At 35.1% G+C, this 55,002-nt stretch overlaps 1 protein-coding gene across 1 annotated transcript; it reads left to right on the top strand.

The window, feature by feature from the left end:
- The first annotated feature begins 18,617 nt into the window (after positions 1–18,617).
- LOC121418282 lies at positions 18,618–31,263 on the top strand. The gene is made up of 3 exons (XM_041612060.1): positions 18,618–18,841; positions 26,676–26,908; positions 27,558–31,263. Exons 1-3 carry the CDS (start codon positions 18,721–18,723, stop codon positions 28,803–28,805), a joined length of 1,602 nt encoding a protein of 533 aa, XP_041467994.1. The 5' UTR covers positions 18,618–18,720; the 3' UTR covers positions 28,806–31,263.
- The last annotated feature ends 23,739 nt before the right edge of the window (positions 31,264–55,002 follow it).

Here is a 55,002-nt window from a genome sequence, read left to right as displayed (position 1 = left end):
TTAAGGTCTACTTTCATTCGCATAACTATCTCAAAGTTCTGAGCAAATCACTTTTCACTAAATTTTCAAAAGTAAGTGGTGCTCACTCAAGCGGAAATATTTTTCGGCAATCATATCGTCATTTGCTTTAATGGATCTGTACCAATGTTAAAATAAGGAAAAATCTTCAGGATATTAGAAATGTATAATTTTACAGGATTTTTTCAAAGTGTAAACTTTTTTTTAATACGCACTGTATAGTGATGTTATAGTGAGGTGGAAAATAGAAGGGATTTTTTGCAATTTGTGTAATCTGGAAATGTTTGTAGTGTTATAGTACATACGCCTAGTATATGTAAAATTTCATTTGAATTGCTTTGATTGTTTTCTTCTGCATCCATAACATTTGTATAATACATTTTTCATAACATAATAAACATAATATGTTAGCATTTTTGGCATAAATTGTAAATAAAGATTACTAAAAAGATAATTCCAGACAAAAATGATTAACTATATGATGTTCACAATTTGCAGGAGAAGGATTGTCATCATAAGCAGATTGCTTGAAAAAAAATGACAATCCCAAACTTATACTAATTGAATTAATACATTTATAACATTGATAAAGCAGAATGGGCATATTCTTTCAAATAGCTGAGGGTGATGATGATGATGATGATGAAGGCCATGGAGATGATGATGGTCAAGATGAAGATATTGGTAATGACTAAAACGAAGGAGGAATAAATTCACGATAAAAAGGATACGACACAGAAATTTTACTTCAAGTATTCTGATAATAACATAGATTTAACGTTTGCCTTAAATGAGTGAAGAGACGAACATTGTTTAACAGGCTCTGGTAGAGAGTTCCACAAATCTGGACCATGGTGTCTTATGGATCTCTGCGCAATAAGCAATTTGGGGTTAATTAAATGGAAATTTGAAGAGTTACGGGTAGGGTATGAATGAATAGATGTATTCAGAGTATAAAAATTGTGGAATGAAGGTGGGAGCATGTTATTTACGTACTTAAACATAAGTAGTAAGCTTTGAAGAGTATTTATGTCAAATACTGTTAGAGTCTTTAGTTTATGGAATAATGGATTTGTGTGTGATAAATATTGGGAATCAGTACAGATTCAAATTGCTTTTTTCTGTAATAAGTATATTGTATTAATTTTAGGTTTTGCACATGTTGCCCAAACTATGTTGCAATACGATATATAAGGCAATATTAATGAATTGTATAGTATGACAAGAGTTGTATGTGGAATTATATTCTTCATTTTGTAAAGTATACCAACGTTTCTAGAAATACTAGTAGTTATACAACGTACATGTTCATTCCAATTTAAATTTTCATCTATTGTGACACCTAAAAACTTTGTTTCTCTTTTCCTTTTGAGAGGAATATTGTCTATGTTTATATTATAAGGAAATTCGTTACCATGTAAGTGTGTATGCTTGAAATATATAAAGTTTGTTTTGTCTATATTGAGTGAAAGCTTATTACACTTAAACCACAAAGATAGTTTTGGTAACTCACGGTTAATTATATCTACTAAAGTTTCTAAGCTATTATGTGAACAAAAAATGTTGGTGTCATCTGCAAATAATACATATGATAATAAAGGTGTTACAGAAGTCAAATCATTAATATATATTAAAAAGAGCAAGGGGCCTAGGATTGATCCTTGTGGAACTCCGCATTGTATTAACTGAAAATCAGAAGAAATATTATTGTGAATTACATATTGTTTTCTATTGGACAAATAACTCTTAAACCAAGATAGTGTAATTCCGCGAATTCCATAATTTTCAAGTTTTTTAAGTAATATCTGGTGGTCAAGAGTGTCAAAGGCTTTGCTTAAGTCCATGAATACGCCTATTATATGTTCTTTATTTGCCATTGCATTTGTAATTTTATCATATATTTGAATTAACGCCTGATCAGTCGAATGTCCTTTCCTGAATCCATATTGGTTAGAATTTAGAAAATGAAAAGTATCTAGAAACTTATAAAGTCTATTGTAAATAATCTTCTCTAATATTTTCGAAATGCTGGGAAGAATAGAAATAGGCCTGTAATTTGTTATTTCATGCGGATTGTCTTTTTTAAAAACAGGATTTACCTTTGCAATTTTTAGGGAATCAGGACATATTCCAGTGCTAATTGAGAGATTGAAAATATGACACAAAGGAGAGGCAATATAGTGTATGATCTGCTTAAGAAGGGAAGTGCTAATTCTATCAATTCCCTGTGATTTGCTTGATTTTAGATTTTTTGTTATTTCAATTAATTCCTGAACATTTGTTGGGTTAAAGAATAAAGAAGAGTTAATGGGTGTGGGAAGAAATTTTCCAAAATTTTCATCAGTTCTGTCAAGTTTGTTTGCCAAGGAGGGTCCTAAGTTAACAAAAAAAGAATTAAAGGTATCAGCTACATCTTCTGAATTTATTGCAAGATTATGAGCTGTGAAATTATCTTTGGGTAATGTTTTGGGTTTCTTGCCAATCAAATCATTTATAATCTCCCATGTTGCTTTCATGTTTGATTTGACTTTGTAAAGCTTCTCGGAATAATATAATTTGCGAGAAGCTCGAATTGTATTGGTTAGTCTATTTCTATAAGTTTTGTATTTATTTTTGTTTTGAATAGAAGGGTTCTTTAAAAATGCCTTGTAAAGTTTATTTCGGGTACGTATGGATCTTAAAATTGCTTTAGAAATCCATGGCATTTTTGCCTTCTTTCTTTTGACCTGTGATATCAGGGGAAAATTTTTCTCGTAAAATGTCTGCAATTTATTGTTAAAATTTGTGTAAGCAATGTTTGGATTAGACTCATGAAATACATCCAACCATTCTTCAATTGCAAGATCCCTTTTAAACGATTCAATGTTATTTTGAGATTCATTTCTATACATTGTCGATTTGAGTATATTTTCTTTTGGAATATCATTATCGCAAAATGAAAAAACCGGCAAATGATCCGATATATCAGATATTAACAATCCGCTGGTAATATCTCTGTTTAATATATTTGAAAAAATGTTGTCGATAAGTGTTGATGAATGGTTGTCAATTCTGGTCGGTTTATCTATATGGGGATAATAGCCAAATGAATGCATTGTGTGTAGGAATAAATCGTGTTCATTATTTTGGGATAACAGGTTGATGTTAAAATCTCCCATTAAATATATTTGTTTCTCTTCTTTTCTAATAGTATGAAGGCGTGTTTCAAGGTCTTCACAAAATAAATTTACTTTATCATGAGGGGGTCTATAAATCAATCCAATAATTATATTTTTGCTTTTTGGCTTCGTGATTTCTATGAATAAAGTTTCACTCTGTTTTAATGATATTTCTTTCCTTACTTTGAATTGTAAATGTTCACTGATGTAAAATGCTACACCTCCTCCTCTTTGTTCTTCCCGGTCACGCCTAATGAGATTATACTTTTGCAAACTGAATATGTTAGGTGAAGTATTGTGAAGCCATGTTTCCGTGACACCAATAATGGAAAATTTGAAATTGTTTAAAGTGAAAAGTAATGATTCCAATGACTCAAAATTTTTGTTCAAACTTCGAGCATTAATATGAAGCAAACTGAATTTATGTTCCATGTCTCTAAATCTAGAAGTAAAATCTTCAGTTGAGTAATAGTTATTATCAGATGATATATTGTTTGTATTGAAAATAGAAAAAATGTCCATGTCATTACTCAGGAGGAATATTTAATATTACCAAAAACTTAAGATTATTGGTATGACATGTGATTTGTGTGTAAATTTTCTGTGTCGTGACAGCGAGATGGTGATGAGATGAAGAGAGGATGAAGTTTAAAAAAACTAAAAATGGATGAATGTGAAATAGAATTTGCTGTTGGTGATTATGATGATGATGGTGATTATGATGATGATGATGAAAATGATGACAATGATGACAATGATGATGGAGTTGATGATTGGAGAATTCAAATCCTACAACCGGAATCTGATGAATATCCATAATCGAAATGTAATGAACACTCTTATTTCTGAGTGTCTCAGCCATGATTTGTATATGAAGGAACCTTTTAAACACGAAATATCAGTGGCACTGTAATAATAAGGATACAAAATAAAGGTTTCGATCCTATCGAAAAAATATACATTTATATATATTGATATAATTGGTCATCGGCATCACGAAGTGTCTCAGAGGTCTGAGTCAATCCAGAATCAAAGAAAAATTTTAATTTGTTAATTTCTAATGAGATGCAAATTGTTAAATATCTCGTTAAATTTCAGAGTCTTTTATTTTTCATGATCGATCACTTGTGTTGGTATTCAAAATAAAAAAGTAAATTCTAAAAGCTAGAAATTAAACACAAGTTTCTCAAAATTGGTTCATGACCTCTGAAAGAAGGATAGTTCGTGAAAATGATGATAAATTAGCACATAATGTCATGTACAACCAAAGGGTGGTGCCACAATGGATATGCGTGGTATAATCACATAATGCATGGTTGCATAGGGCCTATACACATAATGGCTGCATACAGGTTGATTCAGCAAAAGCTGGTGGATGCAAGGAAGGGAAAATTTCACTTGTCAATAAATGTCTGGACGATCAAATGATTATAAAAACTGCCCTGACCTGGCAACGGGTAATGCATGGACAACATGATGAGTTTATTCACCGATTAATAACAATGGAACACCCCGTCACGTCACATGGCCACCGAGATAGCAAGAAACATGTATAAAGGTACGGTCCAGTAAACCGCCATAGGCACAGTTGATATTTCCCGGAAACAAAGCAATGAGGTGTCCCTAAACTCACTCATATAGTGAATTGCAGCAATCAGGAAGTTCATTACATAAAACATTTGTTTTCCCTTCCCTATGTTTATCGATTTAGTCTATTTTTTCACTGAGGCGCCAAAAACAAGATAAAATAAAATGACAAATCGAGCCTTCCAATTGATATCAGCTCACGGTGAATAAACTACATTCGCGTGTGCACCTTCACATTCTAGCTACACAGCAATAAAAAAAAAAATTAGATCCACAAAATACATCCACATATTAGAGTCTCACAATATGTGATGAAATATGTGAAGTATACTAATGGTAGTCACTTCTTTAACAATATCTGCAGACATTTCGCATCTCCAGTATAAAAAAAAGAAAGATTCACATAGGGCTAGATTTAGTGTACACTTTCACAACTAGCTAAATGAATCTCATGATATATTAAAATTTAATTGTGGTGTTTACAAAGACAATATAATATATTCAATATTTTCCTTCTAGATAATCTAGAAATTAACGCATTTAACTGAAGTTCTATAAAGACTTACAAGCAGTTGTCATCCCTCGAACAAAAACACAACCACATATTTTCACAGTTTGTTAATTGAATCTCTAATAATGTATATTGAAATATACTTTGTATATTGATGATAATCTTATGTTAATAAAAATATCTGCAGAAAATGACAAATTTCAAATATTAAATCCACATAGAATTATATATGTTTGGATAAAATATTACAACATATCTCACGTTTGGCAAATGCATCTCACTGTATATATGGTTTGTATACTAATGATAGTCCAATGTTTAACAACTTTTGCAGTCCGATCTCATATAAGTAAAAGATTTAACTAAAGCTAGATATATTTGATACAAAAAAGACACATTTATTTTTTAGTTATAATTGAAAAAAAGTGTCTACATAGTCGTTACATTCCAAGTAAAAGATTGCTAATGAATCGAATGTATTTTAATAAAATACAACCGCGTGTAAACATTCACATCTATGAGTCTCACGATATATTGTCAAATTATTCAGATTTGGTTGTTTACAAAATAATTTATTTAATAATTTCCTCGAACAAAACACAACCAAATATTTTCAACTTTTGACTGAATGGATCTGATAATATATAGTGAGATATGATTAGTATATGCTTTGATGACAATATCTGCAATAGTTGTCACATTTGAAACAGAAGTTCCACATTGAATTAGATGTATTTTATGATTATATATATTTCACATTTCGTGAAACATTTGTATACTTATAATAGTCTTGTGTTTAACATCTGCATAAATCGTCACTATTCAAGTTAAAGATAGATCCCTACTCGGATGTATTTGAGCAAGCTATATACAACCGCGTGCAAATTCATATGTAGTTAGATGAAATACACACTGTATCTCCAATTCATTCAAATTGATTTGTTTACAAAATGTTTTATTCTTTCATTATACAATCTATATGAATTGTGACATTAATATTTTTCCTTTCCCCAAACAACAAAACCACATAATATCTGCACATTTGGCTGAATGGATATCATAATAAGTGCATAGTAAGGTGTGAAGATATTATGTTTAGCAATCTCTGTAGAAATTGACAGATTACAAATAAAAGATTCACATAGTACAAGTCCTCACATTTTGGCGAATGCATCTCACAATATATATTTTTTATTTACTTATCATTGTAGAGATTTTTTTTTGCTTTAGGTGAAGGACTTATGAAGATTTGGATGTTGTTGTTTCGCTTATAAATTTCAACCTTAACATTATAGCTGTATGAATATTAAAATGTGTTTCGTTTACTAAACGATTTGGAAACAATGTTTATGTCAAAATATGGATTATAATACTTGTCTGATTATCAGGCCTATAAGAATTCGATATTACAGATTTTTGGTAGAGACACTAACACAAGGTTAGTTTCTTGTAAGCAATTCAAACAGCATACACCTGTGTTTAAAGTTTGTAGGCCTATGACCGTGTTGGTGAGCTTTGATCCAACTAAGGCGTTTGATTTTACATAGGATATGAGTTATTAGAATTTGAAGTGTGCTTATCATTATATTATTATTTTTATTTTAAGACAACTTTGCTCTAGTATTAGGGCAACAAGAATAATCTTGGGTTCTTACTCCTTTATTCTTGGTAACGCTTCCATTCTGTTGATTCTTTTGATTTGGTGTACAGGATAACTTTTGTGCCGGCAACAACTATTTTGGTTGAAAGGTTGTTTTCTTTCCTGAATTTGTACGCTTTTGCAGCCAGAATTCCTCTCTCAGCTTTCAACACTGGGGGTAAGTCGGTGCGAACACTGATTCTTGCTTGGGGTTGATCATTTCCTGGACGTTGTGGCCTCCTTTCAAATGCAGATAGCAACCGATTCCTTTGGGCCATGTAAACAAACTTGGCGATGATAGGCTCTGGTGCGTTGGTGTTGGTTGCTCTACGAGTTGATGGGAGACGGTGAGCATTGATCAAGGATACGGACTGTGCTTCCTCGTCACTCAAACCAAGCGAAATAAATGCATCACGAAGAACATTCATAACATTTTCATTTTCTTTTCTTTCCAACCCATAAAACAAGAGATTTGATTTCCTTTGATATATTTCGGAGAGTAGTAGCTTTTCCTTTAGAGAGTCGATCTCATCTTGTAACTTTTTTTCCAACTGAGGCAGTTTTTCTTTCTCCAGATTCAGCATTCGTACCGAATTATCCTCAGCAGCCGCTTCTAAATCCGATACTTTTTTCTTTATTGAAGACAGGTCTGTATGAATGATATCAAGTTTAGCACATACCCGACTAGAGAACTCGGAGAATGATTTTTGAAGATCCGCGATCGATGCCTCCATAGCTGGCACCTTGTCGGCATTCATGTGCTTACGTGGCGCCGTTTGGTCTACCTGAAGTGGGCGTTGGTTCGATGCACTAGCACGCGCACTGGTATTGGTATTGCGTTGATGTTGACCGGGTCTGGATTTACTTCTCAGATCGTATCCTTTCTTCATGAGGAGAAAATCCTCCAAAATACGTCAGATGATACACCGAATGTTATATTGATATAATAAACCGATCTTTACCTCAAATAATGGTTCCTGGCGATAAAAGTCATATTATGAAAATTTCATGACTAGAACTCAAAAATGGCGCTCCTACTCCATTCCGCTGCGCATGCGTATTATCCTGAAGAAAGTGACCACAAGATGACTACGACAATTTGACTAACTGCGGGGGTCACGTGCCCTCCTATCAGCTGGCAAAACAAAAATAAAATTTGCTTAGGCCCTATGTGTTCATCACTCCTTGTGCTGGCATTGTCTGTTAATGAGATAAATAATCCACTTCGAGGGAATAAATGGTACAAAAACATCCTTTTTTTCAAGTCAATATACACGAAACATATATATCTTCGAGCTTTTATTTCATCGAAGATATGATTTGCATTGTTTTCTTCTGCATTCATAACATTCGTGTATAATGCAATTTATTTTATAAATCCTTTGTAGAAAATATAAATCTATTGAATAACGAACACGATTGCTAGCTAAAGAGAATAATATTTTGAATATGCTAGATATTTGTAAGAAAAATAATACCTAGTACTTGATCCAGAAAATATACCATTTAGTCGATTTGACATTTTCTGCACCTAGAAATGTTATTTCCAGTTACGTTTTTTTATCTGTATTTGTGTTTGCATGGGGTCCTAGAACAAATTCAGCTTGGTTGCCCAAACGACAACTTTGCTAGTTGCATAAATCCAAAGTGGCCGCAAAATATACAACTTAACAGAAAACTGAACCTTTGAACCCCTTGCCACAGAATGATGAATAATAATTCTTGTAAGAGGTTTCAGGTGTGTAGAATCCGTACTTGTTATCTATTTTGCAATATGAGGTCATCTTCGGGTTAAATCCTAGATGACCGCCAGGTCGACGCCATCTTGAGAAATAAACTTTTGAACCCTTGGGACCCTTGCCCCAGAATAATGAGAAATAACTTTTTCGGGGGGGAGTTGGGGTGTGTAGAACCCATTTATGTTCTTAATTTAAGAACAAAGGATCATCTTCAGGTGTAGTTCAAGTTGACCACCAGATATCATCTTGAAAACTTTTGAATCACTTATTCCTGACTACTGTATAATAGTGAATTATAAGGGGTTTAGGTGGTTAACTTGATTCCCACTCATCCTCCAAGTAGTCCGGGGCATCCTCTTCCTTGACATTCTCCGTCTCGACACTTTCGTAATTTTCCATGTTGGCACTCCCTTAGATCTTATCACATCCATCCAATGATGTTTGAGTCAAAATACAGATGGCAGAAAGAAGAGCGTTCTTATCGACAAGTACAAAGACACCTCTGTCAATGATCATGAGAGAATGCTGGTGAAGTTACGAGTTCTCCATCACCAGTACTATGCCTAAACATGTAAGAGAGATGTCATCATGAAGAGCAAGAACAACAAACGGAGTATGGCAAGCATGTTCAGTACCTTCTGTCTACGGGAGCACACGACAGTGGAGACATTTGACCATGATGTGATTGCTGATGATAAGGTAGATGTCACCATGATATTCCAAGTCTTGCAGCCAGCTGTGGTCAGAACTGCACAAGGTGATCTGTGTGCTTAGCAATGATACAGACGATTTTGTCCTGCTTGTCTATACACAACAAAAAAGTAAGTCCCCCCTAAATCAAATTGCTGTAACTTTTGAACAGAATTATTTTGAGATATGGTATTTCGTAGGTAGTTTTCTACACTCATTAAGCAACTCCTGTGAAAAAATGAGATTGATCGGTTGAGTCATGCATGAATAATTAAAGATTGAATTGAAAATGACCATTTTTGAAAGTCACAAGTTAGAGTCGTTTTTCAGACTGTGCAAATACAAAGTTGGGCAAAAGTTGTTTTTAGGTGAATTTTATGGCGTTATAATGCTGTTTTACTATCCATCATTTAGCCACTCCACACACAATTTTGATATCGTATGTTCATGGTTGAGTGAGCACAATATTGCAGGGGCTGCAGAAGCAGGGTGGGGGGGGGGGGCTGGCCCCCCTTTTTTCCAAAAGCATGTATACAAAAATGTAAAATTGACGATACGATTGTGATTTTTTGCATGGTCAGCCCCCCCCCCCACACTTTGAAAACCGTTCCGTGGCCCCTGTATTGTGACATATCTTCATGGTTTTTTTTTTGTAATATCCTCAACAACTTGTTAGGTCTTATTAAAATTTGAAAATGTTGGTGGCTACCCCGATTATAGGCCCCTCCCCATTTTTAAATTCTGGATCCACCCCTGATTTGTCCATAAATTAAACTGATCATGAGATTTTGTTAGGAAAAGAATACATTTATGCTGTATAAAAAGTATTCATTCCTAAGTTTTCGAATGTGCTCGCTCAACCATGAAAATGTTAAAAGTTCGGAAAGTGTGTGGTGATAGAAATGATGGATGATAAAAACAACAGCAATTAAAGTCACATTTGAAACCGAATTTGCCCCCAATATTCAACTTATTACCCTTTAAAATGAGTCTGTGACATTGAAAATACCCATTTTCCCACTTTGATGCATGCTCACTCATCCATGAATACACAAATCGATTTCATTTTTGCACGAAATTCTGCCCTTAGGTTGATAAACATTACTGCCAAATGACATTGCTAAAGACAGCCTTAAAAAAAAGGTCCACCATATTTGATAAGGGGTTACTCATTCTTTAACATATGCAACCATAATGTACACAAGTCTATGAGAGAGGAAGTCAAAATTTTAACAAATATGAAATAAGGGTTTGTTTCATGGACGGTTTTTGTTACTTCTGCCAACAGTTATTTCATGAAACTTCGCACATGACTTCAGGGTAACACTATCCAAAAGGCGCGCACACCAAAATAACAATTCGATACGGCACAGAGTGGGGCCAAGCCTTGAACTTTCTTCCCATTTGCATAATTTTCGAATATTGTGTGCTCACTGATGCATTAAACATCGAGATTTTCATAAAAATCAAATCAAATGAACCATGCAAGGAGGTTTGTGACAGATAATTATCCATAGTTACAAATTACATTTTTTCCAATAACGTAAAGATGAGCTAATAACATTCCACATGTTCATTCAAGCGTGAATGTTTAATTAAACGCCTTTGAATCATTGAATCATGTAAATTGCTCATGAACATAACGAAAAAATTAATAAAAGATCAGTTTCAGTTACCAAAATGACACAATGCTTGCCTATGATATTTGAAAATCGTATTTTTTGTTTTCAATAAATGTTCATTGAACCGTGAAACGATGAATATTGTTGAAGATACTCTTCCCCAAAATAACTGTCATCATATTCGACCATTTTTATTGATAAAAATCTGTAAAAAAATCCAATTATAGCAAATTAGGACTTGTGTTTATTCAACTGTGGAATTTAGCCAAAAAAAATTGTATCGTCTTTTAGAAAGTACCTTTTACAAGCCTTCTGACTATTTTTCATGATGCGAATGTGGAATCAGTTCCTATAAAGTGGAATCAAAGTCATGATATTTGGCTTGTGACTTTTGAAAAGTGACATTTTTGCCTTCCGACGGTGCTCACTGAAGCATGACTTGAAATACGTCCATAACATTTACTCAGAGGGTAGGTTATAAATTTACCTACACGCTCATGTAAAAATATATCAAAAAACTCGCATTGGTTCGGAAATTATTGATGTTTGTTCAAGGGGGGACTTACTTTTTTGTTGTGTATACATCAGGCGAGGCTTATTATAGTGCAAGGTACAAATGGGAGCAATGGGATAGTATATAGTGCTGGATATCAATGCAACCTGTGTTGACCTGGGACCAAAATATTTGTAATTGCTTGGTGTTTTTGTCCTCGGTCCACACAAAATCATCCATACGGCAAAGGCAAGATAAGTGCACTAAACACACTACTTGTCAGGGATTTTCTAGGTTTGGCTACTATGCTTGGAGAGGTATGGACCACTCTGATGGAAACAGCAAAACCCTTCTGTCTTGCGATCGTATGGTCATCAACCAAACGTGTCTAGGGCCTATGGAGTCAGCGTTCGTCGCCTTCTTCACCATGAACAAGAAGAATCCTTAAGTAATTGCCATGCAGTAGTTAAAAATTGTCACTATGCTACTCGGTGTCTACCAAATGTGATATTTGGTGCACACCGCGTATAGCATAGTGACAGTTTTTAGATATTCCTTTGAAAGTAGAACTGTATGCGAAGAAAATCTGAGGTATTAGCTACCTGACTATCATATCAAATGTAGGTCAACCTAATTGCCATGATTTGACTATAGGACCATATGTAAATATCCTGATGTTACACGGACACCGTGTCCATGTAACAGCGTTATACGCTGTTTTGCTAAATGACTTAATGAAAAATTAAGCTAAATGGCCCCCAAAGTTCCAGTAAAAAGTATGGTCTTAGTACAAATGGAAAGCCTACAAACAATATATGTATACTATAATTTGTACTGAGATAGGCTGAAATGTCACAATTTCCAACTTCATGGAAAGACCTGTTATATATATGTATATCAAATTAATTTATGATCTATGTTCGAGAAGTAGATAAAACATATATATGTTTCATTATATTGCATTATGTTATACTTTCATTTTGTTAAATTTCAATACTTTATTTCTCTTTATTATATATTTTTCCCTTCAATTGTATGGAAATTGTATTATGCGATTATTGATGTATTACCGATATACCATGTATACGATATACTGTTATCAATAATCATATTATTATGATCCTCAAGAAAGTGACCACTTGATGACTACGATCAGTGGCGTAACTACATGTACGGGGGCATGTGTCCCCAATCGGCTGCCCACAAAAACGGGGGAAAGGACAAAAAGATGGAAGAAAGAAAGAGAAATGTAGTAGAGAAGAAGAAAAAATATTGTATATTATATGTTATATTATATTACATAAGTTAAATATTTTTTCATAACTTTATGAAACAAAACTTGCTTAGGGCCTATGTGTTGATCACTCCTGGCGCTCTCATTTTCTCTTAGTGAGATAGATAATCCAGTTCAAGGGATTGAATGATACTTATTATATAACATTCCGTTTTCAAGGCAATATACACCAAACATAATGTGAAACCTTGTGAATAAAAAACCTATATGTGTTTATATTACATTATGTTATACTTTCATAATGTAAAATTTTAATACTCTATTTCTCTTTGTACATATTATTTAAAGATAAATCAGAGGTGGATCCAGGTTTTTCCCGAGGAAAAATTGCCAAGCAAAAAAAAAGGGTTTTCAACCTAAAATAATGACATTTCAAAAAATAAATGTCTTCTATTTGAACGGCATTTTTACATAAAAAATTTTAATTGTGCCTCTATAGCCTCTAAAAGGGGGAACATGAGCCGGCTTTGCCCCCCCCCCCTGGATCCGCCAGTTATAAAGCAGAACGGTAATATTCATAATAAATAATGATGAAGATGGAGATGATAAGGATGGTGGTGACATTGGTGAAGATGAAGTCCATGGAGATAGTGATGGTGATGATGATCGTGGTGGAGTATTTGGTCATGAATAAATCAACGGAAGAGTGATTTGATGATTAACTGAAATACTGACAGAAAATTTACTGAAAATTCTGATGATAAATGAGTAAAGAGAGGAACATCTTTTCGTAGACTATGGTAGGGAGTTCCAAAATTCAGGACCTTGGTGTCTGATGGATTTTTTATGTGCAATAGGCATTGTGAGGTTGATTGAATGAAAATTTGAAGAGTTGCGTGCATCTATTGTAACACATAATTTTATATCCTTTTTCTAAAGGTGTAATTTTCGATGCTTATATTGTAAGGAAATTCAGCAATATACAGTGCGTCCCACAATTATTTATCATAACTTAATCCAGGGGCAGAAATTTCTCCCAAAAGGTAGGGGGGTCAAGGGTCTGGAAAATTTGACAAGCAAAAAAGGGGGCTATTATCTAAAATTTAAGATCATTGCGATGAAAATATATTTGACAAGCAAAAAAAAAAAGGTCATCTCGTCTAAAAACGCACGTTTTATTCCCATTTTTGGTGATATATTTCTTAGCATCACCAAAGACCAAAAATAGTAGGGGGACATTTGATATTGTGTCCCCCCTACTATTTTGAGTGGGGGGACACGTCCCCCCTGTCCCCCCTGGGATTTCCGCCCATGACTTAATCACAAATACAATAGACAAATGACCTACCATTTTAAAGCTTAGAATCTCCTCTTTCATCTGAAATTACTTAGATTTCACATTCATGCATGAGTGAGCAAAAACAATTTGAAAAGGGGATACCAAAATGTCACTTGGCGGGCCGTATCTGGGTTTTAAAAAACCCACATATTTAAAAAGTTCAATATCTGCTATTTAATTTGATACATCAATTACAGAAAATGGTCAGGAAATAACAAAGTTCTGGTTATTTGAAATAAGGCTTGAATTCCGATAATTTCATAAAATGAAGCGGTTTTACAGGCTGGCGTTCAAACTCATTCGACACTCCGTTTTGTTGACGATCAGCCATGCATTTAAATCTTTTGTTACCGTGCGATAGCTTCTATTGGTAACTGTGAAAACACGTTTATTTAATGAAATTATGGAAATATAAGCGTTGTTTCGAGGGATCATAACTTTTTTACTTCTTGACCATTTTCTGTGATTAAGATATCAAAGAAAAGAGCAGATATTGAACTTTTTAGTCTTGCGATTTTCTTTTTGAAATTCAGATACCCCCGCCCAATGAGTTTTTGGCATCCTTTCTTCGAATTGTTTTTGCTCACTCATGCGTGAATGAGGAATAATCTAAGTAATACCAGATGAAAGAGGAGATGCTAAGCTTTACATTGGTAGGTCATTTGTCTATCTCATTTATGATTAAGTTATGATAAATCATCGCTAAATCTCGGTTTCGTTTTTCTGGGACGCACTGTATATATGAATTTATATGTTGGACATACATAACGTTTGTTTTATATATCAAGTGAAAGCTTTTTACACCTTAAACCATGCACAAAGATAGTTTTGGCAATTCACGATTAATTGTATATACTAAAGTTTCTAAGCTATTATGTGAATAAATTATATTTCTGTCATCTGCAAATAATACAAATGATCCTTGTGGAATTTCGTACTTTATAGATTGAAAGTTAGAAGAAATATTGTGAATTACATATTGTTTTCTATCTGACAAATAACATTCAAACCAAGATAGTGCAATTCCTCTAACTCCATAATTTTCAAGTACTTAAAATAAAATTTGGTAGTCGAGAATGTCGGAAGATTTTTCTTATATAGGCCCATGAATACTAAAATAACGTTCTTTATAAGCCATTGCATAAATTTGTAATTTTATCATAATAATTATGTATTAAAACCCGGTCCGTTGAATGTCCATTCTTAGATCCATATTGGTTTTCATTTAGAAAGTAATAACTATCTAGGAACTTATATGTCTGCTGCAAATAATCTTTTCTAATATATGCTGGGAAGAATTGGCTATTTCTTGTGGATTATCTTTTTTTTGAAAACATGATTTACCTTTTCAATTTTTAGGGAATCAGGACATTTGCCGCTGCTGATCGATTGATTGAAAACATGACTCAAAGAGGCAATACTATGTTTAACAAGAAAGTGCTTATTCCATCATGCCCTTGTAATTTGCTTGATTTGAGATGTTGGAAGGAATATTACAAAATTTTGATTTGGTCCATAAAGATGATTTGCCAACTGTTCTTCACGATTTCGCCTAAAAAGATTGTAGTTTTGCAAATTGAATATGTTAGGTGAAGTATATTGTGAAGCCATGTTTCTGTGACACCAATAATGGAATTATTTGGAGTAAGAAGTAGTGATTCCAGCGATTCATTTTTTGTTCGAACTTCGAGCATTTATGAGAAGCAAACTGAAATTGTGTTCCATGTCTCTAAATTTTAGAGTAAATTCTTCAGTTGAGTAGTACTATATCTATATCCGATGATGTACTGGGTATTGTTTAATTTGAAAATAGACCAAAATATCCATGTCACTATTAAAGAGGAAACTTTGATATTACCTCCCAAAATGTAAGATTATAAGTATAAATGATTTGCATGTAAGTTTTCTCTATCGGATCTGTATGATATTGGTGGTACAAGTGATGAGATGATTTTCCTTAATTTTAATAAAGGATGTAGAGTACATTGATGATGATGCTGATGATGCTGATGATGATGACGATGATGATGATAATACTGCTGATGATGATGATGCTGATGATGCCGATGATGATGATGATGATACTGACGATGATATTGTTTTTGTTGATAGGATGATACCAAATATATCATGATTTGGATGATACCAAATATCGATCAAAATAGAGACTAAATAGATCTATACAGTTAACTTCATCAGTCATCAGTTAACTTGCTTGGTCATCGTTATCACGATCCGTCTCAAGAAGTCAATGCTATTATTACACCGGTTTAGCTCGAGATACTAACACCGGCACTCAGAGCATTCGATGCCAATCAATCCTGCCGGGTATAGTCAATTCATTCATTCATCTCCACTGGGTCGAGTGCAGCACAGTGTGGATAAATTTCTTGCTGAAGGAAAATACGCCATGGTTATGATTTGAACCCACGTCCCTTTGTTTGATGGACGAGAGTCAGAACCACTAGACCACGACGCGCCCACAATGAAAGCCACGCGTTTTTCCAAATAAGTAATTTAAACGAGTAAGCAACTTTTTAAAGGCTCGCTAAGTACGCTCACCATCGCAATTTTCCATTATTACACTCGATCCCTTGAAAGACGATTTGATGATTATTCTTTTTTCTTCCAACGATGGAAAATTTGCTCGCATTTGGATACTAAATGTAAACCAGTAGTTTACGTCACAAGAAATCAATTACAATATAACCATATTTGTAATAGTCTTTCAAGTGAAAGATAGTAGTATATGCACACAGTTAGAATATACCCCATGCAGCCCGTGATAATTACACACCACTTGAAAGAAGTTTTGGGGCAACATTCTTTTTTCCACCTACGCTATGCTCATTCGGCACATTATCCAATAATCAGCTCATGAAAAACGATTTTTATCGTCATGTCTTCCAAATACTGAAAAATGGCTCTCCTTCTCTATTCCACTGCGCACGCGCCCCTTTATCATAGTTTCAACCAATACTTCTTTTTCATGACTAATAAAAAAATGCTCCCTTTTTAATGCTTATAATATTTTTAAAAAAATGCCAGTCCGTACTTATGTTTGCATTAGTGGATTGGAGAGATAAACAGTTCTTATAATGGGACTTTTTCTTGTCTTAATATAAAAAAAATTCGGGGTAATAATAAATTATGCTAAGCAAGGCCCGCTGGGAGAACAGTTTTCAGAACTGAAGTGCATGGGGCTACCCAGGGTAAAACATGGCGTTATTATTATCATTTACACCTCCAATAATTCATCATGGTTGCGATTGCAGAATAATTCGAAACGTTTACATGTTATGTTCATTAATTATCATCAAAAGTGTTAGCGCAGTTTCTCAAAGTTCATGAACTATCCAACTGGCATATTGTAGGCCCGTAATATGATAAGGATGTTTTTTTTTATTGAACAAATCAAAACAAATCACAAACAATCACAAGAAATCAAAACATTTACAAATCATTGTATCATTTAAAAAAAGGAGGAAATAAGAATAAAAAGGCAGCCTTTTTATAAATTATCCACTTTTACATCAGCTCTATAGATGAAATAAATCAAACTGTTGAATTATCTTGGAAAGCTATACAATATATGGGTGATCACAATTGGAATCTCCACTTTTCGAAGTGACAACAAAGTGTGTTATTTTTCTTAGCAATAGAATATTCAAGGTCTTTGCTGGTTTTTACATAACATTTATAACCTTCAAAGTTAGGTAGTTTGCTCTGAAATTTACGAATGTAAACATAGTATTTGAGCAAAAGAAATTTGTAAGAAATTTATCAGAAAGTAAACCACAACATTTTCTCAAATGCAGAGATAATTTACCTGTTTTAGTTCAGAGTTTCCTCCCATATACATTTAATAGTGGGGCATTCAATACAAATGTAAATATAGGTTTCAGGCTCTGTATCACAAAACCAACAAATTTGGGAGATACAGTTGCTGGTGCAGTATATTTTTCGGGATATTTTATTTACACAGTACATAAGGCAAAAAGTCAGTCATGAAATTGAAGCACTTACATCCGGAAATACATGGCACGGTTATAGGAGCCCTATTGCTCACTGTTCGATATATACACCGCCCACGTACAATAGTGCGAAATTGAGGAAAAACCAATGTAATGATCGTTTGCAGAAAAATAACATCAACTACACGTAGCTGCTTTTATCATTTTTGAGGTTGTATGAAGCTGTATTCATTGTGTGTATGTTTGCACATGGACCTAATGGCGGGCGGATCTAGGGGGGGGGGGGGGGCAAAGCAGGCCCGTGCCCTACCCCTCCCCCCCCCCCCTTTGAGAGGCCCACTTAAAATTTGTAATGTAAAAAATGCCGTTATAAAACAGAAGTGTGCCCCCCCTGCCCCTTTGAAAGCGAAGACCTTTTTCTTTCTTTTTTTTTCTTGTCTATTTTTTTCGTAGACGAAATTTCCTTATTTGTTGGTGGAAAACCTTCTCTCTTTTTTTGGGGTCAAAGTTTTCGTCGGGAAAATGTGCCACCCCCCCCCCCTTGGAAAATCCTGGGTACACCCCTGCATGACCTAAAACTGGAGCTTCGTTGGGACCATGATTTGATTTGGGAAATACCCACTTTCTGTTTAATATTCGCAGGGAATTCCCAATATTCGTGAGCGTCTAAACATAATAAAAACTTGACAAAATCACTGTGTTGTGTTATTCTCAATATGGCCGGTAGAAAGGAAACGCATTGGAAACCTAAGGCGATATTTCTACTCCCAAACACCTATATCAGTATTTCATATCCAAATAAGGAAACTCAGAATGACTTGGAACACAAAGGATATGGTGAGTAGTGTGTATAGTCCAATTCAGAATTTATATATTAGGCCTACTTGTAAACATTTATGATATCGATTAACTACTTGTAATAACTACAAAAATAACTAAATTTAGTATGTGATACAGTAGAATTCCTTTACAATCAACGCACGACTTAGCCTTTGTTTTGTATTTCTCATTTTGTTTTGATTTGGATTCGATCACTGACCCGGTGAATATTTCTCGAAAAACTGAATGGTACGAGAAGTACCGAAGTCCCCTCATACCCCTAAAAATAGGCCTACATGTTTGCAATAGTAGTACAGAGGCATTTTAGAATACTACTAATATCTTATTTATTTTAATATCTTATTTTGTAACAAGCACAATCACTTTAGCGACTTATATCTATTTAGATTATACCGAGGTTTTTTTTACCTGACTACTAAGAAAGCACGAATGCTTGTGAGCAAGCAACCAGGGGACCAACGGCTTAAGGTCCTCTCCGAGGGACCTGGTAATGAGGATAAATGCCCTACCAAAGGGCACAGCACATGTACACCACTTTAGACAAGACCAATAAGGGGAGAATTTGAGTTTAAGAAGCATTTTGGGGTAAAAGTTGGGAACCGGTCAATTTCACCTAATTTGAATGTGCTGAATCTAATAAAACCGGTTCCCAAGCCAATTTTTGTCTCACCTGCATCATGTGCATAGCAGAGTGAGACTATAGGCGCCGCTTTTCCGACGGCGGCGGCGGCGTCAACATCAAATCTTAACCTGAGGTTAAGTTTTTGAAATGACATCATAACTTAGAAAGTATATGGACCTAGTTCATGAAACTTGGCCATAGGGTTAATCAAGTATTACTGAACATCCTATGAGAGTTTCATGTCACATGACCAAGGTCAAAGGTCATTTAGGGTCAATGAACTTAGAACATGTTGGAGGAATCAACATCAAAATCTTAACCTGAGGTTAAGTTTTTGAAATGACATCATAACTTAGAAAATATATGGACCTAGTTCATGAAACTTGGACATAAGGTTAATCAAGTATCACTAAACATCTTGCATGAGTTTCACGTCACATGATTAAGGTCAAAGGTCATTTAGGGTCAATGTACTTTGGCCGAATCGGGGGTATCTGTTGAATTACCATCATAACTTTGAAAGTTTATTGGTCTAGTTCGTTAAACTTGGACATTAGAGTAATCAAGTATCACTGAACATCCTGTGCGCATTTCAGGTCACATGACCAAGCTCAAAGGTCAATGAACTTCAGCCGAATTGGGTGTATCTGTTGAATTACCATCATAACTTTGAAAGTTTATGGATCTGATTCATGGAACTTGTACATAAGAGTAATCAAGTATCACTGAACATCCTGTGCGAGTTTCAGGTCACATGATCAAGGTCAGAGTCATGTAAGGTCAATGAACTTTGGCCATTTTGGGTTTTTTTGTTGAATAACCATCATATCTCTGTAAGTTTATTGGTCTAGTTCATAAAAAGTGGACATAAGAGTAACTATTTATCACTGAACATCTTGTGCGAGTTAGAGTAGTTTTCAAAGTCAGCACTGCTGCTATATTGAATCGCGTGATGCAGGTGAGATGGCCAGAGGCATTCCACTTGTTCATGTTTTGACCACCTAATTTGCATAAACAAAATGGCTGCCAAATTGACTATTTATAATCGTATTTCTACAATATTCTTTTATAATATTCGCTTTCACCGATATGGATACTGCAAAATCCTGCATACATAACAATGTATCTCTTATTATGCAAATTTATGCATATTTTGCAAAATTGTGCTATAATTTGATAATTACACCTCAAAAAATTAATATTCTGGGTACAAATATAATTTGTATCATTATGATAACTGTGTGGCCCCTAAATATAATATTTAAGTCAATTTTTATATGTATTTTATTATTCTTTGATTTTTTTTATGTTCTTGTATTTTTTGCCATTTTCTTTGTATATGTTTGATATGAGATCTTGAAAAAACTAGTATCAATGGCAGACAAATATCAAGCTTCAATCATTGAATCATTTGATAAACTTCTTTTGCCACAACTGTTAATTGTACTCAGGAACAAATACACAAACATGCTCCCACACCCACACCTGTATATAGAAAGTAATATACTTGCGAGGTATATTATACATGCCCAATATAAAACACAATGATGCTGATCCTATAATCATGACAATTACCAAATTCAATGAACCCGTCAGAAAAGAAGGGTTTAGAAGTTAGAAAACCTGTAATCATGCTGGAATTAGATTTCTTGAAATATTTATATTAAAATGTTAAATATATCCATTATAATTAGATAACAGACCCAATAATCAATGATTTTTAATGATATTTTTTCAGTGTAGTTTATCAATCGGATTTAAGTATCAGTACATTGTTAACATCCTTGTAGCAAAATTATATATTTGATTCGTCTCCATCAGAACGGCAATCATTATAGTTAACAAAAGGAGAATTTGTAATAAAGGCAAAGGGTCTGTATTACCGGATCACTTACTCGTTTTTTATCATTACCGATATATTTATTTCCTCTGAGTCAATCATCAACATGATCAAAGTAATAACTGAAAACCACAGCTTCTATCCAATCCTTGCCATTGAAGATTCTTTGCCAAACGATAATGAATACAAAAGAGGAAATGATAAAAAATAGGGGGCTAAACACAGATTAGCTCCATGGTAAAAACATGGGCAAAACAAGAAGGTTTCCAGCTGCCGCGTCACTGCCCAGTGCAGAACAAAGTTTCACACTGCGTCCTATGGTTGAAAAGTGTTAGGGATGCCTGATGAAGGTAAACCAGCAAGGAGACAGTTTGCAGAAGTCCAGTCTAGAGGTTATCTGGTCATGGATGATATTTTCCGCACCACCTCATGTAAAACAGTGTCTGATCTCAGCAATTCTGTGAAGCTGGTAATATGCAGATTGGCAGACATGTGATGTGAGTTTCTACATGCTCATTGTTCTATCAAAGACTACGCCAAGATATCTAGCCTTGCATACTGGAGATATATAGCTTCCTCATCTATTAAGACTGGAGTTGTAGTCATAATAATTACGCATATGGAGATGACAGAACAAGTTACTTCACTTTTAATCGTTAAGCTTCAAAAAGTTGACCTATCGAATCCTCAGTGGCAGCACCAACAACAGCAGCTGCACGAACCTCTGTATCTTTAACTTTTGGATCAAAAGTGAGGTATACAGCTGGATGTCATCAGCATAGAAGTGTACACCAAGACCATGTTGCCACATTATAGAGCCAAGAGGAGTGATGTACAGTTTGAAGAACAAGGGACCAAGGACAGACTCCCAAGGAACTCCATAGCAAGGGATAGTAACAGGAGACTGCATGCCAGTGATGAATACAGCTTGTCCTCCTGTTGGCAAGGTAAATGGAAAGCCATTGGAGTGCAGAATCATCAATTCCAAAACAGACTGCAATCTCCCAAGAAGAATGACATGTTCAGTGGTATCAAAACCGGTTGACAAGTCAAACATAACTTAGGCAACTGCTTTCTTCATAGAAAGAGATCTGCTGGCTCTACAATCAAAGAAATTCTCGACCTACTGAGACTTTGATGGTGATATCTCAGACTCGCATGCAGCCTATCAGAGCTGGGTAAGTTATTGGATGCTGTTGGGTTTAATACCGATCAAAAGAAGTGGATTAATAATAACCTACATGAACACCAAACATGTCAGGAACCCACCATCTTCTGAAAGATATCTTTGTTATCAAAAATAATCTTATGAAGATATGATTATGTGTGAATATTAGAAGTTTGATAAATGGCCAAGGGGACATTACACAATTCACTGCGGTATTGAAATGTGCACTCCGCGCATTTTAACACCTGAAACAAGATCTGGTCAGACAGCAGATTCTCTCTCAAGATAAAAGTTTGGGTTTTCTCTATGGATCTGTGACATAAGAATTGGACATATCTCAAGAACACAAACACGATGACTTCGATACCAACTGCCTCCGCAGAATTCTTGTGCTAAATTGATTTGATTTCAACAATTTTATAATATGAGGCTGCCCTATCAATCAAGCCATCCAATGGAACACCAGCTCGATGATAACTGACATTGATCATTCAACACCCCTAAGGTGTATCAAGCTGGGGGAAGCCGGATGCCTCTAAGTTGGATGAAGCGGCAGTCCTTGATAGGACAGGTGCAGTACTGCATTGGAAAAGATATATTATGGAGATGCACATGTAATCAGTTAATGAAGTCCAATTATCAAAATTTGTTATTAAAAGAACATGCAGTGACTTATTCGTTGTGGAACTTTAGAACACCATAGTCTGGCTTTTAAATCATTCAAAACGGTCTAATTGATAGGCAAAATGAGACATTAGATGGTTCTGAGAATTTTTTTTTCAAAATTGGAACAATTTGACAAGCATAATGGAGAACACACAAGACATTTCATTTTCAGCAGACTGTTTTCACTTCATTTTGCTAAAAAAAACACACAAAGGATATTAAATGCGACTGATTGACTATTAGGAGTTGAGATTTACAGTACTGTCATGATTCAAATTTAATAATCCATCAATTAAAACTGTAAATACGAATGAATTGATTGATATCATAATTCAAAAAAACATTTTATATTAAAATTTAAGCAATTAATAGTGATATTCGCTTGAATACAGATAGGTTCATGAAATTCGTTGGATCACCACCAGTGTGCTTTTAAAATGCGAAGGCCCTCCCTGCAGGAATTTTTACCTTTGTATGCAGATGTGAGTGTGGGAGTCGGTGCATCTGTTAATGCCCATGGATATATACGAATAAAAAAATGTAAAAATCATTGAAACTTATTATTTTCTGCCATTGATAATCAATACTTTGACAGATCCCATGACAAAACATGCACGAAACAAAAGGTACAAAATACAAAGAAATACATAAGAAATTCAAAAACAAAAAAATACATTGATATTCACTGTGGTATTATATTCTAAGGGCTGTACAATTATTAATAATGATGCAAATACTATTTGTACCAAAAATATTGACATTTGAGCTGAAATTATCAAATTAAAGCATAATGATAAAAAAAATATGCATAAATCTGCATAATTATAATTAGCCGGGATCAAAAATAACAATTTTCCCGAAAGGTACACGTATGTATGCAGTATTTTGCAGTATTCATGTCTGTGAAAGCGAATATAATTAAAGAACATTGTCAAAATAATCTGAATTTTCAATTTGGCAGCCATTTTGTTTATGCAAATTAGAAGGTCAAAACATGAGAAATTAGCTTGGGAACCGATCCTATCAGATTCGGCATATTTGAATAGTGTGAAATAGTCCGGTTCCCAATTTTTACCCCAAAATGCTTCTTAAAGTTTATACAGGCCTCTTTTTCCAGAGTGGCTCTAGCCTACTTGGGAATCGAACCCGGGTCACCGGAATCCGAAACCCCCGCGCTACTGACTGAGCTATCGCGCCTCCCCAAAATCATTTGATTATGAATATTATTGTTATCATTATTGTTGTTGTTTTTTGTTATATATTGTCCTCATGTTATTATCATGGTGGCTCAGTGGTAGAGCGTCCGCCTCATGAACGGGAGGTCGTGGGTTCGATCCTCCGATTCATATAAACATGTATAAAAATGGAACTTAGCTTCTGCCTTCTTGCTAGGCGCTCAGCATTTAGATTGGCGAAGAGTAATAATAAAATGTAATGATATGCAGTGCCCGCTGGTAGAACAGTTTCCGCACTGAAGTGGCTACCCTGGGGAAATACAACGTCATTATTATTATTATTATCATTATTATTACTATTATTATAATCATCATTACTACATGAACCATGTTTTTATCAAGATAAATAAGTAATATGCAGTTGAGGAAAATTGCGTAAAGATGGCGGTGTGGGCATTGGACCACCCCCTCCCCCCAAAAAAAGGAGGGTGGATAAGAGAAAAGACAGTTGGATAAATATGTTATCATGTTTGACGTTAAAGGTCTAGTCCACCCCAGGAAAATGCTGACTTGAATAAATAGAGCAAAACAATCTAGCATAGTGCTAAACATTCCATCGAACATGTCGAAATGGGATGTAAAATAAGAAAGTTATGACATTTTAAAATTTCGCTTATTTTTCACAAAACAGTGATATGCACAACTAGGTGAGTCAGTCGATGATATGCATCACTCGATATTTCTTTTGTTTTTTATTGTTTGAATTATGCAATATTTATTTTTTTATAGAATTATTATAAGGACCAACTTGACTCAACCATATAGTATTAAACAATGCTAATACCCCATGTTCATTGTGTCACTTGACAATGAAGAGAAATTATAATATTTCATGTAATAAAATACAAACGAAATGTGAGTCATAGTCTCCCCATTTGCATACCAGCCAGGATGTGCATATAAATGTTTTGTGAAATTAAGCGAAACTTTGAAATATCATAACTTTCTTATTCTACATGCGATTTTGATGAAATTTTCAATGTTATGTTTGTTGGATTTTTTTTCTTTTTATTCAAATCAACTTTTTGTTGGGGTGGACTCGTCTTTAGTCAAAATGGATCACAGAATAAGATTTCAAGGTTGAGAGCTTGATGTAGGGTGACTCATTACCACGAGAAAGGGGTGGGGGAAGGGGCCAGCTTCCTTTAGTTCAGATCAGGGGCGGGTCCAGGATTTTCCAAAAGGGGGCAAATTTTCCCGAGGAAAAAAATTGAAAGCAAGAAAAAAAGGGATTTTCAACCAAAAATTAAGGACATTTCGTCCACGAAAATATTTGACAAGCAAGAAAGAAAAGGTATTCGCTTTCAAGGAGTGGGGTTCACACTTCTGTTTATTACATTACAAATTGTAATTGTGCCTCTCAAAGGGTGGGGGCACGGGCCAGCTGTCCCCCCCCCCCTATCCGACAGTGATTCAGATATTGATTTGATGTCGATTTGAATAGCACCAAAAAGTCATAGGATCAATCAATCAGAGGTGACAATGATGGAAACGCTTTACCATTTTGGTAATTCATTCCATATGGGGGTGCTTGAGTGGCGCTTGCCCCTCCCTCCCCCCCAAAAAAAAGTTCACGACGAAACAAAAATAAAGGAACAGAGAAGGGTGAAATATGATATTATTTTTTCAATATTGTGTCATCATATATTACAAAATTAGATTTTTCTATATAAATGTCGAAATTTTCGCTTGCTCGCTCGCCACGTTTCCTAATTTTTGCCCGATACACAATATCTTACGCCCTCAAAATTCTTGGCTCATTACGCCATTGCCAGAAGACATGCCCTTTATTTATTTTGGTTAAAGTTAATCATATCAGGGGCATATCAGGTGGCTCAGAAAAGAATACCATAAGTATTCCTCGAGTTTGGGATACTACATGAATCGTTGATGAGTGCACTATTGACCCTATCAAGTGGAATACTTCTGGTATGAACATAAAGAAGAAACTACATTCGAAATGATTATCATTACCTCTCATGATCATTCAGAGTTATCGGGCGCGGCGTTGCACAGTAAGTTTTGTACATAAGTCAATGGTGGAAAGTCACACTTCTGCGCATCGTGTAATACATATTCTGATATTGCACACGCAAGATAAAATGTACGTTTTGAGGCATTACTAAAAACTAAAAGGCACGGTTATTATCGATAATTATTATTGATTACACTTATACAGCATTTTAAAGAAATCATCGAAATAACCAGCGGCTTTTCAATACATTTTTTGTCATTCGGATTAGTTTGATGTCATAGTACAGTTTTTGCAAATTACACTTTCCATTTCTTGTTCATAATAGGAAGTTGCAATATTAAAGAAGGCTTGGATCGATCTTGGACGATAGATCAACTCGCTGAGGAGCTGATAGCCCATTATCCTCAACATAAGGCTGAGCTAGCAAAGACTGGAATCGAGTTCGCCAAGCTTCAGAGATATTCCAAGGTGATCATTGCCCATGTCCTTGTGAAGGGAAGCACCGTCGCTGACCTTGAGAAACAACATGGCCAAGGAATCTTGGTTATTCTTCAAAAGGTAATAGTTTACAGATAATGGTAAACGTGTTGGTGGTGGTCTGTGGTGGTGGTGGTGGTGATGATGATGGTGATAGTGATGATGATGATGCTGCTGCTTCTGATGATGATATTGATGATAATGCATGGTGATGATGATTAAGATGATGATAGCGATGGTGACGATAATGATATCACATGAAGGAAGCCTCATCGATGGTCTATGTCATTGGGTGATTTTAAGTCCGGTGTTGGCCTTGGTGTTTGTGTTGAAATTTGGATTGCTTCCCCTAGCTCCAAATCTTATTAAGAGTTTGTAAAACTGATCCAGATTGCATTATTGACATCTCAACAACTAGTGACTTTTCGGGACCATCTTAATTTTATGTTTGGTGTTATAATCGTGTCAAAATTGAACACTAACACCAAAAGGTCAACACTGAACTTGAAATCACCCATTGTTGCAGCAAGGGCAATTAAAAATTTCTGAAACTTGTCAAATGCAATGATTCGTTGGCCACTTAATATTTAATGTATTTAAAAGAGACCAAAATTTGTACTTTCCGTTGCTATTGATGTTTCTTGTAATGCCTTTCAACAACATCTTTCTTGAAAAAATGGTATCTTTTATTAATTTTTTTAATTGACTTCTTGGCGTTTGATTTTTGCAGGCTAGTGTTGCGCCATCACAAAAGGTGCCGAAAGAAATGAAGGGTGCCGTAAAGGTCAAGGAGGAGGTGACGTCCCCGAAGAAGTCCTCTAACCAAAGACATAAAAAAATCGAACCAACATCTCGTGAGTTTGTTGACCAGGTCCAGCGCGAGCTGGATATCTTGTCACAGCTAGGAGGTATAAAAATAGCTCACCTAAACTGCCAGTCTCTTTGTAACAAGAAAGATGAGCTGAAACTCCTTCTGCAATGCCGGGCAACAGTTGATGTGATGACCTTGAGCGAAACCTGGCTAGGTGAAAACGACGCAAAAGAAAGTTTCAAGGTTCCTGGATACACAATTATTTCAAGGAGAGATGGGGCTCCTAAGTTTACCGGTAGGCCACGCGGTGGTGTTTTGATATATGTGAAAGACAGTCTTTCAAGTTTGGTCGGAGAGTGTGACACCAAGATGGAGGAGGGATTAGATGCATGCTGCATCGATATCCAGCTTGGCGGGAGTAATGATGTAAAGAAAGGATCAGACCAAATCAACATGTGCTTGAAGAAGACTTTACTGAGAATAATAGATGTCTATGTGCCACCAGGAACGAGGGATCAGGTTTCCCTCTTTAAAAAGCTGCAAAGAAGTTTGAATAAATTGAAGGCAACAGATAGTTGCAAGCTGACATCTTCTAAAGCTAACAAGAAGTATCCTTGTTGCTGTAAAACAAATTATGTGATACTAGGGGATTTCAACTGCGATAGAAAAACTCTTTCGTCATGCAAAGTGATGGAATCTGTGAAGGGGGAGAAACTCCAAGCACTTGATGAACTTGAGAAAAACCATCATTTTTCACAGCTGATCAAAGATTCTACACGGGTCGATTTGAGGAAGACGAAAGGTCAGAACACATATCAGACGACAGAATCTTTGATTGATTTTGTCTTCACGGATAATCCAGTTGCTGTCTCATTTTCGGGAGTGGCTCATATTGCCATGAGTGATCACTATATGGTTTACTGCGCTTATGAACCTGCTAAGAAATATCTCCACAAGTCAACACCGTTGCTGACATTTGAGGAGTTTTCTCAATTTTCCAAGGGTGATATCGACGAAGAAGTATATGGAATGATTTGTGCCCGTGACCTTGCCAAGAAAAGGGGTGATTGGGATGAGTACGATAGGTTAAAAGATGCCATCAAAGTAGCAAAGAATGAAAACAAAAAAGAACGGAAGCAACAAGAAAAGGCTTTAAAGTTGAAATGACTCATGTATTACCTGTTACGATACTGCAACAAATAACAATGAAATATTTTTGAATTCGATTTCCTTTTCTTTGATTACAGGAAATATGACGATTATGAAGTAACAAAACATGAATAAATATTGATCTTACATGTACATCTCTTGAGGTGACAGATGTGAAATATATCCGAGTAATAATCCAAGGTGTTTAGCTAAGATTCTGTAAATTAAAGTTCACAATGATGGCGATGATGAAACTGATGTTGAAGCATGATGAATTGTCACTGTAACGAGTTGAAATGTCCGCGAAGACGATGTTGATGATGATTAACAGTCAATTTCAGCAATCCATGGATTGAAAAGAGTTATTAAACAAGTTGATGATCTCGATGAGAACTGAGAATTCCTCTCTCAAAATAACTGCAAACGGTTCATTGATGGCGGGCAAATAATGCCACAGAAGATAAATATTCGAATATTCCAGGTGGAGATAAACTCTGTTCTGACATAAAGTCTGGCGTGAAACTCTGAGTTCTGATCTGATGTGATCTGATATGATGATGTCCTTGCTTATATACAGATTATTTACTATTCTAAAGGCTTCAAGTATTGTCTACAAAAAGAATATTCTCCTTTCTGGAGCAATCATAATTGTAAAACATTCTTGAATGACCTGAGTGAAATGAACATGTCAACAACATAGCTAATCCTATTGTTCATTTCCACTACCACTGGAATGCTATTGTTCTTTTCCACTGCCTGAGGAATCTTTTGTGTATCTGTCTATTGTTAAGCAGTCTGTCCAAAAATAACAAACATCCTTGGCCTTTGGATAGGCGAGAGGCCTGCATAACAAAAGCTTTTACAAAGACTTTCTAGAATGTTCTTTATCATTCTATGCTATAAATATCCTTCAAAAAATTAATAACTAAATAAATGAATGTAACTGGTCTTACAATTATACTTATATATAACAAACCAAAAACATGAAGTGAAATGACCGGTTGATTATAACCCTTCGAAAATGAAATGAAATGAAAAAAAGACCAGTATTTCATATTGGCAATTGTTAGCTGATCATTTCAAAATATATGCGATGATCTATTATGGTGATGTTATCATGGTTATAGTGACATGGCAAATAGAAGGGATTTTTTTGCAATTTGTGTAATCTGTAAATGTTTGTAGTGTTATCGTGCATACGCCTTGTATATGTAAAATTTCATTTGTATTGCTATAATCCTCAAGAAAGTGACCAAAAGATGACTACAACAATTTGAGTAACTACGGGGGTCACGTGCCCTCCAATCAGCTGGCAAAACAAAAAAAATTTTGCTTAGGCCCTAAGTGTTCATCACTCCTTGTGCTTGCATTGTCTGTTAATGAGATAAATAATCCACTTCGAGGGAATAAATGGTACAAAAACATTCTTCAAGTCAATATACACGAAACATATATATCTTCGAGCTTTTATTATTTCATCGAAGATATGATTTGCATTGTTTTCTTCTGCATTCATAACATTCGTGTATAGGCATTGCAGTTTACTTTATAAATCCTTTGTAGAAAATATAAATATACTAGATATTTGTAAGAAATATAGTACCCCGTACTTGATCCAGAAAATATACCCATTAAGTCGATTTGACATTTTCCGCAACTAGAAATGTTCTTTCCAATTGTTCTTTCCATTGGAAATGTTCTTTCCAATGAAGTTTTTTTTCTGTATTTGTGTTTGCATGGGGTCCTAGAACATATTCAGCTTGGTTGCCCAAACGGCAACTTTGCTAATTTGCATAAATCGAAAATGGCCGCCAAATATACAACTTAACTGAAAACTGAACTTTGAACCCCTTGCCACAGGATGGTGAGGAATACTCATTTTAAGGGTTCGGGGGGATATGAAGTATCCACTTCTATTATCATTTTTGCCATATATATGGTGATCTTCAGGCCAAATTCAAGATGGCCGCCAGACGCCATCTTGAAAAATTAGATTTGAGCCCAGAATGATGAATAATAACAATTTTAAGGAGTTTCGGGTGTGTAGAATCCGTATATGTTACCTATTTGCAATATGAGGTCATCTTCTGGTTAAATCGTAGATGACCGCCATCTTGAGAAATTAATTTTTGAAACCTTGCCCCAGAATAATGAGAAATACCTTGATGACTACGACCAGTGGCATAACTACATGTACGGGGGCATGTGCCCCCAATCGGCTGCCAAAATAAAACGGGGGGAAGGACAAAAAGAGAGAGAAAGAGAAATGTAGTAGAGAAGAAGAAAAAATAATGTATATTATATGTTATATTACATAAGAAATATTTTTTCATAACTTTATGAAACAAAATTTGCTTAGGGCCAATGTGTTCATCACTCCTGGCGCTCGCATTTTCTCTTTAATGAGATAGATTATCCAGTTCAAGGGACTGAATGATACTTATTGTATAACATTCCGTTTTCAAGTCAATATACATAATACCTTGTGAATAAAAAAACCTATATGTGTTTACATTACATTATGTTATACATATGTTATGTTTGATACTCTATTTCTCTTTTTATATATATTATTTATAAATAAATCAGAGGTGGATCCAGGATTTTCCAAAAAAGGGGAGAATCCTTTTTTCCCGAGGAAAAATTGCCAATCAAAACAAAAATAATGACATTTCAAAAAATAAATGTCTTCTGTCTTAAAGGCATTTTTACATTACAAATTTTAATTGTGCCTCTAGCCTCTAAAAGGGTGGACACGAGCCGGCTTTGCTCCCCCCTGGATCCGCCAGTTATAAAGCATTGTTTCGAGGGATCATAACTTTTTTAATTCTTGACCATTTTCTGTGATTAAGATATCAAAGAAAAGAGCAGATATTGAACTTTTCAGTCAGGCGATTTTCTTTTTGAAATTCAGATACCCCCGCCGAATGAGTTTTTGGCATCCTTCGAATTGTTTTTGCTAACTCATGCGTGAATGAGGAATAATCTAAGTAATACCAGATGAAAGAGGAGATGCTAAGCTTTACATTGGTAGGTCATTTGTCTATCGTATTTATGATTAAGCTATGATAAATCATCGCTAAATCTCGGTTTCGTTTTTCTGGGACACACTGTATATGTGAATTTATATGTTGGACATACATAACGTTTGTTTTATAAATCAAGTGAAAGCTTTTTACACCTTAAACCATGCACAAAGATAGTTTTGGCAATTCACGATTAATTGTATATACTAAAGTTTCTAAGCTATTATGTGAATGAATTATATTTCTGTCATCTGCAAATAATACAAATGATCCTTGTTGAATTCCGTATTTTATAGATTGAAAGTTAGTAGAAATATTATGAATTACATATTGTTTTCTATCTGACAAATAACATTCAAACCAAGATAGTGCAATTCTCTAATTTTCAAGTTTTTAAAATAAAATTTGGTGGTCGAGAATGTCGGAAGGTTTTTCTTAGGCCCATGAATACTAAAATAATGTTCTTTATAAGCCATTACATTTGTAATTTTATCATATTATGTATTAAAACCCGGTCCGTTGAATGTCCATTTTTAAATCTATATTGGTTTTCCCTTAGAAAATGATGAGTATCTAGGAACTTATAAGTCTGCTGTAAATAATCTGCTTTTAATATATGCTGGGAACAATAGATATAGGTCTGTAATTGGCTATTTCTCGTGGATTATCTTTTTTGAAAACCTGATTTACCTTTGCAATTTTTAGAGAATAGGACATTTTTTTGTATTGAGTAGTTTTTATTGACAAGTTCAATTCATATACCAAATAAAACATATATAACAAATAGAACTTTGATGTCTTTACAAATACCATGACAACTCATAAATTTAATATCATTTTTTCATGAATGTTACGATAAAACACAAAGTCTGACATCTTTCAATACATAATTATAAATAACATTGATGATAATTATATGCATCAAGACGAAACTTCTACAGTAAATTCAACACATTTAATTTTTTTCAGTGTCAAATAAAAACATAAAAGAGAGATTTTCCAAATACAAGAAAAATAAATCATTAATAAAACCTAAACGAATTGAAACCATCAGCATATATATATATATAATTTTTAAACCCATCACCTCGGCCTCTTCACTCAAAATACATTCAAACTCAACAACAAACTCATCCCAGGTCCCTAACCCCCCCCCCCGACCCTAACTTAGACACCCCCATCCCCTATCCGGTGGAGAACTGGCTCTGGGCTCCAATAAATGGTCTATTATTTAAGTTTTCCCATTTAGAGCAATGGATTGTAAGAGTCCCTCTCTTTGTTGCTAATTTATTTTCTTCTCTTTGATCCCCCTAATACTATTTTTTATTTCAATCAATGAAGGATTTTTTTTTAATTCTCGGTTTTTGTAAATAAGTTATTTAACTAAAATCAAAACATGATTAATTAATTGATATTTACCTTTACTTTTCTCCTGCTTCCCGAAAAGAATTTCCTGCCAACTAAATTTATTTATTTCAGAATTTAAACTTCTTGCACACAGATCCCAAAGTGATTTTGAAAATTCACAAGTATAAAATAAATATTCATTCGTTTCTTCTTCCTTTTCACAAAATGAGCATAAATTGGTCGAAAACAAGACCAAAACGGAAAAGGGGGTGGTTAGTGTATATAATATTATGCAAGATTTTATACTGGAACTCCCTTAATCTACTATTCAGTGTGCAATATCTTAGTCCTAAAAATATACTTTCTATTTCCTTATTGGTAAGATCATAATTCTTTGGTAAGATCATTTGCCGGTGCTGATCGATAGATTGAAAACATGACTCAAAAGAGACGCAATACTATGTTTAACAAGACAGGTGCTTATTCCATCATGCCCTTGTAATTTGCTTGATTTGAGATGTTTTTTTTATTCCTGAACAGTGGGTGTTGGAAGGAATATTGCAAAATTGATTTGGTACATAAAGTTGATTTGCCAACTTTTCTTCACGATTTCGCCTAACAACATAGTAGTTTTGCAAATCCAATATTTAAGGTGAAGTATATTGTGAAGCCATGCTTCTGTGACACCAATATTGGAGTAAAAGGAAGTGATTCCAGTGATTATTTTTTTTTCAAACTTCGAGTATTTATGAGAAGCAAACTGAAATTGTGTTCCATGACTCTAAATTTTAAAGAAAATTCTTGAGTTGAGTAGTTCTATATCTATATCCGATGATGTACTGGGTATTGTTTAATTTGAAAATAGACCAAAATATCCATGTCACTATTGAAGAGGAAACTTTGATATTTACCCCCAAAATATAAGATTATAAGTATAAATGATTTGCATGTAAGTTTTCTCTATCGGATCTGTATGATATTGGTGGTACAAGTGATGAGATGATTTTCCTTAATTTTAATAAAGGATGTAGAGTACATTGATGATGATGCAGATGATGGTGGTGATGATGATGATGACTATGATGATGATAATGCTGATAATGATGATGATGATGATGGTTACACTTCGTAATTCCGAAGGTTCGTAATTTCGAAACACGTAAATTGCCTATACCTCGATATTCGTTAATCCGAAAACGAAAAAGGGTTCGTTAACCCGAACATTTGTGGCGTAATTCCGAAGGTTCGTTAATCCGAAAAGGAAATGAGTGTCGTAATTCCGAAGGTTCGTTAGTCCGAAAACGAAATGAGTGTCGTAATTCCGAAGGTTCGTTAATCCGAAAACGAAATGAGGTTCGTAATACCGAAGGTTCGTTTGTCCGAAAACGAAATGAACAACGAACGTCATTTCGTTTTCGGATAAACGAACCTTCGGAACAACGAACCTTATTTCGTTTTCGGAGTAACGAACCTTCGGAATATCCGAACCTTCGGAATAACGAAGCTTCGGAATTACGAATGTATACGGATGATGATGGTGATGCTGCTGCTGCTGATGATGATACTGACGATGACGATGATATTGTTTTTGTTGATACCAAATATCGATTAAAATAGAGACTAAATAGATCTATACAATTAACTTGCTTGGTCATCGTTATCACGATCCGCGTCTCAAGAAGTCAAAATCAATGCTATTATTACACCGGTTTAGCTCGAGCTACCATTACCGGCACGCAGTGCATGCGACGCCAATCAATCCTGCCGGGTATAGCCCATTCATCTCCACTGGGTCGAGTGAAGCACAGTGTGGATAAATTTCTTGCTGAAGGAAAGCACGCCATGGCTATGATTGAACACAAGTCCCTTTGCTTGACGGACGAGAGTCAGAACCACTAGACCACGACGTGCCCACAATGATAGTCACGCGTTTTTCCAAATAAATAATTTAAACGACTAAAGCAACTTTTTTAAGGCTCGCTAAGTACGCTTACCATCGCAATTTTCCATTATTACACTCGATCCCTTGAAAGACGATTTGATGATTATTCTGTTTCTTCCAACGATGGAAAATTTGCTCGCTCGCTTCGCTCGCATTAGCATATTGAATGTAAACCAGTAGTTTACGTCACAAGAAATCCATTACAATATAACCATCACTGTGATAGTCCTTCAAGTGAAAGATAGTGTATCAATATGCACGCAGTTATAATATACCCCAGCCCGTGATAATTACACACCACTTGAAAGAAGTTTTGGGGCAACATTCTTTTTTCCACCTACACTATGCTCATTCGGCACATTATCCAATAATCAGCTCATGAAAAACGATTTTTATCGACATGTCTTCCAATGACTGAAAATTTGCTCGCTTGCATTTGGATATTAAGTTCAGTATAGTTATAACACAACAAATTCATTATTATAGCCATAAAAAAAATCTTTAGAGACCTTTCACGAAAAGATAAAAGGATTGTGTAGACAGATATGTACCCCCGTATACAGCCATAGTTGTGGGGGTGTCCCCAAATTTTTTTATTTTCAGGTCAATATATTACTTTCATCCCTCACTGCTCGGATTGGATTTACACCAGTGTTTCTGGCGATAGAACTCATATCATAGGAAAATAAAATGCAAGAAGTAAGAAAAATGGCTCTCCTTCTTTATTCCACTGCGCAATTAAGCGCCCCTTTATCATAGTTTTCAACCAATACTTCTTTTTTCATGACTAATAAAAGATTCCTCCCTTTTTAATGCTTATTATATATAAAAAAAATGCCAGTCCGTACTTACGTTTGCATTAGTGGATTGGAAAGATAAATTGGAGAGATAAACAGTCCTTATAATGGGACTTTTTCTTGTCTTAATATAAAAAATTTCGGGGTAATAATAAATTATGCTAAGCGAGGCCCGCTGGAAGAACAGTTTTCAGAACGGTTGCGATAGCAGAATAATTCGAAACGTTTACATGTTTATGTTCATTAATTATCATCCTAGGTGTTAGCGCAGTTTCTCAAAGTTCATGTACTATCCAACTGGCATATTGTAGGCCCGTAATATAATAAGGGTGTTGGTGCAGTATAATTTATTTACACAGTATATAAGGCAAAAAGTCAGTCATGAAATTGAAGCACTTACATCCGGAAATACATGACACGTTTATGCTGCAACGCCACCTTCAGGGCACACACATCTCCATTGTTTAAATCTTTGAAATTACTCAAATTTGCAGATATTCTTTCCCAAGGAACATCTTTATTTATGTATAAATTGAAATACTCCATGTTACCAGATAGTTTTTATGACAGTTTTCATTTGAACTCCGATTATCATTCAATTAATACAAGAAAAAAGGGCGACTTTCGTCTTCCAAAATTTACAAATTCTTTTTTACAAAATAGATCAATTAGATTTCAGGGATCAAAAAAATGGAATTCTTTAAACAGTGATTTAAAGGGTACTTTCAATTACATTTCATTCAAAAATAAATTAAAGAGCACAATACTTGCCACTTATTGATATATTCAAATTATGCTGAATGATTCTTACTATTTCTCTAATGTTAGTTAATCCTTAAGTTTTCGTATGACTTTCTTGTTATATTTACATCGTTATTTATTTTATGTATATATTTTTTTTTATCTTATGTAATTGTATTCTCATTGTATTTGATTATTTTATATGTCGAGGGTTGCTTGTTTACAAGTTTTTAACTTTTTTAGCAATCCTGGTATTTTATTTACTACGTTGTTTTACATTATATTATTGTAATTTCATTTTTATCTTATACCAAATAAATGTTAATCTGAATCTGAATAATCTGAATAGGCACCCTATTGCTCAATGTTCGATAAACACCGCCCACGTACAGTAGTGCGAAATTGAGGAAAAACAAATGGAATGATCGTTTGCAGAAAAAGAACATCAACTATATGTAGCTGTTTTTATCATTTTGGAGATTGTATGAAGCTTTATTCATTGTGTATATGTTTGCACATGGACCTACTGGCGGATCAAGGGGGGGGACAAAGCCGGCCCGTGCCCCCCCCCCCCCTTTGAGAGGCCCAATTAAATTGTAAAAAATGCCACTATTAAACAGAAGTGTGCCCCCCCCTTTTGAAAACGAATACCTTTTTCTTAATTTCTTTTTTTCTTGTCTATTTTTTTTTTCGTGGACGAAATGTCCTTATTTGTTGGTGGAAAACCTTCTCTCTTTTTTTTTGGTCAAAGTTTTCGTCGGGAAAATGTGCCACCCCCCCCCTTGGAAAATCCTGGGTACGCCCCTGCATGACATAAAACTGGAGCTTCGTAGGAACCATGATTTGATTTGGGAAATACCCACTTTCTGGCAAACTGTGAAATACCAGTCGTTCGTGGAAGCATTGTTGTTTTTTGTGAATGTAAATGAAACCCACAATTTCAAAAGAATATATGAATAATCCAGACATCAAAGTTGGTGCTTATCTCATTAGATTTTAAACCACCATGTTGCATTACTACAAATGACCTTCCTCTGATCATGCGCAGAAAGGAACAACGAACTGGCTTATTTTAACCTGTGTCAATCCCGAAATTTAAGGTGACCCCCCCCCCCCCCCTCTTTAAATTGTTTGCCTTCCGTCGCCAATGCCTATAAATATAATATGGTGCCCATTGCCCAGATTAATACTCTTTTGAATCTTTTAATCCATCTCATGACCGATGAATAAACTACATAACAAGGGATCCAAATCAATTGATTAATTCGTTCTAGCATATAGCTATTAACAGATGGTTCTAGCAAGCTAGCCGAGAGCGAACAAAACGTCTTGACTTAAGGAACGCTATGCACCTGTTACAAGGTATTGTGATGGGTCAGAAAGTATTTTACCTATGCCAACAACAATGTATGTTTCACTGATCAGGAGAGCATTTTCACGAAACAAGTTATTTTCACGGACTATTGTGATGAGCTACTAAAATCCACGAACCTAATTGGCTCACAGCCAATCAGTCATTGAAATTCATTGACTAATTTTATTGTGTCATGTCTTGGTAATGACCAGTGAAGATCCAGGTGAATAGAATATTTCGACGTCAAACAAATCTTTTGGTAGTGTTGCCTATTCAACTGACCGTTTCACTCAATTCGAATTTATTTATCCGACTGAACGAAAAAAGTGCATGGACCACGCCCTGGACAATGCTACATTGGTAGGGGGCTGCAGGGGGGGGGGTAGTCCCGAAGATTTTTTATCAATAGTTTAACAAAATACGAAGAGGTTAAGATTATTGTGATCTCCATCAGTCGACTATGCAGTCTAATTTTGATTTTTTTTATTTTACCGAAATTAAATAAAGAGGGAATATATTGATACTGATGAAACACCAACGTCGTTCTGTCCTGGGTCAATTATTTGGCTCTCTCGTCCTATCTGATGAAGTGGGGGCAATCCAAACCCCAAAATGAAGGAAATTTTGTAATTCTTTAACATTTGGGATAGCTGGAAGATATAATTAGCAATTGTTTCGTGTCCCTCCCCAATTTATGGTATGCAGTACCCGCCCCTTGTGACCACCAAGAAGACCGAATGATCTGAATGCGAAAATGTATTAATCCGCGCCTTTCCAGCTCCTCATCAGTTCAATTGTAGTATGTTTGGATGAGGGCTACAATTCCACGTTTATCAGTTTCATCCGACAAGTTTAGACAATTAATGTCATCTGAAAGGCAAGCAAAGAGGTTAGTTTATTATCTAAATCTTTTATTTTTATGAAATATAATGCATGAAGTGAATTTTTGATCATTTTTGTTACTTGACACAAACAAAAATTATGTTATGTAAAGGGCATATAAGCATGTGAAGGCTACGGTCAAATGCATTTTACATTTCCATTGAATCGTGAAGATAGATAATGAATCTAATTTCTCGAAGGTTAATTTCAACTGTTTAATTTACCTTTACATTGGATTAAAACAGACGACGGAGCCTATTTATTGAACAGTTAAATAATTGTGCGATACAATAAGACTTTGAATCCAAGTTTAACCAGAAGACAGTATCAACCAGAAAAAGACAAGATGTCCACTCCGATAAATTAATTTAAAAAAAATAGGACAAAAGTCTTTTAAATCATATCTGATAAGACAAAAGATTTCAGATATCTACCCCTAACCAAAAAAATGTTCAGATCTGAAAAAATTAAAGACTCTAATTTTGACTGGCCATTGGTATTTTTTTTAGGATAGGTCGGCCTCGAAACATCAGGAGAGATATACTGAAGAAATAAAGACAAGGAAGAAACTCGACAGTTATTGTAAGATCAGACGAGAACAGGAGGCGTGACATCTTCCTGCCTTTAGCCTATCCTGTACTAAGAGCCGTGGAAGATCTTGGTAAGTCAATATTTTATATCGAAAGCATCTACAATTAACATAATAGGACTTTTATATCCTTTTTATAATTTGATGCAATCAGGGCAAAATCGTGAATTTTGACCCCCCCCCATGGTACAACAAATAATCTTAAAAGGATAATGATAATATTATTGTAACCATCTTTAAAAAGTAAACTATTCTATATCACTCACACAACATGCGAGGTATATATATATATATGTGCTTGAGGTTTCAGCAAAAATCAGCATATTTTAAAGGGAGGGGTCTTAAATCATCGATTTTGAGAGAACAAAAATTACAGTTAAGCGTAAGGAAGATATTTATTTCTCCACTGTTCATTGTAGTCTTGAGGACTCCATGATGATGTCTTAAAAATGACATATACTTCTTGTCAATATATGTCATTTTTTAAAGACATCACCATGGAGTCCTCAAGACTACATTGGCGGGATTAGGATGTGTGTGTGTTTGTTTAAGCTGGGGCGGGGACAGTGAAGGGTAACTGAAAATGTTTTGGGGCAAGAGAGGATGGATTTACTTTACATCTTTTTTTATTTTTTTTTATTTCGGGGGGGGGGCAATTTCCTTATGCGCCCCTCACCTTGTAAGGGTACTACCCGTCCCGCTCTCTTTTCTTTCTCTCTTTCACATTCTTCGATCTCACTAGCCCAAATTCGCTGTTGTAATTAGCTACAGTAAATATATGAAATAACAAGCGAGGTATTTCACTTTTGCGTTCGACCAGAGAATTTTGTACATTTCACGGATGCAAGCACGCGCTCATTAAAAAAAGACGTAAATTTCCCGACCCATTGGCCATGTTGAAGGATGATGTGCGGCACGTGCGGAGTGTCGTATCACTTTACACAGGCATGTCACTAAACACTGACTTTAAAGATGGTCCGAGCTGAAAATATTTACATCTAAACAAATAGAGTAAAATCCACTAAAGCAAAGTGCTGACAATTTCATCAAAATCAGATAATAAATAAAGTTGAATTTTTATATTTTTAATAACAGCTATAGGCCTGTGCACATTATCATGAATATTTAAGTGGGCTGAGGATGTCATATATCCCCACTTTCCTTTTTCTTATGATTTTACATGAAAGTCATAATTGATACATTTTTTCATACATGTGAAAATGATGTGGCTCCATTATGATGAAATAAGTTGCGACAATAAATAACTATAATTCACTTAATTAGTTGTCAATCCAATTGTTTTAGTTCATGGTATACAATTTGTTAATGAACCTAATTTCATATAATAAAATACAAAATAACAGGTGGGGATATGAAATCATCAGCCCTACTAATGAATATTCATAAAGATATGCCTAGAAAATTTTCACTGGAATAATGCAAATCTTTAAAATTCAATAACTTTATTTGTTATCCGATTTTGATCAAAATTTCAGCATTTTGCTCTAAAGTATTTATTTAGATAGAAATCAAACAACTTCCCTTTATTTTGATTTTCTAGGAAGCACAGTTACAATGTTTACTGTCGAATGAAATGGGTTTTGTCGGATAAAACGTCAGACAAGTCATTTCGTGAAATGTCCCCCCCCCCCGGCTGAAAAAAAGTTCTATTGAATAGAATAAGATCATAAACCCAACAGACACTGAATATTTGATCGACATCAGATGATTAACGACGAATTTGAAGTTGTCTAAAACTGTCGCGTTATTTTCAAACAATTTTAAGCATGTCTTAATAAATATGCAATGAGCTAGCTTAGTTGATGTCATCTCATGCATTTGTATTTTTTTTCATTATGAAAGTATATTTTTTAACCCTTTCCTTCAATAATGTAAAACCAAGATTGACAACTGGTTTCATTTAAAATATATAAGTAGCAAGGACCAAACAAAGTCAGTTTGCGAAGGTTGGATGATTTCAGCCAACTGTCGTACATTCAAATTAAAACATGAAGTTGAAGCTGAATTTGAAAATTTGATGACATTTTGACAACATAAGGTAGCACTAGGCCTAATATGCAATCCGTCATGAATTTGTATTGTAAAAAAATGGGCTGATACTAAATACACATTTCACTTTTTATTGTATTCCATATTATTGGAACTATTTCATGAGTTTGGTTTAATACAAACAAAAGTAAAATTCACAGCAAAATGCTGAAAATTTCATAAAAATCTGAAAATAACGATTATTGAAATTTAAAGATTGCTAATATTTTTCCGACAACAGTTTTATGAATTCGTCACGAATATTCATTAGGGGAATTAATGTAATGTCCCCACTTTCTCCTTATAATCGTTTCACATTTTAGTGTGTGTGTGTATATGTCTCCCTCATAATGAAATCAACATAAATATCTAATGCAATGATTCAGCTGTCGTACGATTTTTTTTTCACTCATGGGGGACAAAATTTGAATAAACATAATAAATTATTGATTTATTTCATACAATAAAATATAGTAGAAGTTGGGATATGACATAAATTTGCCTATCAAATATTGAAATGCATTGAACCTATTCACCAAAATAATGCAGACCTTTATCGTGCATGAATTCGATATTCTTTGTCCAATTTTGTTTTGTCCGTCTCAATTTTTTTATCTGTTAAAATAATTTTTCAGCCTGTGGCACTCCTTTGATTCAGGATACTAGTAATGCAATTTAATGCCGATAACTAATTCTAATCAATATTGTTCTGGTATTCACAATACTTTTTGTGTGTTTTATTCAATTCCACAGTTTTGACCGATTTGGGGAGTTCGCAATTTATCCAGAATTCGCTTCAAAAGTTGGAAATGAAGATGGAATCAAAAGTGCGACACACGTTTCCTCGGTAAAGACTTGGCCTGTGTTCTAATTCAGACATTGTCGACTAATTCATCACAGCCAAAATACCACATCTCCTCCAGTGCTGTAACATCAGTGAGAAGTGCAGCCGGGGAGACCTGGTGGCTTCAGATAAGAAGGCTACATTTGTAGAATATGGACACGAAGAACGGAGAACTTGTTAGTAACATTCTTTGCGATACATTCCTTGCTCTACTGCACAGGTGCATGTATTGGCGCCAACTGCATCCAGCTCATCATATCAAAATTAATGCGTCATATTTTAAGTCAAGTGATCAAGCAGAATCCTTTCTCCCCGAGGACAGACAGGCACACAGGTCCAACAATACAGGAACTACGCAAACGGGATGTAATTTATATTTAAGAAGATATCTTTGGTAGCCGGCGAATATTTATCCATTTGTAATATCGACAGAAAGAACTTGAGATACAGGATCACTTAGCAAACTTTTTCTTGGCCAGAAACTCTTCAATTTTATATGCGGACTAGAAAACCATTTTCACGGCAGAGCTTCGCCGAGGCTAATCCGAACCTCAGCCCCAGCTAAGTCACGGGAGGTTTGTTGATGGGTCTCAAGACGGTTGTTCTGCCCTTGATTTATAAATTTGAACTTAGTTATTTTGTGACCATCAGCGGATAGACACGTTTGTGGAGCTTTAGAGAAATATTTCTTTATTGGAACATATGAAAAATTGTGAAGTTACTGAATATGTGTTGGATCATGGATGCATGGCGACGCCGTCAAAGAGAGGACAGATGAACATGCTGAGACTGATCAAACGTTGCTGTATGAGTGAGTCCTTTTACCCGTAGAACAATACAGCAATATCACTTAATGGTCTTAATGAAACTTTAAAATCTATGGAAATTGGTTAAGTTTAGGTTTTAGTGCCAGGATTCGTAGCGTAAGTTTATGTAGCCCCCCCCCCCCCCCCTGTAGGCGTAGAATAGGCGCCTGGCCGAAACTTATTCTTTAGCCCTTTTCCATAAAATTTAATGTGTCATGTCAAGAAGATTGCTGTGTTGTCACCTACGGGTAATGACATTCAATTCATAATTTTATTGAATGTTCGCCGAAAGCTTTACCACTTTTTTTTAACAAAAAGGTGGTAAGGCTTTTACCCTTTCCCGACAATTCTCCTAGAATTGTTCGTCGGTGTATTCAGGGGCGGTTCCACTTGCAGAGGGCACCTAGGCTCTGGGAACGATTTTTGAACAGGATGTGCCGATTTAAATTTGACAAGCAAAAAAAAGTTTTCAATACAAAACGAAGGTCATTTTGTTAACGATAAATTTGACAAGCAAACCAAAAAAAAGTTTTCGCTACATAATGAAGGAGATTTTTGGTAAATTTATGTTATTTGGCTTACCTACCAGATTTCTAGGGGTGCTGCCGATGATGAATAACACACGCATCACCCCCGCCTTCCAGAGCGATGGGCAGGGGGTCTCACCCCCGATGAAAAATCAAACAAAAAAGAGGATAAGAAACAAGAACGATAAGACAGTATTCAAGTTTTGGGTCGTTAAACTCTAACAAACCCTACCCTTGAATTGATAAAATAATACTGTCACCGTTTTGGTAGTCTTGCCCCTAATACCCTGGCACCGCCCCTGAATGAAAAAAAATCACATGCCAAGATATTGGCTGGTGAAATTTGCGTAAAACAATTATATTCGATATTTCGGGCGTTAAATCGATTTCGCATCCGAAACTGGACATCACGTTTGTCCATATCCGATCCGTATGATTACAAGGTGAGTTTCATTTAATTTTTGTTCTTTTTCTAATTCCGCATATTTCATTTGGGCATGGTAAGTATATTCGTTAAGTTCTGAATAATACATTTCTTCATTAACAATAAATTGGTGCAGTGCACAGTCCCGAAATTCAAGACCATACAGAGTTATTTCGGTAATCTTCAAGAAGTCAAGTATAAGTGAGATGGATGGTTTATTAAATGATAGCTAGAATGAGTGACAAAGATCCAAAGTTGGAAAAGGGCAATAGTAGTTCAGAATTCCACAAATTGATATATGTTAGAACCTAGATCTTTTTGTCAATTTATGCTCAGATGGTAATATCCGTACTTCTTGTTCTGCAACAGTCCCAAACACAGTCCCACACACGTAATAATAGATCTAGAGATCGTTACCATGGTTGTAACTCACAGGATCGTGGATGGGAAAGGGCCATGGGTGCATAAAGAGGGGTAGGTGATAATAATGATAGAATACTTGACAGAAACCTAGCTTTCTTTCGGTTTTTTAGAACCTAACAGAAACAGAAAACCTTGCTGAAACAAAAAGGTTTATGATGATTATTATAAAAGTAAAATGTAAATGAAGTTTATTTAGAATATAACTGAAACAGAAAACCTTCCTGAAACGAAAAGGTTTATGATGATGATGATGAAAGTGATAATAGTGATGATTGTCAAATATGACGGACGATAAAGTTTATTTAGAATCTATCTGATGCAGAAAACCTTGATGAAACAAAAAGGTTTAATTATTATAAAAATTTGAATGTTGCCAAATACGAATATGAAAGACCGTGTAGTGTATTTAGAATCTAACCCAAACGAATAGGTTTATGGTGATTATTATAAAAATAATGTTCATTAACAAATATGAAACACAATGTAGTGTATTCAGAATCTAACTGACAAAAAACTTGCTAAAACGAAAATGTTTATGATAAAAATGATTATAATGATTAATGTCAAATATGACGGACGATGAAGTTTACTTAGAATCTAACTGAAACAGAAAACCTTGCTGAAACTAAAATGTTTATGATGATGATGAAAGTTATGATTGTCAAATATGAATTAAAATTAACTTTATTCATAATCTAACTGAAACAAAAGGGATTATGATTATTATGAAAGTGATTATAGTGATATTTGTAAAAAAAAATGGAGTTTATTTAGTACCTATCTGATTCAGAAAGCCTTGCTCAAACAAAAAAGGCTTATGATGAAAGGTTTAAGATGATTATTATAAAAGTAATGATGATCATTGTAAAATATGACATACTATGATCTTTATGTAGAATCTAACTGATGCAGAAAACCTTGCTGAAACAAAAAGGTCTATCATGATTAGGAAAGGGATTTGATGATTATTGTCATTTATAAAAGACAATGAAGTTTATTTAGAACCTTGCTGAAATCATGGATCTACTACTAAAATTTATGCTAAAAGTGATTATGATTATAAAAGTGATGATAATGATGATCTTTCCGAAATATAAGACAAAGAAGTGTGTTTTATATGCTAGATCTAATGCCTAAGTCATTTACTAGATTAATGATTTATCAAAATCAAGCTATTTCATTAACCTTGTTCTTATTGTGTGTTTATGTTTCAGGTATGGAATGCTCAAAATATCGACATGATACACCGACACGTTTAGATTGGAAAACAACAACAAAAAATATTAGCATATCTTTTCTGCCTGTTTACCTGAGTTAACCCCTGGAACGTGAGCAACATTCTGCAAGAATTATTTACCTGTAGAACAATAAAGTAATATTACTGATCTTAATGAAACTAAGAATTTTATCGAGCTGGTTTGTTGAAGGCAAGTTTAGTGTCAGGATTTCTTTAGGTTTCATTAGGTCCCCAGTAGGCGCCTGACAGTTTAAGCTTGTTCTTTAAACCAGCTCGTTAAGATTTATTGTTTCATGTCAAGAAGATTACTGTATTGTCAACTAAAGGTTGCTTATTTTCAACGTGGTTGGGATAGTTCGACTGTTTTGATAAAAAAAAATGTTGAGGTTGTGCCTTATTTAGGCCCAACTATCGTTAGTTGTTTTGCGTTCTGACGTTATAGTTTTGATTAGCAAAAATTATCAAGGAGCTTCCAACATAATAGAGTCGTTGATTCGTCGATTATTTTCGTGCGATCGTATGTTCCTCGCTTTCAATGGTCATTCTCAATATGCACATCATAAATCATCGATCGTCTCGTTCGTTTGAATGATCGCGGTAAGTTTAAAATCATTGCCACTCTTTGAAAATCTCTTTGCTGATATATTTTTCTATTGATTTATTGCTATAATTAAAAGTTCTTAACTTAGAAGTAATATTTTATGTAGAGCAACATTCTAATGCACGCACATTTAATACTGTGATGGAAACAATTAGTAAAATTATCTTAAATCTTGTTAATATGAATAGGCCTTCAGAACAACTAGTTATATACAAAGCGCTGAATTTGATAATGATGAGACTAGAGCCAGTAGCGACATTAATATACTAAATGATACTTGCAGATGATGAAAGATATCCAATATTCAGCATCAAAAGGTGGATAAGGACAAGGTTTATTCAGAAGTCCACGACTTCATGTACTTTAGGCCTAGATCTTTTCTTAATTCTTATTCGACAATTTGAAGCTATATCAACAGTATCACGCGCAGTCCCACACACGTAATGAAGAAATGGATTTTAGAGGCAGTTGCCATGTCGAATAGGCATGATAGGAAAGAGCCATAGACGCGTAGAGTAGGAAAATGATAACAGTAATAGCTTACATGACAAAAGCTCACCTGACAAAAGCTAATTTTTTCGGTTATTTAGAAACTAACTGAAAAGAAAACATTGCTGAAACAAAAAGGGTTTATGATGATTATGAACATGGTGAAGGTGATAATGATGATCATTGTCAAATTAAAATAACACTGAAGTTTCTTTATATTCTAGATCTAGTGCATAATTCATCTATTAGATTAAGAAACCATTATCAGACCAAAGCTTTTCATTATAATTAACATTGATATTTTTGTGTTTATGTTTCAGGTATGGAATGCTCAAAATATTTACATGATACAAGAGGCGCCCGCTAGATTGTTAAAAAAAAGGATCGTCGAGTATATTATCGGCCTGTCGACCTGAGTAAACATGGTAAAACTCATACATGAGTCAGAATTAGTTACCTGTAGAACAGTACACTTCATGATCTTAATGAAACTATGAATTTTATCGAGCTGGTTTGTTAAGGCCAAGTTTAGTGTCAGGATTTCTAGGCAAAATTTATACATTAGGTCCCCAGTAGGCGCCTGACAGTTTAAGCTTGTTCTTAAACTAGCTCGTTAAGATTTGTTATTTCATGTCAAGAAAATTGCTGTATTGTCAACTAAAGGTTGCTTATTTTCAACGTGATTAGGATGATTGGAATGTTCCGAAAAAAAAAACAGTTGAGGTCGGACTCGTTTGTCTTTTTACCTTCTGACATACTTTCAATTAGCAAAAATGCGTTGTAAAAGTCGTCATACGTTAATTCTTTTCATGCGATCGTACGTTTCACGCTTTCTCGCTTTAAATCGTCACGGCTTTATATGCAATTCATTAATCGATCGTCTCGTTCGTTTAAATGATGTCGGTAAGTTTAGATTAATACTCTTTTCAGATTATATTTCAGACACTAGTCTCTTCATTCGTTTGATTTAGTGTTGTAATTCAAATTCTGTAATTTGCATGTAACATTTTTATATTGAACCACGTTCTCATGCACGTGCATGTAATGCTATAATGCAATATTGTTCTTAGTAAAATTATCTTCATTTTTTGAAATATGAGAGGCTTTACACTAATTAGTTAATAAAAGCTAAATTTGATAATTAAGATAATCAAACTAGTAGCAATTTGATGAGGTGATTACAAGGAGTGGCAAACAATTTTCCAATATTCAGAGGTAAAAGTTTGATAAGGAAAAGAGGAGCTTGGAATTTAACAACTTTATATATTTTAGCCCTAGATCTTTTTTTAAGATGCTCAGATGGGATTTTCGCAATTCTTGATCGGCAGTTTGAAGCTATAACAGTCCCACGCACAGCCCCACACACGTAATGGTTTAGATCTCGTAGATAGGAAAGGGTCATGGGCCTGTAGAGTGGGGAAAATAGCTTCTGACAAAAGCCTAATTTACTTTTGGTTATTTAGAACCTAACTGAAACAGACACTTTTCTGTAACAAGGTTTTATAATGAATATAATACTCAATTATTGTTTAGCACGAATTACAGTTAAGTCTCTTTACGATTATGAAAGTAGTGATAGTGATGATCATTGTCAAACCAGACAATAAATTTGGTTCGTAGTCTAGATTTAGTGCATATTTCATTTATGCTTATTACATTTAGAAACCATTATCAAAACTATGCTATTTTAATTACTTTGATTTATTTGTGTGTTTATATTTCAGGTATGGAATGCTCGGAATACCTACGTAATACAAGAGGCGTCTAGATTGCGATAAAAACAAATCGTTGCTTATATTATCGGCCTGTCGACCTGAGTAAAAAATGGTAAACATGCATGAGCAAGAATAATTTACTTGTGTAATAATACAGTAATATCACTTCATGATCTTAATGAAACTATGAATTTTATCGAGCTGGTTTGTTAAGGCCAAGTTTAGTGTCAGGATTTTTAGGCAAAATTTACACATTAGGTCCCCAATAGGCGCCTGACAGTTTAAGCTTGTTCTTAAACTAGCTCCTTAAAATTTGTTATTTCATGTCAAGAAGATTGCTGTAATGTTACCTAAAGGTTGCTTATTTTCAGCCTGATTGGGATAGACCTTATGACATTAGACTTTCGGTAAGCAAAATTTCCGCTGTTAACAATCGTTCATTCGTTAATTCTCTTCGTGCGATCGTATGTTTCTCGCTTTTAATCATTATCCTCATCAGCTCGATAAGCACATCATAAATCATCGCTCGTCTCGTTCGTTTGAATGATCATGGTGAGTTTAAATTCCTTAACAATCTTGATTACTGCTATAAGTATATATATTTATTGATTTATTGCTGTTCAGATTTTCGTAATTTTAATTTGAAATTATTTAGAACATGCGCATACATATAATCTAGTGACGGAGACGTTGTTCTTAAATAAGTTACGGCAAAATCGTTAGCCTTTAAAACGGACATACTGAAGCTTTCCGACATGCACTCATCGAAGAAAAATCGCATTAGTTACCAGAACGCTAGAGAGAAACAATATATTATGGAACCGAAAGACACAATGGGACGTTAAACGGCAAGCTGTGATTGTCAGTTGGTCCGTTTTAAAAAAAGGCAATTTTTCGATAGTTTTCTAAGCAAAATTATTTTGAATTTTAAACTAGTTATACAAAGCACTCAATTTCACAATGGTGATTATGAAACTACGGTAGTAAGAACATTGATTTGATATCAGTTCTATTTTACAAATAGAAATGACGAGTAGGCCTAGAAAACATCAATTGCCAATATTCTTTGGAAGTTTAGTTTATATTCTAGATCTATATGGTATATGTAATTATAATTCAAGTGTAATCAAAATGCCACTCGATCATCAGAAAAAAATATTCATCTTGTTTGTTACAGATCTGTAATGGGAGGTCAATACGTCCTCGCGCAGTTTTGGAGAGAAGTTTCTGCAACCATAATGACTAGGAAAAAAACCTCGTAAAAATGAACCAAGCTCTGCGCAAGCCACATGCCTATGGAACAAAAAGGAATGTCACTGCAACGCACATAAATGAACATTTTATGAATTTTTTAAAGAGGAATTAGAAACAAGGGTTTTAAGTAAACCAAGTACATTATGTGTAGAGTATGATTGAAATTAGGTTATTTTGTTCGACACGATAGAACATAGGGTATACTGATTATTATATTTTATACCATAGCAACTAGGTACCTTTCTTCGTCGCCCTTTCATCATATAGTAACACGGGACATTCCAACTACAACTATTTGTCGCCCTTTCTTCATAAAGCAACAGGCCTTTCATCTACAACTCTTCGTCAAAGTTTCATCAAATATCTACCACTCGTTGTCTCCCTTTCATCACAGAACAACACGTCACCTTTCATCCACTCTTTGCCACCCTTTCATCATAGAGCATCAAATCATCATTCATCATCCTTTCATCAAAGAGCATCAGAGTCACTCTTCATCACCCTTTCATCAAAGTGCATCGTAACTTTTGTCACCCTTTCATCAAAGGGTATCGTTTCACTTTTCGTCACCCTTTCATAAAAACACCAAAACCTTTCGTCGCCCTTTCATCAAAGAACAATGATTCGCCCTTCATCAAGTTGCCATTTGTCACTCTTCGTAGCCCTTCGTCACCCTATTCATCTCCCTTTCAACAAAGAGCATTAAATCTCTTTTCGTCTCCCTGTCATCAAAGTGCATCAATTCGCCGTTCATCTCTCTTTCATCAAAGAGCATCAAGTTGCCCTTTGTCACCCTTCGTCACCCTTTTATCAAAGAGCAACGAGTCACTCTTCGTCGCCCTTCGTCACCCTCTCATAAAAGAGAACCAAATCATTTTCGTCACCCTTTCATTATAGAGCATCAAGACACTCTTCATCACCCTTTCATCAACGAGCATCGTAACTTTTCGTCACCCTTTCATAAGAAAACACCAACACGTTTCTTCCCTCTTTCATCAAAGAGCACCAAGTCACTCTTCGTCATCCTTTCGCCAAATAACATCAAGTAATCATTCATCACCCTTTTTAAAAAAGAGCATTAAGTCTCTTTTTGTCTCCCTTTCATCAAAAAGCATCAGGTTGCCCTTCGTCCCCCTTTCACAAAAAAGCACCAAGCCACTTTTCATCACCCATTTATAAAAGACAAGTCTCTTTCGTCTCCCTGTCATCAAAGTGCATCAATTCGCCCTTCATCTCTCTTTCACCAAAAAGCATAAAGTTGCCCTTCGTCACCCTTCGTCACACTTTCATCAAAGAGCAACGAGTCACTCTTCGTCGCCCTTCGTCACCCTCTCATAAAAGAGAACTAAATCATTTTCGTCACCCTTCCATTAAAGAGCATCAAGTAAATTTTCGCCCCCCGTTCATAAGAGAGCATCAAGTCGCCCTTCGTCGCCCTTTCATCCAAGATCATCAAGTCGCCCTTTGTCACCCTGTCATAAAAGTGCATCAAGTCATTTTTCGTCACCCTTTCATAAGTGCAAGTCTCTTTCGTCCTCCCCCTGTCACAAAACAATATCAAGTCATTTTTCGTCACCCTTCCATCAAAGAGCATCAAGTCGCCCTTCGTCACCCTTTTATCATAGAGCATCAAGTCGCCCTTCGTCACCCTTTCATCAAAGAGCATAACGTTACTCTTTGTCATCCTTTCATCAAAGATGATCAAGTCATTTTCGTCACCCTTTCATGAAAAAACAAGTCTCTTTTTGTACCCCGTCATCAAAGAGAATCAAGTCACTCTTCGTCACCCTTTCATCAAATTGCAACATGTCATTTTTCGTCTCCCTTTCATCAAAGATCATCAAGTCGCTTTTTATTTACTATTCATTTCCTTTTCATCAAAGCGCATCAAGTCTCTTTCGTCTCCATTTCATCAAACAGCATCAAATCGCCCTTCATCCCCTTTCAAAGAGCAACGATTCACTTTTGTCACCCTTTCATAAGAGCATCAATTATATTTCGGCACCCTTTCATAAAAAAGCATCAAGTCACCCTTCGTCACCCTTTCAACAAAGAGCATCAAGTCGCCCTTCGTCACCATTTCATAAAAAAGGCACCAAGTCACTTTTTGTCAACCTTTCTTAAAAGAGCATCAAGTCTCGTTTTGTCCCCCTGTCATTAAAGAGCATCAAGTCTCTTTTCGTCAATCTTTCATCAAAGAGCATCAAATCGCCCTTCATCTCCCTTTCATCAAAGAGCAACAATACACTTTCGTCATCCTTTCATAAGAGAGCATCAATTCACTTTCGCCACCATTTCATAAAAGAGCATCAAGTCGCGATTCGTCACCTTGTCATCAAAGAGCATCAAGTCTCTTTTCGTCAATCTTTCATCAAAGATCATCAAATCGCCCTTCATCTCCCTTTCATCAAAGAGCAACAATTCACTTTCGTCATCCTTTCATAAGAGAGCATCAATTCACTTTCGCCACCATTTCATAAAAGAGCATCAAGTCGCCGTTCGTCACCTTTTCAACAAAGAGCATAAAGTCGCTCTTCTTTACCCTTTCATATAAGAGCAGCAGGGCGCGACAAACCCGCTTGCCCGCTTGCCCGGGGCAAGTGAAAATGACGTGCGGGCAAGCACCTCTCAAAGTCAATTGCCCGATCGGGCAAGTGGTTGTTGCGTCTTTTTTTTCAGTACCGTACCTCGTTTTTCCATAAATCATCCAAAATCATGAATAAGCCTTAAAAAATAGCGAGTAGCGCAGTTTCAAATTCCGAAATTGCGTTATTTTTTCTGTACCACGTATTTCCATACATGGTACCAGGTATGAAAAAATCAACGCAATGGCCGGGAAACAGTTGAATGTAGTATAGGGGTCCATTATGACTACCACCATGTGCAATTTCTAATGCACATTTTCCCCCTTCCGATATCACAATTCTGTGATAAAATAATTAGAATTACACAGGAAATAAATCACAGAGTCTAGTAACCTCGCATTGGTGAGTTGTCATGTCATTCGGCTTTGCTTCTCAAAACGGCCTATTAACATTCAAAATAACTTGCCGTATTGGTTAAATATAACTTAAAATTCATTTGTTTCCCTTTTTGAGGGGATGAGGTAAATATCAGACAATAAATCATCAAACAAAGCTCCATCTATTTTACAAGGCCGGCGGGAGGCTCACACACGTGCGCATACTAGCTAGCCAGTCTGAGCTCTGTCTCTCTGCCAGAGCTCTGGGGGAGAATTCGCTCAGTAAAGGCCTCTTTGATGGTGATTTTCTGTTTCAGACAGAGTTTACATTTCGGGTATATTATTCAAAACTTCCAATAAAGTTTGATGATTTCTTCATTGTCATGTATATTTAAGTTATTAATGAATACATTCTCACCAAATTTAGACTCCCCCATAGAGAAATGCAATTTTCGTAGAAGTCTGCGTTTTCAAAGAACTTCAGGAAAAGTTAGGGTATGTGGGCCTTTATTACATGGCCGAGTACAGGTTATTGTACTGGAATAGGCGAAGTAGAAATTAGATATTGAATTCATTTAAATCAAAGTTCAACTCACAGTCACACCCACACAAACACACACACACACACCCAAGATTCTAAGCATAGTGAAAAAAATTACTTAAAAATCATACAATATTAAACAATGTTACTAATAATTCATTAATAAGTGAACAGATAGAAAAAAAAGTAGCATGTGAAAACATGTAGATAAAATTATTGACCGAGTGGAACATCATAAAATGATGAAGAAAAGACTTGATGGTTTCCAACTAATTTTTTTTTAAATCAAGGAAATATGGAAAATAAATGACCATTTCATGGATTTAAAGATGCAAAATGTGAAATTTTAGCCTCTCCACTTTTGATAAAATAATTTTTTCCGAGTCAATAAAGAGCTGAACATTTTTCACTGGCTTTCTTTATAGTTTCCAACTACGGTAAATGAAAGCAATTCTAAGGAAATATGTTACGCAGGTAGCCATTTCATGGATTTAAAGATGCAAAATATGAAATTTTAGCAACTTTTGTTGAAGAGTTTTATAAAACCTTAAATACCCATAAAATATCGATTTTTTTTCTCCAAAATAAACATAAAGACTCGGGCCTACGTTGCTGAAAATATCCTTTTCAATGTGTGTTCTTTTATACTGGACATGATTCTCAATTGTTATTTTGTATACCTTAATAAAAATAAGAGTAGTGCCGTCATAATGAAAAAATTATTTTAAAAATTGGGCAAGCAGTTTTTTCTATCGGGCAAGCAAATTTTTTCATCACTTGCCCAACAGGGCAAGTGACGAAAAAATTTTTTGTAGAGGCCTGGAGCACCAAGTCATTTTTTGTCAACCTTTCTTAAAAGAGTATCAAGTCTCGTTTCATCCCCCTGTCATAAAAGAGCATCAAGACTCTTTCATTTACCGGTAATCAAAGAGCATAAAGTCGCCCTTCGTTATCCTTTCATAAAAGAGCATCAAGCCACCCTTTGTCACCCTTTCATCAAATATGATCAGTCATTTTCGTCACCCTTTCATAAAAGAGCATCAAGTCTCTTTTCGTTTATCGGTCATCAAAGAGCATCAAGTCGCCCTTTGTCACCCTTCGTCACCCTTTCATGAAAGAGAACCAAGGCATTTTCGTCACCCTTTCAAAAAGGAGCATTCAGTCTCGTCTCCCTTTCGTCAAGAAGCATCAAGTTGCCCGTCGTCACCCTTTCATCAAAGAAAATCAATTATATTTCGGCACCCTTTCATAAAAAAGCATCAAGTCACCCTTCGTCACCCTTTCAACAAAGAGCATAAAGTCGCTCTTCTTTACCCTTTCATATAAGAGCACCAAGTCCTTTTTTGTCAACCTTTCTTAAAAGAGTATCAAGTCTCGTTTCATCCCCCTGTCATAAAAGAGCATCAAGACTCTTTCGTTTACCGGTCATCAAAGAGCATAAAGTCGCCCTTCGTCATCCTTTCATAAAAGAGCATCAAGCCACCCTTTGTCACCCTTTCATCAAATATGATCAGTCATTTTCGTCACCCTTTCATAAAAGAGCATCAAGTCTCTTTTCGTTTATCGGTCATCAAAGAGCATCAAGTCGCCCTTTGTCACCCTTCGTCACCCTTTCATGAAAGAGAACCAAGGCATTTTCGTCACCCTTTCATAAAGGAGCATTCA

The sequence above is a fragment of the Lytechinus variegatus genome, chromosome 7 (genome assembly GCF_018143015.1).
Source record: "Lytechinus variegatus isolate NC3 chromosome 7, Lvar_3.0, whole genome shotgun sequence".
Taxonomy (NCBI): domain Eukaryota; kingdom Metazoa; phylum Echinodermata; class Echinoidea; order Temnopleuroida; family Toxopneustidae; genus Lytechinus; species Lytechinus variegatus.
This window is presented reverse-complemented; position numbering and strand designations above follow the sequence as displayed.

Coding starts and splice junctions, on each gene's coding strand:
- LOC121418282 (XM_041612060.1), top strand. CDS start 18,721: ATGGCCGGTAGAAAGGAAACGCATTGGAAACCTAAGGCGATATTTCTA. Junction 18,842..26,675: donor CTTGGAACACAAAGGATATG/GTGAGTAGTGTG, acceptor TGTTCATAATAG/GAAGTTGCAATATTAAAGAA. Junction 26,909..27,557: donor TCTTGGTTATTCTTCAAAAG/GTAATAGTTTAC, acceptor TGATTTTTGCAG/GCTAGTGTTGCGCCATCACA.